This window comes from Alosa alosa, chromosome 3 (genome assembly GCF_017589495.1).
Source record: "Alosa alosa isolate M-15738 ecotype Scorff River chromosome 3, AALO_Geno_1.1, whole genome shotgun sequence".
NCBI lineage: Eukaryota > Metazoa > Chordata > Actinopteri > Clupeiformes > Clupeidae > Alosa > Alosa alosa.
The window spans coordinates 21,487,770-21,559,858 of record NC_063191.1 but is presented as its reverse complement, the minus strand read 5'-3'; the positions used below and the strand labels follow the sequence as shown (position 1 = coordinate 21,559,858).

General features: G+C 44.1%; 1 protein-coding gene across 1 annotated transcript; it reads right to left on the bottom strand.

Annotated features, from left to right (window-relative positions):
• Positions 1 to 14,126: 14,126 nt before the first annotated feature.
• On the bottom strand, positions 14,127 to 68,760 carry slc4a3 (solute carrier family 4 member 3). Its single transcript, XM_048238706.1, is given in 24 exon segments — positions 14,127 to 15,348; positions 15,770 to 15,822; positions 15,825 to 15,942; positions 16,371 to 16,540; positions 16,787 to 17,040; positions 17,409 to 17,575; positions 17,836 to 17,925; positions 18,060 to 18,254; positions 18,407 to 18,601; positions 18,727 to 18,875; positions 18,962 to 19,180; positions 19,829 to 20,051; positions 20,166 to 20,350; positions 20,673 to 20,775; positions 24,794 to 24,974; positions 27,780 to 27,915; positions 28,553 to 28,733; positions 29,505 to 29,650; positions 36,021 to 36,241; positions 37,596 to 37,774; positions 38,292 to 38,542; positions 40,760 to 40,922; positions 60,620 to 60,772; positions 68,641 to 68,760. Coding segments are annotated over 23 exon segments (3,711 nt in total). The 5' UTR covers positions 60,674 to 60,772; positions 68,641 to 68,760; the 3' UTR covers positions 14,127 to 15,270.
• Positions 68,761 to 72,089: the final 3,329 nt, after the last annotated feature.

Sequence of the window (72,089 nt, the reverse complement as noted above, 5' to 3'; positions counted from 1 at the left end):
GTAAAGAGAATCCCTGAAATGCTGCATTCACCAGACACGCCTCCACGAGGTCACTACCTCTGAGTTGGATTGAGGCCCACTCTCACCAGCATGTTCAGAATCAATACTTATCATGGCGAACAGGCACACCATCTGGAACAAGTGTACCTCATATCTAATCAGTCACACTAATCATAGGAGACAGGAAGTGGGGATCTCAGGTGACAGGAAGTGGGGATGAAGGGAAAAGAAGGAGTGAAAGAGAATGAATAAGAGATAGTTTGCCTATTTGGAATCATGTGGTAAAGCCTTCTTAAGATGTTACTATTCTGACTTGTTCACTTGTGATAGTTAAAACCCAACCTCAACGCCTTATTTATCTTACATTATTGAGCAGTTATTAATGATATCTCAGGATGGAGATGAAACCTCTACTCTTGCTGAAGGGGTGGGAACTTTCCTGTTAAGCTCCATAGAAAAAGTTATTTCTATCACTTGGGCAAATATATTTACCATATATTTACCTGTTTGTTGGTTTGGTGTGAATCAACAGAATGTTTAATGCTTTTTCCACTAACTGTTTATTTTTCATATAATGGTGTGGTAGATATAGGCAGCCCCTGTGAGGGTAACTAAATATAATTAATTATGCAAAATGTCAGAATAATTTTTCCTTGCTAGTGTTGAGCTGCATATTCCATAATTAGAGTTCACACTGAAAAGACACCTGTGTGACCCAGGTGTGGACTAAGAGTAAGGTGAGTCTTTTCCTGAGTTTACACACATCCCACGTTTGACCTCTTGGTCTGTGCTGGGGTTTCCTTGCAGCAGTTGCACCATGAGTCCAGAATCCAGCGCTTGGCCTGCGCCGTCGGACTCGCCTATGAGGTAACGTCTGACAGGTCGGTCCCTCTGCACGATTCCTGACCTCGTCCAAACTCTCAGCAGCCCAGAGAATAGCCCAGATTTGCATGCTAATACCTGGTTTGACTGTTGGAGCCTCTCTGGGGCAGAGAATAGGGGAGGCTTTTGTTGTCCTGTAATGGAGATCTACTCCTAGCGGCTAATGCAAAGGAACACATTCGCTCCGAGTATCTTTCTGTGTGCTGGGTGAGAAGCAGTGGCGTGGACCTAGCCCAAGCTAAGACAGGATATGGGTGTCTGCCCTTGCTCGGTGTTCTTTGGTGGTTTTGTTATTGCAAGCCTTCCCTCCATGTCAGTGTAATTCAATTGGATATGACAAGACACAGCGCACACAGGCAGGGTCGGTGACAACTCCGTCTGCTTGGATAAACTCACGTTCTCTGCTGTTAATTTGCGCTCGTGCTACCAGTAGCAGCTTGGAGCATGTTATCAGCTCGCAGAATAACTTCACTGTGCTGAGTTGTTTATTAGCATTCATTAGCATTACTTCTCCAGCCCATTCGTGTTCGGTTCAGTGTGTCACACTGTATTCTGACATTGTTTGAAATAAATGAGGTTGAACAGCATGTGTACTGTATGTGCAAACTCACAGACCTCTAATTGACCCCCCTGAAATACAACCCAGATTGTTTGACGTCACTGAACTGCGGCCACTGTAGTGCCTTTGAACTAGTCTCTGACCCAGAACGACATCCTCCACCATGCCAAAATACACAGTCGCCTTATTGTTACACCGGTATAAATAATTCTGCTGAGTGAGGGGAACTGCCTGGACATCCTCTGGTCAGGGCTCTTTGGAGAGCTCTATCACAGACCATACATTGTTGTCGTGGTTCTGCGGAAGCCCCCGTGGAACTAGCACATCCAGAGGCCCCATGCTTTGTCTGTCACTGCCACCTGGAGGCGTGCGCACAGGAGGCAGGGGCCGCTAGTCTAGCGTCTCTGGTGCGGCCTCTGGATGTGCTGGTTCCACGGGGGCAGGAGATGAGCAGCGCAGCGGCCACTGAAATAAGGTTCCTTTCCAGGGAACCCTGCCCTCTGCGGCACTCATCCTCTCAAACAGTTCTTTGCAGCGATCCTTGAACTTCACATCTGAGAGGAAAAGGCCAAAAACAGTCACAGGTGGAGCAAGTATGCGTATCTGTGTCAGTAACACAATTACTGGAGTACCACTGATGCCCTAAGTTTGATAACCTAATGCAAACAAAGAAAGGAGCTTTCCATGCACTGTGATGTTGGTTAAGGTAAAGTGTTGACAAATAACAGTAACAGTAAGTATCAGTGACAGTAACAGTAAGTATCAAATGCAATGTGTTGTTTTTGAACATGATTATAAATGTGGAATAACATGTGCACCAACCAAATCAGTCTGAATGTGCAGCTCCGGCGTCAGATCTCCTTTTGAGTATTTGCAGATGGTACATCCTCCTTGCCCCTTCCAGCATGCTGTCAAGCAGAGCATCTGCCTGTGTCTGGACTGCTGCCTTAGTTTTCTTGGCATACTGTAGGTCACTTCTCTGGCCTTTCTCTCTCTCGCTGTCTCTCTGAGGCCTCAGGCCTGCCCGTCTCCTTCCCTCAGTAGGGTCAGGAGCGTGAGGAGCTGACAGAAAGCCTCTCTCATCTTTTCCATCCAGAGCTCGGCCGTCTGTCCTCGCCAGGCCACCATCTTGAGCTTGAACGCAGAGGAGAGCATCCTCATGACTCGCCGCGTGTGCTAACCGAGTACAGAGGCATTCATAGCTGGAGAGGGTCGTAGTGTTTTCCCTCATCAGACACAGGTATCTCGGTGGCTCCAGACTAATCTCAGTGAGTTAGCTACCGGTCACGTTTTTACACTCTTCTCTCTATTGTTTGGAGAGTGTCTACTACAGTACATCATTGGTGCTTTCACTGTTTAGGACTAAGCCCTGGGGGTGACAGTGTCCTTGTTAAGTAGACAAGAAGCCTGATCTAGGGCAGGTTCCCACTCCCAGTGTCTGTCTGAGACATGCTTTCTATTTTAGGCGCAAGACACCCTGTTCAAACATCACATTCACTGTCACAAAAGGCTTTAATGTGAATCTAGCCAACCTATATGTTTGTTCTGGAGCTAACAGGATTATGCCTGCATCTCAGTGAGATGGAAATGTTTTCATATAAGTGCTGCTGGAAATTTCTTGAGTCACAAATGGATTATGATTGTATTATGTGTATGTTGCTTAGCGACGCAAGATGGATATGCATTAGCTAAATCACCAAAACATTCAATTTTGCCTTTAAGATGAAAAAAAAGTCTGAATGGTGGTGAAAGGTATTTTCACAAGATTCAGCAGAGTCCATCTTTCAAGTGGTCTTCTAGACAAGGCAAATTAAGCGTAGCACAATATCACAGGATATTTCCACCACTCATTCTTCATTGTAATTGAAGGGAGTAGAAAAAGAGAGCGAAGAAAAAGCCAAGAGAAGAGTTTGGACAAGCTAACACCCAGCACCAAAATTGGATATAGGAGATGAAAGGATTGGCCAATGTTTTCCAGCTCCACTTTAATTGCTGCTCAAATTAAAAAAAGAAACAATAAGGGGCCCCTCTGTTTCGCCCTCCAAGAGCAACATTGAGAGTGGAAGGGGCAGAGACAGGTTGGGTCAGAGACTCTAAGTGTGGAGAAAGACTCGCCTCAGTGGAGTTGACTGCTCCTCAGCATTCCAGACGGCTCTGACAGCGTCCCATTCCATTAATAGCTGGGCTCCATGTCAATCTTCATTTCGTCCAAAAACTGTTCCCAGACTGCTGGAAAGAAATGAGAAGAGAGAGGAGGAGAGCAGAGGGGAGATGAGATAGAGAGATCTTAATTGTGAGGGAAAGGCTGAAAATACTTACTTCAGAAAATGATGAGCACACAAGGCACAACAAACATAGCTCAATCACATCAAACACAAATTGACATATTCTTGAGCATGAAGGTGCACTGGATTTCATTTTAACATGTTGAAGATGTCCTGCAGAATCCTTTAGATTTAATACAAATCTGAATATGTTTTTATGAGTGAAAGAAAAGTAATTCATACCAACAATTCAAAGCACAGCAGAGAATATATGTAGGCCTCACCAAAGGAAGCATAAACATTAGCAATCGCTTAAAGGGTAATAAAACCAAGAGTGACTCGTACATATCACCCTGCTGGCTGACCCCTTCCAGGAGGGAGGCAACTGCTAATATTCAATGTTGCTTTTTATAGACCATAGTTGTTGACACACTGTTGGATAAGCTTCAAGTGTGTGAAAGCAATCTAAAATAATGTTTTTGTAGGCCCCTGGGTCACAGAGGCACTTTAAGTAATCGCAAGGATAAATGCATACAGTGGGAAAAAGTCTTAGCAGTAGTTGGATTACAATAATGTTTGCTCTTTTGTCCCCTGGGTAGAGAGAAAGAACAACAGAGAGGTGATGAAAACTGCATTGTAATTTTTTTGCCAAGTGTACAGCTATGGTTTTGTGTCATGCTGTTGTCTCTGACAGTATTTGGAATGAAGTCAGTCATGAAGATAAGAGGTTTCCAAGCGGCCGTCATCATCTGAGAGGCACGCTAGCGACTGTCAGTCCAGTCCCTCCTGACCGCCTCCTCATCAGCACACAAATACCACACAAATGAGGGTTTGGGCTGGGCCCGAGCGCAGCCTGCGCCATGTTGGCAGCTTTTGGCCCCTTTTTGTGATCTTATCCTCGGAGCTGGGGAGAGAAATTTGAATGCAATGGCTCTATCTCTGCCCTGCAGATGATTTTGCAACAAAGAGAGAGCACGCCGCACGGTGCATTCCAGGCCCGTGGACTTTTCTCCCATCAGGCGCTCCCACACGGCATGCTCTGGCAGGGTGCTCTCCTCCTCGAAGGTCACCCAGAGGTCTATTTTTGGGTCAGATTTATGGAAAACAGTCATGTGTGCAGCACCACATTCATCAGTGTTAGTTGAGCTCCGAAATCACTTCACACTCTTGCCACACTCTGAATGTGTCTTTGGCAGCTGTCGTAATGAGCTTGTGTTGTGGTTGAACTTTTCCGCTCAGACTTTAAGTGAAGCATCCAAAGTCAATTCAGATCTGGGAGATGACTGTGTTGCAATATGTGCTTGTGCATACTTGCTCTGTTGAAAGTGCATATATTTTTTTCAATCTCTCTGTCTCATGCAGTATGTGGTGTATGTGTGTGTGTGTGTGTGTGTGTGTGTGTGTGTGTGTGTGTGTGTGTGTGTGTGTGTGTGTGTGTGTGTGTGTGTGTGTGTGTGTGTGTGTGTATCCAGTAGTGTGGGAGGAAACATGTGTGGGTTACCACCAGCTGTTTGAGTTGATGGATGCAGCAACAGCTTGACAGTTGGTCAGCATGCACTCCTCTGCAAAATTGTCCTTTTTAAAACAGTGAGATATTCTGATCACATACTCAAGGGGCCTGCATGTCCTTGTCGCCCAGGAATTGCCGGAGCCTAGAATCTGGAACACATGCCTGGGAAATGGAGGGAAGGAAGAGAAGTTGCATGGGAAAGGAAGCCCAAATCCAGAGGGCTAGCGCAGTGTGTTGCGTAAGAGCTCTCCCATTCCCATTGATAACACCCCAGAACGCCAGCGGGTTTAACTAAATGTTATGGAAGCCCTGCTCGTCAACAAGTAAAGATTCTGACCAAGGCTACGCCGTTTCTCCACTTCGATGGAGAGATCTTCAAAGTGCCATGCTGATTTAGAGAGACCACAAATGTAAGGTATGTGAGAAACAGTTAGTTGAGAAGTACCATGATATATGCTGTGATATACTGTAATGTACTGATACACTGAAAGCTGATATTGTAGCGTACACATTAGTATTGCAATAAAGCATTGGTATTTTTAAGAGTTGCAGGATAAGATAGTTAGTAGAGAGAAACATTCTGTTGCTGATGTCGTATTCTCACAGTTTGTGGACATGACATGAGTTGTAGTAAGGCCAGTATTTTTAGGAGATTGTGTTATGAAATGAAGATAAGTCATGTAATTCACACATCTTAAATTGTAAGTGAACAGTGCAGAACAGCAGCAATGTGTTCCACATCTGTTTTAATGCGCAGCACTATCCCCAGGGATACATGCATTAACTGGAATCTTGTAAAAGCAGAGGGGAGAAATGTGCTAGAACAGTAACAGTATGTGCTATATGTACAATATGTTTGAGAAAAAAATGGGAATGGTAAGACACAATGTAGTGTCTGACTATTCAAGAATATGTGGCCTCAGCTGCAGTTATCTAATTACTCACATTTATATGAGGCCATGGCCACAGTTCATATTACACTTGTGGAAATTGAAATGTCAGTGTCAAAGAGAATGCTGGGACATCCTGCTTAGAGGCAGCATTGAGCAACCATGACATTAAATACAATGCTGCCCTTTCGGATTTATGTTCCGTAACATATTGAGGACAAATTCAAAACAAGGATCTCATTGGTTGAGGCCTGTGTGTGTGTGTGAGTGTGTGTGTGTGTGTGTGGAATTAACATTTTCCAGTGAGAGCTAATTTTCTAAAGAGGTGATTAATATTTATTTTGTTTCTTTAAAAAGGAATACACTGTATGGATTTACAGGCCAAGATCATTTACAGTTTATTCTCTGCTTGGGTTGAAAAAGACCTTTTTTGCTCTGTAAGCCTCAAGTGTTTGGGCAAATAACTCTGGCCTCACATCTAATGGATTATAATTTATTATTTTGGAAAAGCAGGGAATTGGCATTCAACCTGGGATTGTGTTCCAAACAAATGAAGAAATGCACGCTGCCTTTGAAGACAGCATGCCTTTTAGTTTATTATTCCGAAGTAAGATCATGCTCAAAGTATTCCCCAGATAGCCATTACAACCATCGTAGAGAAAACTTAATGGAGCTGTTCAAGCGATCATAATTTTGAGCCATGCCAATGTTATGCGGAGGAATATGGCCCGGCGTGATTGAATCCCTACAAAGTAAACAAACGGCACCAAATCCACTCTGATGGTTCCAAGGTCTTCGTCCCACATTTAAGTCATGCTGGAACAAAGAGTCCGCAGACAAAGCCAAATGCATATCCTCGGATTGTTTGTGGATGTCAGATCTACTTTCGATCTAACTCACAGAAGCATGTAGACACACACTAAACTGAGGCCTCTCTGAAATGTGGTAACACTAGCTGATGGAGTGCAGTCATAACATTGTCTGGACAGCTTAGAAATCATTTAAACACGCATCTTTATGAGGCTGCATTTTGGCCTCCTCTCGTGCATTTTTTCTTGAGTGACAGATATTCTACGTTCCCGGCTTTGGACAAAGCCTCCGGCCAAATGCAGAGTGCAATCAAGCTGAAACTCTAGACTGCAACTTTGACCCAGCTCATGGTAGTAAAAAATAAATAATTTGTTTTGATTATTATTTATTCTTTTTCCAGAAATCTTCTGGGATGGTGAATTATCTGTCTTCCCTGTCTACACATAGCCTCATCATCTGTTTGGCGATTATTGGTATGTTGTGACACATATTTAAGCGGGGGTTGAGTAATCTTCAGAATAGAAAACATTCTTTTCTAGAAGAGCATGTAATAAACTTACAAGGGAAAGATAAACTTAAAGTTTGAAAGTACTGCGATCACCAAACAACTTGTACTTTTTCTCAAAACATGTACAGGTTTTTTGTTGTGTTTTTTGGAATTTAAGAAATGCTGACAGGAAAGATTTTCATTTGACGTGCATATCTGTTTGGTCATATAGATACAGTATGTACAGCAAACCATGTACAGTAAATCAACATTATGCGATATGTGTACAGGAATCTGTTTGAATTCCCTCATATTCAATGAGAGACCTCAGCTCCTGGCCCCTCTATGGACTAAGATTTTCTCAAAAGCATTTGTTTATAGAGTAAATTAATATTTACAGACATGAAATCACCCACACTCTGTTATTTACAGCTCTATCTAATAGCTGTTTTCTAATACATTTGGGAAGCATTGGCTTCAGTTAAATCTGTTTACTTATTCCAAGACCTTTATCAAAATATATTTTTTTCTTCCTTTTTTCCTCTCAGGGCACATGGAAGCGAAGCATTTGGCTGTGTGTGACACACACAAGTTTCATACATACGTCCATCATTGTATTTCTTACTTCAATAACACCATGGAGGCCAGCGGCTATCAGAATAAATGTCCTTGGCCCACCAAGCGAGGGTAAATGTGCAATGCTTTGCTTATGGGTTATCTCTGGTGTTACTCCTCCCTGTCTGCACCAACATTAATATCAGGGGGTAGCAGACTATGACCTCACTGATGACATCCTCAGGGGTGATGACAGAGGGCAGAGGATAGCCTAAAAATAACGCCACTCTGGCATATTTACGACAACTCATTGAAGATATATGATCTTTAGTCATGGGAAAATCATGGATTTCCGTTCTCTAGGGTGCTTTTTTTTTACCCTCCCACCAACCCCCCCATCCGCCCCCTTGCACGGTACTCTCCAGCTTTAACTGCAGGCTTTAATTACTGAGAACCACACCAAAACACATGACTACTTTGTTTGGACATTGAGCATAAGACATTTGCGTCATATGTTGTTCGAAGCAAAGATGTTAAGATGTTACTGGCGCTACTGGTTCGACTCATTAGACTTAGAAGTGGATGAGTCGATGGCGTTCCCGTTAATTTGCATCATGGCGTGAACAAAGCAGGGTGGTGTCAGTGTGTGTGTGTGTGTGTGTGTGTGTGTGGGGAGGGTGGAAGGCGGGACAGCCTACATGACACACGCTTTTGATGTCTGATCTGGTGTGTGATTGTTGAGTGCATGCCCTTTAATGAGCCCCTGTGATTTCCGGCCCCTTTCCCCTTTCGCCTACCCCTCCACTCCTCCTCCTCCTCCTCCTCCTCAGGGAATACATTGTGCTGATCCGGTGTCTGGAGCGCGTGGCCAACCACACCAGGTGTGTGGAGCCGTCCCTGAGGGATGGCATCTTCGTGCGGCTGCACCAGGCCTACTTCTCGCTGTGTACGCGTCTGCCCCAGGACCCGGCGCTGCCCGTGCTTCTGCTGCTCATCCTGCCCTGCATCGTCACCACGCTGCTGCTGCCCTGCTGCTGCCTGCATATCGCCAACAACCAGTGATGTGCACACACCGCTACACGCCGGAGCCCCAACTAACACACACACACACATATCTACACACACACACACACACACACACATATCTCACACATATACTGTACACACACACACGCACACACATATCTACTCACACACACACAGGCGCACACAAGCGAGCCTGTGTGTGCGTACAAACAGATAGCACTAATTCATATCGGAACTCCCCCTATTACCGTCGGTCCCGTATTTCCACCGTCTTGCGTGTATGTGTCACTTAATATTCATTTCTATACAAACCAAGACGGCGGACTCCTAAAGAAACGCAAGCACCCACACCATAGGTGTATCTAAATAAGCTATGTACCAAAAATGACATTTTACCATGACTCGAAGAGCTGTAAACAGTGTACTGCGTGTACTGCGTGTACACATCCGCTTGGAGCTCCAGTGGAATTTTAATTTCATGACAAGAATTCTCGGTCTAACCGTTAATGTGCCGTTGAAACGGTGTAAATAGGCGACCCATCAGGCCAGCACTATAACTCCGAGCATGGTAAACAAAATCGGATATTTCAGGCAGTAAATGCTCCCGTTAAGAACCAACCCTAACACACCTATGGCTACTGAAAAATGTAAGGTTCATTTAGCAAATGTTATTTTGAAGTGTTAAAAAACATCGTTGTTTTAGAATTTCCGAACAAAAGTGGTGATAATTGGGGGTGTTACGATACAGATGTGAGACAAACACACTGATTGATCATGTCAAAACACTTACACATATTCTTTATGTACCTAAAGAAAAACACTCACACATATTCTTTATGTACCTAAAGAAAAACAACACATCCAGGAAACCCAACACAAAGCTGAACTCATTACAGACACTTTTTTTTTGTTTGAAACACATAATAAATATTTATTTTCAGACAAAAAAATAACAATTTGTTTTACAGTGGTTTGAAAACGTCTTTACAATAATAGCATGTTTATCTGCTATTAGAATATCCACATAACATTAGTATTTCTGGTATTGCTAATGCTAAAGTAATACATTATTTACCATATATTAACTTACAAGAAATGTTTGTCTTTTTTATTTTATTTTTTTCTCACTGACAGACCACACCTCTTAACAGGTTGAGATTAACAAGAATTCTGGTTGTCACTCACATGTTCAACAAGGTGTCAGACAGAAAACCAACACACTGGTATTGCATGTAAAGCATCACTTTTTTCTACATAAAAGATCACCCCTCCTGGAGTGTCTGGAGTTTGTCCTTTGTGGGGAAATGGTGGTCTTTAAGTGCTAGCTCTAGGAGCAGCCTATGCAAGACTTCAATAAATGTGTAAGTTACTAAATAGATAGTAGTTATTCCCTGCTATACATTAACAATCAGAAGTCTAGGCCATCGGAAATACACATAATTTACACTTGTTATAGCCTAGGACAGATTATCAGTTCCCCACACACTACTGTGAGGCTGTGGGGTATCAAGTGGAGTGAATTGCCAGTAAAACAAAAAAGAGGAAAACTAACAAATCTTTGCTTTTTGACAAAGCTGATGGATCTCACAATTCCCTGTGTGTACACTGTAATGATGAATGGTAAGTGGACAATTAATGTATTCTAACTGCTAACATTTTCTCTGATTGTCTATTTCTTACCAAACATATAAAAAATAGAAATATATATCAGACAGAACAGTAGGGAGCACATTCCGTGTCCACAGTACTCAGTGAAATGAGAGGAAACTTGAGGAACGGCAGCTGATCCAGAAAGCAGAACAATAACACATCACTTCGTTTCTTGAGTGGGTGGTCTGTGCTACCAGGGTGGTATCAGCCAACGAAACACAACTCATTCAGACGCTGTGCATGCCAGGTACTTTCACCAGGCCCACTCTTTCCTTTTTTATCTCCTGGTTCCAACGTTTGAAAAAAAAAAGAAGAAAGAAATCACACACACTTAGGAAATGGCAATGCTATACCTTTTATTATCTCAAATAATAGCTCCACTTTTCTCTGGGCTATTTTTCTTTTTATTTCTTGAAAAGGGGAAATATGGGTGTTCGTTTACACCACTGCTCTGCACCACGACCTTGACGTGACTGAAGCAGGTATGACTGTTGCAACTCCGCACACCCTCCAAAACCCAAAGACCCCTTCACCTCCCTGAGGGGCCCGACTCCCTGGGCTATTCCCAATTTCGGGGAAAAGCAACCTGTCTACAGCCATGGCAACCATGACTGCTGCTTAAGATGTGTCAGATGTGATGCCAACAGCTACCATTCTCTCAGAGAGAGCACCTAGACTGATTCAGCCAATTTTTTTCTGTTTACTCTGGAAATTCTGTCGACATTTCGAGACATTTCCTTGTAGTTGATGCATTCACACCTCAGGTTTCACAAGGGTGGTGCTCGCTAATGCCATCTCTCAGCAAACTGCAAAGAGTGCCACAGCCTTGGTGTGAAAGCCCAGGCAAAAAGTGACAAGTCAAGAATAACAATATCTGTATGTCTGCACTATATACATTCACTATGTCACACCTGCTGTGTGCCTAACCACAGTCTCTTTGTTCAAGGGCCAAAAATGCTGGACTGCCTTTTTCTACTCTACAACTCACCAAAACCACTTCCATCATAATAACAGGTGAAGTCACACCTCTTAAAGCGTGAATGGGTGCTTTGTGAAAAGTAATATTGAAACAATAAATAGTATAGATTAAATAATGGTATAAAACAAATAAATAAGTTCCTTAATGTCAAGTCTACAATTCTAAAAGGCGCCGATTTCTCACCATATCCTCCTACCTAGAAGGTTGGTACTATAGATGCCAGGCTATTTCAAACCCCCTTCACATGTATACAAACCACAAGTATAAAAAATCTGCTTGCATTTTGTGTTGCTCCATAGGCAGAGGCTGCTGATTTAGAACGGAAAAACTTGAGGTATTGTCTCTCTCACTCTGTGCATAGTGGCTCATGCAGTGGAGGAAAGTCCCCTGCCAAGCAGGAGAAGTACAATGGCAGTGTTGTGTTAGTAACCTGGGCCGGCACTATAGGGGGGGGGATGCACGCGCTCATGCACACACACACGGGCCCAGCTGTAATCAGGGCCCAGCAATGATATTACATCAGAGGAGGCATGACCTTGGGCAAGCTCTCGGTTTTCTCTGCAGAATAATCCAATCCAGCGCTTTAAGGCAGGGAAAGAGTGGCTTGAGCTATCTAATAGTAATGTAAACTTTGTCTTGCATCTAGTGGATCCAACACATGCCCTGTCCTCATTGGAGCTTTAGCTCCTATCAGTTCTGAGATAATGTTGGTTTTATGGTGTCTTAGCATGAAACAAACATGCACAAAGATATATTGCAGTGTGAAAAATGGAAACGACATAAACAAAACCTGGAAAACACAACAAGGCAGAAAACATCAGGAGAATCCAGTCCGTTGTGTAAAATATAGTCATCTGTAGATTGTGGAGCTAGCAACCCCGTAGAACATCCACTGTTTCATGTTCATCAGACTGAACTGGTCCAAACAGTGCAAGAGAAAAGCAGGCCCAAGTTTTTTCACTCTATTAATGTGGGATGGAAGAGGGGATTAGCATATCTTGCAGCCTAACTGACAGGAGAATTGTGCCGGCCCTGTAATTAACAATGCAATTAATTAATTACATCCTCAATATTGCCATTTCTCAGTGCCTGCAAACCTCTCGAGTTCATCATGTTCCTGTCAGAACGCACAAACCAGATAGCCACTGAGGAAGCTTGCCACACTAGCCTGAGCCGTATCATTTATTTTCTGGTTTGGCAGGCACTCCTAAAATTTGAGCTCATTCAAACATCATCGCAAGCCCATAAATCAACTGGCGTAACAAACTCGCTCTGACCTCCACTATGGCATCAGCGGTACAGTGAACACAATGAGCGGGGATCTTTTTGGCGTCCGAACTGTGCCCCGAACCCCAGTGGAAGAGAGCGCGGTCACACAGCTGGGGGATGCTTTGTGGACTGACTGGCCCGGGACCATACGCAGCACTGCCATACCCTGCTGAGCAGCAAACAAATCCAAACAATGCAAAAGCAGTCATTTTCTAATGTGCTTTACCAAACACCAACAGCCATGTTCCTCCCAAACAAATGTACAGTAACTCACTTCTAGTCCCTTCATGTCTAGTCCCTGTCACCTTGTAAAACAAATACTCATTGCACAAGCTGCCCTGACACTCTTCGCTGGGGGAAGAGGACCAAACAGTAACACTTGGGTGTGTAAAATGCTTTGCAGTAGGTTGGATCGGTCCGTGTGCAACCTGAAAGATCCTCTGTGGGACAAGTCCCAGGTTATGTACACAACCACACAAAACCGACGGCAAACCCATGGACATAAACTATTTACAGTCTAAAGGGCAACTTTCTCTGACTCATGCTGTTAGTTGTCACACCAAGAAAGGGCAGCTTGGTCTGTATCTAGAAAGCAACCCACACTACTGGCACCTACGTGGAGATTTTGGACAGGAAAGCAGCAAGGAGACACAAAATGAAGTCTCTCTATATAATATTTTTGACCACACCACTGTGTGAAAATGACAAAACCACTCGACCCTGTGACATGTACATTTCTCAGGCTCACACCTCGACACCGACTCAATTCTGTCACTGATGGAGAGAGCAAAGACATCTAGACAACACATCTCCAGAGGAGGCTGAGGGAACTGCGAGTTATTAATCAAGAAACTACATTCACATTCTTTGTCACACTCACAGGCCTGGCCACGGCATCGGCGAAGGCCTCATTTTCCAGCAGTGGGGCTCTGCATCCAGAATGCAAGACCATAAATCTTTTGGCTGTGCAGAATCAGGGTCTGGAATATGGTCTGGTCACACAACTCCTTCACTGCAGTTAAAGTTTGACAGATTAGACGGACGCCAAACGTGTACCCTCAGTGACCCCTTTCGGTGATCTGACAGGCCGGGCGCGGTGGAGCCAAGTACGGTGCCAAGGCGAGACAGGCGGAAGAGAGCGGGAGCGATTCAGTGCATCATTCAAAATGAATCGTGAAAATGTCACGGTGACGACTGATTGATGAAGCAAACCAAATTATCCACATAACAGCCCAACCCCCACCAACCTGTATTACTATGGCTTCAAATTATTTTGGCAGGACAGTACTATCAAGTTATTTACTTAAGCATACAAAGTAAAAACAGAAACTCATTCAGGGTATTACATGTAAAGTTAACTCACACCATTAAGACAATGGTGGTGACTTCAAAATCTCATATGGGAATCTAAATGCTGACCGTTTTTTAATAAAGAAAGACACAGTAAAAGCTACCACACACAAGAATGTACGTGTCTAAAAAAACATGCAGTGCATCTGTTTTGGGTGGAGCTGCACTGGAATATAATGGCAGAGGAATTAGTATAAATGCTCTATGGTGAGTAAAAAAGAGAAGCTTAATGTGTCGAGCCTAAGGGAACGACCTCAGTCCAACTGCACAGCACTACTGCATAAAACCCACCATACCGCACTAAGGCATACCGTCACAGGAATTGCACACAGAGACTGGCCTAGTCCTTCCCTTACCAATGGTATTACCATTAAAGTTCAAGTGCTACAGAGACATTCAAACCATATGGCCAGTGCATACAGTACATAAGAAAGCACATACTGGGCTTTAGATTCAACAGACTCAACTGAACACGTAGAAACATGTTCAGTGGGTTTCCAGTTCACTAACTGCCTTACCTATATATGGTCGAACAAAATCAAACAAAGCAAGAGCTGATTGAGAAGCCGAGTATTTTGTTTACGTTGCCATGACGCCAAACTCAACGGCTCCAGACAAATTTAGTCACTGACCAGAGTTAAATGAGAGTCTGTTTGAACTATGGCGTAAGGAGTTTAAGGTGCATGGTCCATATCTAATGCTTCTAAATTGGGAGGCCTCTTCTTTGGACAAAATACATATTTAAAAAACAGTAAAAGAAGTAAAAAGACATAAGCAAAAAGGAACAGTGAAACATGGTACTTCATTTCTTCATCTTCTTTTTTTACATAGACTAATTACAAGCTGTGAAGATTCACACTCAACTTCCCTGTGTGTAGGAGTGTTGCTACAGGCTTTGATGGTAGTCGTCGCATACTTCCATGAGATACACATACCCGAGTCACAACAAGAGTTCTCGTTCGGTGGCTTACTTGGATTAGTCAGTGTTGGTGGTAGAGAGGCTAGCTCACGAGGGCTTGGGCTGTGACTGTGGCTGTGGCTAAACAAGCATGTGAATCTCGTTATACTCATCGCGGCCGTCCTCGTCGAAGTTGGGTGAGTCCTCATCGGCGTCCAACTGCAGAGAGAGAGAGAGAGAGAGAGAGAGAGAGAGAGAGAGAGAGATAAAAAGGGAAGAACGGTGGCTTTTCATTACCCAATCCCGTGCGTGGCTGCGCTTAACAAACATACTCCCCATAATCACATCAGCATGCAGGCCTGACTCAAACTCACACCACCGAACAGCCAAAATTATGTGAGACACACACACACACACACACACACACACATGTACACGCACACACACACACACACAGAGAGAGAGAGAGAGAAAATGAGTGAAAGAGAGAGCGAGAGAGAGGGAGATAAACACGAGAGAGAGGGTGAGGAAGAGAGATGCCAGGACAGCTACTTAGCATGTGTCACACACACCCTCCCTCCCTCCCCCAAAACCCACACCCAGCCACATGAAGCGAGACCGGGGTTCGGGCTCCACCCACCGCCTGGAGCTCAAGGCTCCTCGAGATCTTGCTACGATATGAGGTCATGGCCGCGCGGTCATGATGAGGATGAAGGGGAATGCCAGCGACGCCACCGTGGACTTCACCACCCACAGCAGCACGATGCACAACAGCTGGATGATGGTGAACATGTTCATGCGCCAGGTCTTCACCTGTGGGAGTGCGACAGGACACACGACTCATGTGATCATGGCTAGAATATGGCCTCGGATGGGAGAGACATCAAACACACCCAAAACCTCATGTGCTCAGATGGGTGAACCATCCTTTAGAGCTGAACTGGTGCGCAGACTGCTAAACAAGGTTGACTGTGTGAAAATGTCATGCGTTGGGCACCACCTAGTGGGTACACTTACAAAGTTTCCTCTCTGCTTGGGGCATGTTTGCCACAAGCACAATTATGCTGAAATAATTCATTCATTTTGAAATGAACACACAAGTTAAAAATGAATTGTCATAAATCATGCAACAAGCTTGAGCTGGTTAGCATTTGCTTTACCACAGTATGTGTACAATCATGGCTCAGATTGCAGTGTTTGTTTACACAATCTCATTTGGGAGATCAAATGAGGCCACCTACCTTGGTTACATAAATGTGATCAGGGTGGTGCTTGGCGGGTGTGCACATAAGGGTGATGCGCTCATATAGCTGGATACCAGTCAGAGATGTGACCCCCATGTAGAGGAAGATACCAAACAGCACAGCCAGGGGGATGATCCGCAACAAATCCGACAGCACAATGGACATGCCTGCAACCAGGACGCAGTCAGGGGGTCATCGGAAGTCATGTGATGTTCTGAGAAATGTTTTACTAAACAACTACATTCTTGACTGGTACTATGTCACAAAATGGCCGCCTACCCCACTAGTCAACTCTTCTGGGGGACTCTTTATGTTAGACTTTTGAAAGTTAAACATATAAATTTCACCCTAAATTCATTTTTTATCTAGCTATAATTTTCAAATGTCATAATTTTTGGAAAATGGCCACTTACCCACTAGAATGGACACCAACATCCCTGTCACCCTCTGCTCTTTGACCTCTTGGATCATGGGCTTCTCCCCAGGAGCTGTGGCCTTGCTCATGACGGTCAGGGCGTTGACGTGAGTCACGGAGCGCACAGTGGCTGCGGTGAGCCAGGGCAGGCCAAACAGCGGGCAGATAGCACCCAGGATGACGATGAGCAGCAGGTCCAGGTGGAAGCCAGAGCCCTTCACCAGCCGACGCTCCTTCTTGCTTACGATGAGCCTGGAGGGGCGGGGGCAGAGCAAACAGAGCGACATGGCAGAGAGCAGCAGCATAGCCTTGCAGAACGCGGCAGTGGAGGTGCAGAGCAATGGCCTCCAGCTAAAGGCTGTGTTTGAGATCATGTCTCACACAAGAGCAAACATGCTGTGATGCTACATGGAGCAGAATATGGCCCAAGGTCAGGACCCGACGGAACACATGGAAGGACTGAAAGAAATGTGCTTTATCCTAAACTAAACAAGTGGTAAGCAGTTTTAAAAAAAGACCCTTCGGACCAATCATGCACAAACAGCTACACAGAAATAGAGGCCAGGTTAGCGTGAGAGGCCCCAGCTGGTCAGGAGGGCCTTTTGTGGAGGGCTACTCACGTGGTGATCTGTGTCTCCATGAAGATGAGGATGAAGACGAGCAGGGCTGGCACCACCGACGCACCCATCATCCAGACAGGGAAGGGCTGTTTATCGCCGAAGGGGCTGATAAACCAGCCTCGCTTGTCGGGAGATGTGACCGAGAAACCCGAGGGCACGTTGAGCTTCTGCAAACCGCAAGAACACAAGCACTCACATCCCGGGCCTCCAGGGCTAGCCAACTCGCCAAGCATTCACCACAAACTAATACAAGCTAAAACGAAAAGCTGGGTTCAATTACAGAGTAGTATTTAATAACAGTTCGGGGGGAAAAAGCATTGGAGAGAAAGAGAAGCTCTGTGTGGACTGGCAGCTCAGTTTGATTTAAGAGGAGGTAGGGCACACAGCTGCAAGGGGGGGTGCAGAGGCGATAGGGCTCTGTGTTTACCTGGGTGTAGGTGTCAGGGAGGGAGTAGTCCACGATTACAGAGAAAAGGATCGAAATGGGAATGCCAAAGTCTCCAATGATTCTTCTAGCCTTCAGAATTGAACAGGGATAAAAGTCTTTTAAAAAATATTCTTTAAGAGGCTCTTGAGTGTTTTAGGACATTAAAAAGCTTCTGAATTTATAGACAAAAAAGACATGAAGAAACAGTTCACGCTGCTGTTTACCTTCCCGCCTAGGAACCTGCTGTTCCTGAACTTTCTGAGGAAGAAGGCCACAAAAAAGGTGCCAAACATGAGCACCAGGGAGAGCAGGGCCGTGTTGGGCTGGTTGAGCAGAGGCTCTGGATGCTCCGGGTCAAAGAAAGCCGCATCTGGCAGGCCCGCCGGGTAGCTTTTCATCAGCGGGTGCTCCTGAAACACCTACACATACACCAACCATAGCGCTTAGAACCAGTGAGTGTTACACCAGGTCCATCAACCTTCAACATCATAGCATTATTTACAGTAACGATACAAACATCAAACAACAAACAAGTGCACCCCAGTGCTCCACTGGAGAGCTGAGGCACTACCTTGATGAGTTTGGAGAAGGTTTCGTAGATGAAGATGAGGGAGATGAGGAAGGCGAAGATCTCCTGGGTGAAGGGCGAGATGTAGCGCACCAGGAAGCTCCCCTCGGCTGCCACCATCACCAGCACGATGAAGATGAGCCAGAAGCCGATCCAGACCCGACCGGTCAGGTATTCAAAGCCCTGAGCCTGACAGAACTGGGCGTGTGGAAAAGAGAGAAGGAGAGAAGAATTGCATTGAAAACATTTGGAGGAGGCTCTAGTATTTATCCTATATGAATACAGCATCTCAAAATAATGTAGCAATATTTAATGTTTCATACCTTATAGAAAGCCTCCTCAAAGACTAGCAGAGGTCCAGAGAAACCAATGATGAGCAGTGGCTGACCGGCTAATAGTGAGAATATTATCCCCACAGTTGCCGTGGAGACGATGAGCTCAGACACTCCCATCATGCCCTGTGTTTTCTCCCCTATATGAGTGATAATATAGTTCAGATTGGGTCAGCCATCACAGTTTTATTGACGTGTAGAATCTGTAAAAGACTCTCCCACTCACCCAGTAGACCCCCAAAGGTGATGGTGGGTGACAGTGCAGCAAAGTAGATGAAGATGACTGCAGCCAGGCACTGGGAGTCCAGGGCATCCTTCAGGTCACTTACGTAGTGGGGGTAACGCCGACGGATGTCATGGATCAGGCCTCCGAAGGGGATCCCAGAGCGCTTGAGTGGGTCCACGTCCAGCATGTCCTCTTCCTCCTGCTCATCCGTGCTCATGTCTGAAGACAAAATATGCTTCATGAGTAGTGCACAGTCACTGAGTAGAGTGAATACGCTTGTTTTGTCCTGTTTCCCAATTCAACCTGATGATATTAAGGCTATTAAGGCTTAAGATGTTTAATCAATATGCAACAGTGTAACAAATTGCATTGTTAGAAACAGAAAATATTGTTGACCTGGGAGTGCAATAAATAAAAAAATGTTAACAGCTATCCAATAATAGATAGTACAATTTATCACCCGGAGAGAAGAAATACTCCGATAATAAACTATGCTAATGCCAGTGTGTGGTGTACTGATAGAGAACGATAGCCTGGCTAGCGCCACCACTTCTCAATGAGACGTGGTCTGGGAACCAAACGTTCATTTTCTCGTATTTGAAAAAAATGCCCAGATCCGTTTATTGGGTGCCACGGATGTCTATCAAATGCGTCTGTGCATAGCTCATCATCGTCTTGCTTTCCCCCCTGTTCTGTGATTGGTTCCCTATCTCAGGCGAAAATTTGCTCCATGGTCTCCAGGCTGCCTTAGCAGCGTGAATCAAATCGCGCGCAAGGCAGCATGGGAACACCCAGGCTAAGAGAATGACTAAAAATAACTATAAGAATAGGAGGGAAAGTATTTGAGGTTAAAGAAGTCCTACTCACCCTTAGACTCTTGCTCTGTTCTCGGCGCTGCGTTCATACACTTCTTCTGCTCCCTCTCTTTCCTCTTGCGGAGCATCTGTTTCTGGAAGGAGGCCACGGTCTTCAGGAGGTCTTTGCCCTCCACGTCAGAGGGCGGAATCACAATGCTGCAGTCCAGGAACTCATTGATGCCATTTAACAGGTCCTGACGATCATCGGCAAAGTAGGCTACCTCATGAAAATTCTGGAACATTAAAATAGTATAATTAGGCATGGTAGGGAAACATGAACTTTCAAGTATACCTTATACTTATATAGTGCATGACATTCAGTAATAGTGACTGGAAAGTTCCCTTGCCTTGTCAGACATGAGTGTTGAGAAGGACCGTCCAATTTCATGGTAGTCCATATTGGATTGACTTGGGCCCAGCAGTACAAACAAGAAGCGGACAGGGACTGGCACCTCCAGAACTGACTCCAGGAGAACCGATTCGCTGAGCCGAACGAAAGCCATGGTAGGCTGCTCCAGAAACTCCATGCAGCCTGCACACAGAAGCAGCAATCACCCAGGTGAAGTAAGGATAAAGCTCGCGGGCAGCCAGTCCGAGTGAACGCACTAACAATACTTAATTACATGACTTCCACTTAGAGAGCATTTGGGTTATGGTCAGGCACGCTCCCCAAAATTGACTCCAAAACCACTGTGACTCTCAGCGTTGCGCATTGTTCCCCCTACTATGCGTTCATGGCCGAGTGCTCTGTAAGTCGGACATGCTGGAGCCCCATAAACAACGTTAGATGACAGTCTGAGCCATCAGTCGTGGAGACAGATGTGAGCGGGAGGGGAGAGTGTGAAAGGACTTACCCACGAGGACCACAGTGGCCTCAGCATCTTTGGGAATCTTTGCCATGAGCTTCATGGACCTGGCGGCGGCATGGCTCTCAGCGGGGAGAGGGTGGAGCGATTTCTTTTGATAATAAAAAAGCGAGTGGTCAGGGAAAAAATGTGTGACATTCTGATTTTTGTAACGGCAGTAGCAATGGAAAGCGTTGGCAGGCAATGCATGCAACGGCTCCCTCCTTACAGCAAAGCAAGAAAAGCAGCACATAAGCTGCCTAGACTGGGTGATTCTCACGAAGCTGTGGTTATGTCCAGGTTCTATTTTCCGAAAACAATATTTTATTAATAGTAACTATGATATTTTCTACAAAGACAGTAAAGAATACTATAGGGACAGATGTTTTTTACTATCATTATAACACTACTTCATAGCAATTTAACCAAAAATCACAGTGAATTCTCATTACCAAAATGTGTCCGGATCCATTATTCTATTGTTTGTTTTAATTTCATGAAAAATCCTTTTTACATAAATTGAAGAAGATTATGCAAAGTTGTGTAAAAATGTCTATATTTATGGTTAATATTTATATTTATGATATTTTGCACCACTGCAAAATGGAAAGGTTACATTTATTGTAAAAATATTGTGTCCACAATAAATGTTCCTCATTACCGTAATGCGACTTGCCTGCCTATAAAAAGTACACTGTTCCATTACATTAACAAGCAGACCCAAGATGCATCACTTGGGACAAAAGGTTTAAAATGGAGTCAATTTCAGTTGTTCTCTCTTCTCTCACATCATGATATTTGTGTAAATGTCATAGAATCTTTATTCTGTCACACTGCTGATTATCATTACCGATATGCTGCGATACTCAATGCTTGAAATGATATTTTATGATGATAAAGACAATATAAGACTTTAATATTTTGTAAAGGTTAAGGTTACATAGCTTGCTAGCATTTTGTGTTATTTGCCAACTTAGTCAAGGACATCTCATTACCGTTACTCCAATTTCTCATTACCACGCATTTTAAAGGGTAATAATGGTAATGAGAAGCTGAGTTGCGGTAATGATGCAGTGATGATCTTGATATAAGATGACCTGTTCCCTCTACTAGTCAGGTTCACCTAACATCTAGTGTTCTCTCCACTAACTTGTTTCTCAGCCCGTTGTTAAAAGGCGTTAAAACAGTTGATGTGATACCGCTTTGTGATCCCGCTTTGTCCTCCCCAGATGATCATTTTTTCAAGCGTAGCCTATTTCATGATAAATCTTTTTGACTAACTTTACTGTTTTATCTACGGTTTCGCCCGGTCCCTTGATATAATTTTGCCCTGATTGTCTGGTCTGCTCTGTACTGGCTCTGTGTTATTGACTGTGGATTCTGTCTCATTTTTTGGTGCCAAGTTTACTTGCATGGCATACCACAACACCGGCATTAAGACCAATGATAGTGTTTTAATCCGTTGCTTGTGGGTTTTTTTTTATCTCTTGTCAATCAGTAATGTCATGTTTTCTTTTTATTTCTTTTAACTACCATTGGTTTTCACCATGGCAATGGAGGTAATTATGAGGGCACCATAATGGGTTGTCAAATTGGTTGTTGGAGGTTCAGTAAAAGGTGCAGGATACCTCCCATCTGAGCCTATGTGGGTGACATGACCAATATACCTGTGACCATGTATCCGTTGGTTCCATGTACCCGTAGGCCAAGTTGAATGATAAAATGGATAACAAGGATATAACCTAGCAAATGTACAGGTGTATCTATTAGGAGGGAAACTAGTGCAAGAAAAGTTGTATATTGATGGCGAGGTGATTCCGTCTATTGTGAAAAACATGACGAATTTAGGGAGGTGGTACAATGTTGTTGGGCAGGAGCAGAAAAGAAGAAAAGAGTTTGGTCTTGGTACCAGTTGGAAAGTGTGGGGTACTGTAAGTCTACAGCACAGGAGAAGAGACAGATGGTAACCAGCTTGTTTTGAGAACAAGAGGAGCAAACTAGACGTTCAACAGCAATGCCTCAAGCAAAACAAGTAAAATGGATGAACTGGCATGATGTGGAGAAGAAGATCAACTGAGAGAGCTAGGGCCATGGATGCCACTGCAATTGGAGAGACATATGGGTCAGGGATGTGACTGCTTTGAGACCAGACATGACATTTTTTTTCGGAGAGTAAGCACATTGTCTACTTTATTGCGCTAACTATTCTCTTTTGATGAAAAAAAAGAGCCTTTGAAAGTTAAAGTATGCAGAACTGGTATCAGAGGTAAGGGAAGGTGGCTGACAAGCACACACAGTGAAGATAGGTGTTTGAGGCTTTATAAGTCGACCACAACACTTCTGTTAGATTTTAGTATTCAAATATGGTCACTGAAAGGGACTAAAAAAGGAAGTCAGTGGCCATGACTGAGGCCCTTATAGCAACCTGAATTGACTCTGAGATGTGTTAAATCTGGCTGCTGTGTTTCCAGAGTGGTAGTTGTTGGTGCCCACTCTAGGGCTTGAGGTTTGTCTGGTTATGTTGCTGATTGGATCATAAACAGCCACAGCAATGAACAGGAATGCCCAAAGAATTTGTTGGTATTTGTTGGTAGAGAACCAATCAGGAGTGTGGAGGAGGGTGGATCTGGGAAGCCAGACACCACTGTTGAGCTTTCTGGAGGTGTTATGGGTTCTAATTCAACAAAACACAGACGAAGGAAGGTATCTGCTTGTAAGCCCAGTGAAATGCTCTCGAAAGCTACTCTTTTGGTGATGTTTTTTTACCCACAATGGTTGCTTTGTTGGTGATTTTTTCGATGGTAAAAGTGCTTGGTTGTTGACTGGCCACTCTGGTAAATCCCCTTCCTGTTACACTAGCAATTTAACACCTCTCCTGTGTGTATCTGAAATTAATTTGGTAAAATGAAATCATTCTCATTACCGTAACATAAATTCTCATCCTCCGTAACAGACTTTTCATTACAGTAATGCATAAAAATGCATAGATATTGTAAAGATGTTATTTCTCAGAGACAAACATTTCTTCATTTAGTTATAATATGTTCCTTAACTGTGCCCCACGAGTGGGTTTTGTTCAAAATATATCTATAACAAAGAGATTATTTGAAAAATGTAACTCTACAATACACATTGTATTTCGGTAATGAGAGTTAATTCATTTAAAATGGAAATTAAAAAATATAAAATATAAATTTTGATGTGCAGTACTGTTCATTTAATGTACTTATTTGTGTAAATGAAAAAAAAAAAAAAAAAAAAAAAAAATGTGTTTTCTTACTAATCGTCTCCGTTTGTCATTTACCATATCGGTAATGAGAATTATTCTGGATCTTGCTATCATAACATTGAAATAAAGTTATATTAAATTGTTTTACTATAATACTTTTATCAAAAAATAAAAGTTCACATTCTATTCAGTCACTTAAACTAAAAAATCAATCAAATGAGGTAGATAATATTTTGATGTCAGTTTGACAGGCTTCGTGAGATTCACCCCTCTGATCGCAGGGTTAAGGAGAAATCGCTTCTTCTATGTGCCCTAATGAGGAGACACACCTGCCTCCTATCAGTGGATGTGAATCTACAGTACCAGGTGACAAAGGCACTGAATGGTAAATCACTTTCAATCAATTTAATATGAGCAGATTTTTTTCAATTTTCTTTACCACTTTTATGAGCTGTTCCAAATTTGCCAACATTTTTAGCCATGGGGAACATTAAATGTTTCACAGCTAATGCATCAAGAAGTTTTAACAAGAAGCACCTGTAGACTGACAAAGAGCTCTAATGTAGCACATGTGGGGAGCCCAGGCTTTCTGCGGGCCAAGCACTACCGGCCTACTCTACACACAACCATTTACAGTACCACTCAGCGCATGGCTACAGAGCTCCAGTGCGTGTTAACGCATGAATGCCAGGCACGTAGCACCAAGAGATCCCTCTCATTACGCCAGTCTGGCATAGAAGCATCACCTCCCACTGGTTGAAGGGTATCGATGCCCCTGGTGCCAGAGCAGGTAAGGTCCTGTGCTACGTGCTTGAGCATTCCCCACTGCCAGCGTTAACCCTCTGGAGCTCTGAGCCCCTATGTGACACATAGCATAATGCGCGACAGCCAAGCCACTCACAAATAAGCTAGCAAACACCTCTTTATCGTGGTCTATCGCCTTGCTGCTGCGCCTCCCGGAATGGTCCTCGGGAACCAGGGGCAAGGCAGTGTCCGGCACGTGGTTATGGTTACGGAAGCTCCCCAGGCTGTTGACCGAATGGTTCCGGTGGAAAAGGCCCTCTTTTTCATCGTTTGGGTGGCTGTGGAGGGAGAACACAATTTGAATGTTGTGATTAGATGATAAGATGAATGGACTGCTATCAACTCTGCATCAACTTTCTATCTCTTCAGAACCAACGGCACTAAGCCAGTAATAAAGCATTCTCTCACTCTTTCCAGCACAAGACCAAGATCTGTGTTGATTTAAGCCCTTCGAGGGGGAAAAAAATTCCCCTTGATTATGAATAATAGATATTGAAAAAAGGCAGGTTTCCATCTCTGGTTAAGAGATTTGCAAACCAAAAAGCAAACCATACCTCCCCATATAAACAATGAAACTGCAAACCAAACCACATATCTTGAGTCGTTTCAGGAAAAAAGTGCCAAAGCAATCAATAAAGACATTCTTAAAACGACAAATATAAATATGCGGTCCGATTGCATCAAGAGATATTTGATGGGAGAAAAATAAGTACTCTAAGTAACGGCAGACCTCAGAGACATAACTTAAGAGTGCGAGAGGCCCTGTCTGAGCGGCGCTCAATACATGTTTTTTGCGGAGAGCTCGGTTGAGTCCACCTCCCCACCCCCACCCCCCGCCTCAACCCCCTCGCTCTCTTTCTCGCTCTGGAGCCTGGCTCGGTCCAAGGCGTTAGGGGGACCAGATGGAGCCGAGTGTTCCTACAGGCCGACGCCTCGCACAGACAGTTTCATCACTCCACCGCCCTCCAAGGCAGTGACATCAGCCACGCTCATTAAGACTCCTCGGGCCCCCGTTAGAGCACAGGCCGGCGGTCGCCACCGCAGGTTCAGAAAAGCGTGAGAGAGAAAGAGAGAGAGAGAGCGGAAAAAAGGAGACAAAAAGAGGAGAGAAAAAGGAGAGAAAAAAAACAAAGAGGAAAGGTGTGACACAAAAAAGGAATTGTGCTCACCCAAATTCCAGGAGATATTTTAAAGAGGAATGACTAACTGCCATGCTAAGTTATACTGCACCTTGAAGTATTTCTTTCCACATCATAAATACATATCTTGGAATCGCGGGCTAATTAGACACTTTTTCCCATGGAAAGGCGTTGATGAGATGATGGGAAATGTTGCAAATTTTCAGTTGTCACTGATCGCTTGTGTGTGTACACTACACATTGGATTTGTGTTTCTCTGCATGTGAGGGAGCACATTTGAGTGTATGCGTGTGTATGCGTGTGTATGTGTGTGTGTGTGTGTGTGTGTGTGTGAGAGTGTGTGTGTGTGTGTGTGTGTGTGTGTGTGTGTCTGCGTGTGCACGTGTGATTGCGTGGGACTATTTTATTGCTGGGCAGTGCAGCCCTTTGCAGTGATCCCCTCTAAATGAGCACAGGTGCTGCCATCTGGCCTAGAGTGGGTTGGCGGGCTGAAGACCGCCAAATCGCCCTCGTAAATGAGCCTATGTCTGGGGGGGGGGGGGGGGTTGAGAGGTGGCACTTTGATGCCACCTCCGATTCTGGGAAAGGCTCAAACTTTTATAAACCTATCAGAGATCCTTCAAAAGTTGTTATATGGACTCACTAACAGGCCCACACTCTTTTAAACCTATCAGATATCTTGTAGGGCATTTTTCTTTTTGACTAAACGAAAACAGATCTTGAACCTGTTCTGTTCAGAATTCTTAGAACCTTGGTGCTTTCTAGTGAACCGGCCCGCATTTCCACCAGTTTTGAACGAAGCCAATGATGTGTAGCAGTGTGTTGAATGGAGGAAATAATAGACCTCAAATCAATTAAAAGGCCCATTCAATTCCATCTGTGCTCGCATAACCAATGTCACACACTTCACTGACACCAAGCACCCTAATTCTGATCTATCAGAGGTTTCTAATGCAGAAGAACCAATCTCAGGCAGAAAAGTCAAGATAAGCAGTGACAGTGACACTACCAAAGCACTTACATCAGCCTTAGCAGTTGAGCACCCCATGAGTAAGTCAGTCTCCAACTGCGTAACCGTAATTGATCTATGGCACAATAGCTATTCCAGAGATGTCAAGCCAGAGAACTTTTGATTAACCTCGCACACCAGCTGTATGTTATTAATGGCCTTTATTAATTTCCCAAAGGTGTGCTGTAATCAAAACCAGCATCCCCACATCATCGGCAAACCATGAGAGCATCCCACCGAGCGCAGTGGGGTAGGGCCATGCACTGTTAATGTTGTTAGTGCACTGCACACATACACACACTCTTACATGCACACACACGCACACACACACACACACACACACACACACACACACACACACACACACACAGAGATACCATTTTGATGGCACTGCTGGGTCCAGTGTGGCCACCTTGGCAAAGTGGTCATGGCTGAGCACAAAAACAGAAAGAGAGAAAGAGAGAGAGAGAGAGAGAGAGAGAGAGAGAGAGAGAGAGAGAGAGAGAGAGAGAGAGAGAGAGAGAGACTGTGCAGGGCAGTTCACAAAAGACTTTAGTTCACTTATGTGCAGTGACCAACTAAAGAGGTCAGGTTCCAGCTCTGGAAACAAAAGCTGTACTACCCCCCATACCCCCCCCCCCTCCATATCCCCAAGTCTAGTTGTCAGCTGGACATATTTTTTTAAAGCAGATGGATGAATTCCGACAAAAAATGTGGCCTTTTTGTAAAAAACCGTCTACGGAACAGCTCTTTTCAGAAAGTGTATAAACACTGATCATAACTCTTTTATTTATTTGCAAGCATCGCTGGTTGTGTAATCTCTTTTTCGATCCACCAGGAAGCCATTGACAGCAGCGCTCCTGGCAAACGGCAACCACAGTGCAGCGCTCGATATGGGCCCTGAGTGGGGCTATTGACGGGTGACCCTTTCTGACCTGTGTTTGAGCAGCAAGGCCCGCAGAACGTTGGCCCGGTCTTCAGCCCTTATTTGGTCCGAGATGATCATAGTCTCCACCACCAAGTGGGCAATGCCTGGCAGAGTGGTCTGCTCCAAATCCAACAATATGGCACCTGCAGAAAGAGCCAGAGGGCTTGAGACAAAGAGGCAGCTCTCATGCTGATTACAAATCACTTACATGTACTGTAGCTGATGACAAATCACTTACTTTCAGTGTCTTTGGTACAGCACATTGAATAAATATCACAGTTTACAGTCGCTTAAAAACTACAACAGCAATAAAGCATACCTACTTAATGCCCATGTATGCCATTTATCAAATAATTAAACAGAGAGAGAAGGTATGCAAATACAGTTTGCCAGTAATCATCTTGCTGGCTTGCCAGTTGGCAAGTTTGGGGGAAGCAATACAAGTTTTTATGGAGATAATGTTGTGATACATTTTTTTAAGGTAAATGCACCTTGCATCTGCCAATAGCCCTGAACTTTATAAGCATTATGCTTTGCATTATGCCCATTAGTCTTAGAATCTTCATTAGATCAAAGTCTTTAAGTTTATGTGTTAAGTTAAGTTTACATGTTGGATTTATGTGTTAAGTTAAGTTTACATGTTGGATTCAGAGTCCACCCAACTCAGCATCAACCTGAGTCCCAACCGCCACATTATTGGTGTATTAGGACGCTCAGCGTAAGCCATGTTTGAGGTTTCACCACCCATTTAGCGCTGCAGCTTTGGCTATGGCTCCTCACCGTGAGTGATGGTCCTACGGAGCTCCAGGAGACTGCGGAATGTGAGCGAAGCCACATGGGGCTTGCCCCAGCGGTCAGTCTCCTCCTCTACGTCCTCCTCGAATTTGATCCAGCGTGCCGTCTCCTTCCAGCGCATCTCCTGGTTCTTGTCAGTGATCAGCTCATTAAGCTCCACAAAGACCTGACCCCGAAAACACCCACGCATGCACACACACACACACACACACACACACACACACACACACACACACACACACACACACACACACACACACACACACACACACACACACACACCGACACAGCATGAATTCAGAATAGTGCCTTGTTAAATCCATTTCTATGATGCTTTCACCAACAGCTTTGACAGCCTCTGAAGGCCAATGGTTTTCCAGGATAGAGAGGCCTGGTGAGAGTGTGGCTCGATCCTAAAGGAAGTCGTTAGAGTAATGGCCCACTGCTTAAATATCTAATGCACACACAGGGCAGAATGAGCCCACAGTGTTGATTGATTTAAGAATTAGGGGAAGCTGAGATACTCAAGCCCACACTTCTACATGGAGCTTCCACTGCTCAGTGACTGACAGGGCATTTATTTAAGTAGGCAGTATTTCATATCTCACATTGACTCAAGTGGGATCACTCTACCTCTTGTTCTGTCTTTGAGAGTCTGTGTGTGTGTGTGTGTGGGGGGGGCGGGAGACAGTGTGTGTGCGAAAGTGAGAGAAGGAGGATCAATAAAGACCTGCCAAGAAAGGAAAGATAGCAAACTGAACTGAAATACCTTCAACTGAGCTTCCAGCCCACACCTCTATTAGCACAGCTAATCTCAAATATTGATGTTGGGTTACAGAAATTGAGAATTATTAAGCTCACTTGTAGCCAGGGAAAGACAAATGTCTGTGAGGCCAAGTGTGCATTCATCAGAGCTGGCCAGTCCTTCGTCTCTTACCTCGTGGGTCTTCTTGTCGGCTGCCCTCTTTCTTTTCTTCAGACTGGTAAGAGGAGGCGAGCTGTTGCTTGTCCTGGGAACCAGGCATCTCGAAGACTTCTTTACCAGGTGACGCCTCACCCCGGGATTGTCCTCAAATCGGTGACCTGTGAACGGCACGACAAAGACAAAGAGCATGAGACTTCTGTTGATTGGAAATTTGCACACAATTTCAACTTAGGGCACAAACAATGAAGAGGAATGTCTATGGAACAAAAGAGTGATAAATTACATTGTTTAGAATATCCTCTCCAATTATGTTTCCACATTTGCACTAAACACTAAACAGCGGCTTCTTTAAGTCTGATGATGAGCAATCTTAGGCAAAGCAAAAAGTAATCGACAGAGGGAATTACTTTGGGTGGTTGAGCCCTGAGGCCACTCGTCTCCATTTTCCCCCCTTTTTTTCATCGAAGGAGCCATGATTTAATACTGTATCATTTCAACCCGCAAACCAGGGCTTTTATTGAATTTGGGATAATTGAAGGGGTGTGTTCCTGGGAGCCCCTCTCTCTCTCTCTCTCTCTCTCTCCTCGGCTTCTCCCAGTGCCAAGCTCCAAGGCCTGGGGACTCGAGAGGAGAGGAGAGGCCCTTGCCAGGCAGCCCCGGGCCCCAGCTGGTTCGTGTTGTCACAGTAGTCACAGGACATGGGGTAAACAAAGCGTAGAGAGAGAGGGAAGGGAGGCAAGCAGGGGGTGAAATGTTTGTCCTGTCACTCTCATCTTTCTGACTGCGGGTTTCATGCTAGCCCTCTGCACGGTTCGTCTGCTGCGTTTTACAGCACATGCTCGGCTCGCGGGTTACAGCCTCCCATGGGGCCCTTCTCCTAACTGCATGGAGGAGATGGCTTTTGGCTGTACTCTGGCTGAGCCATTCCATTATGGCAGCGCAACAGCAATCCTGACGAAGGACCGACTGGCAAACATTCAGCTCAGAACGCCGAGCAGATTTGAAAAAAAAAAAATCAGCTCTATAACAGCAAATTAAATTTGCTGAAGTATTGCTTTTTGAACGACTGAGCAATCCCTCATTCTACGGAATTACAGAAGTGGCAACAGCAGGTCACTGATGGAACATGTCCCTCTCCAAGGACAATCACTGTAGGTATGTTGTGTACACAAGTTCAAACATGCTTACATGTTTAAAACAAAACAAAATTGAAGCCTTTCATGTATTTCCTTGTGGCTTGGACATATTTCTCAGGGTGCAGAGCCCTTCAGACTCTAGTTCTCCTCATGAGGAGTTGTGATCTCCCTGAGGAGCCAGAGAGGCTCAAGGGCTGATAAAGAGTGGAGAGTGGGGGATGAGTCTCTTGGGTAATACACTCATTAATATCCAGACACCAACTGGAAAAAAGAGGCAGCTCTAGAACATTTCAAACATGCACACATTCCCAAGCACCAATGGTATTGCAGGAGAGCAAACATTATTTTTTTGCCTGCTGCAGCAAAGCCTTTCAGGCAGGGCCAAAAGCATCCATGTCCTAACCTTCAGAGCCTCTAAAGCTTTCAACGCAATGGCGGTCAGGCTCTGGCTCATCAACACTTGTCAATGATGGCATGTGTTAACGCTTGGCCGGTGCAACAGAGAGGCCCAGGGCCGTGTGCCGGGGCCACAGGATCAATACGGGAGCTGAGCAGAGCAGTGGCATCACCCTGGGCCATGCCACAGAGTAGGGCACAGTGGGTGGGGTGTGCCTTTAATTAGCTTGTGTTACTCTATGAGATCGATGCAGCAACTCGATTCAAAACTCCCACTGATCGATCATCACCATCAGACACATCCATGAAAAGAATGCAGAATGGGCTGCTCGAGCTACCACAATGTCATAATAACAGCATCTAAACGGAAATAGCCATTAGATTCCATTGAGTGATGTGCCACAAAAGCAGACCGCAAATGATGTTTCTGCAGGGCTCTCCAGCGTTGCCTATGGTATTTGCCACCCAAATGTAAATCCTTTCAAGAACAGTACACTCAATCCCACTTTATGTTTTAAATGGTTTGATCATGTTTACTAATATCCATAGTTTATGTACACAAACAACTGATTTAAAAATATGTAAGTGATGTAAAAGAATGTAACTGATAATGTCATATACCTACTTCCTCCTCTGACTTACGAATAGGATCCACTGGGGATCCAAGATGAGTGTGGATTGATTCCAACAAATCATAGTCATCAAAGTCTAAGACAAACTCCTCAAAGTCCTCAAAGCCCTCCACCGAGAAGAGACCGCCATGGTGCCCTTCCTCATGTCCACTCCCCGCGTTGAGTTGGTGGGACGGGGTGGCGCTAGACGAGCCCCTCCGGGCCCTGTGTTCCTTGGCCTCCTTGTCTGTCATCTTTTGGGCCCGTGCGTCCACCCCTCCCCGCTGCAGGTGGGTGCCCTGCTCATCCAGGGTGCGGCTCTCCCGCTCCCAACCGTCTCCGTCCGTGTGGCCTCGGTGTTAGCAGCCCAGCCCAGCCCTCTGGCTTTCCATGCAGAGCTTCTCCACACCTCAGAGCAAATAACCCAAAAAAACAAACAAAAACTGTGGAAAAGAACAGAAGGTTCCCCGGAGAGCTTGACCTCTGCTGATGGACTCTATCCAAGAGGTAGATCAGTGTTGTGAGTTCTAGGAAGTCCACGGAGGAATCCAAAAGCAGCTTCAGCAGAGGACTGCCCCAGAAAGCCCTTTCATTTGTCAATTTAGCTGAATGAAGCCATCAAACTTTCTCAATAAGGCAGTACGGATGACAGCCATTCCAAGAACCGCAATCAACCTGAGGTGAAGGACACAGAAAAATCAGATGCAGTCCAGGGAGGATCGCCAGATGTCCAACAATGCTTTTGGTCCACAGTCAAGGACAGTGAGAGCGAGGGTCTGGTCCTGATGTGAAGTTCCCAACCAGGCACGCAAGGCCCGGTACCGTGTGGCCTGAAGCTCTGCGATCCAGTCAGCCACCAAACTAGGAGACGACGCGGGATCCAGGTGAGAAAACAGTAGGGACACCAGAGTAGCTCAACAGTCGGCGGGGGAACTGCGGATACAGGCACAGGGTTTTTTTTGGCTCTCCACTAACCTATTGGCAGCATAGCATGGTTTCCGTGACGTTGCCAATTGATTCTGTAGCTGTAGCCGGGACTGGTCAGCAACCCTTCCCCCCACCCACCTTCCCCCAGCGCCGGTGGCGCCCTCCTGCTGCTAACCCCCAATCTGCAGCCAGACTAGCGTTGGCGTGCAGCACGCGAGCAACCCGCCGATGAGTCACGCGCTGCAAAATCAACACCCACACCTCCAGTCTTGGTTGAGGAGAGAGCAGGACAGCAGCAGATCCACAAATATGGGCGCTCGCTCGATCTCTTGCTGCACTGCCACACACAGACGACACATCCGCACGCTGACCAGAGATGACGGCAGAGGCCCCGGTTGGGCCTGAGGATCTCTCTGCCACGACACCGGCGCAAACACAGGAAACGAGCGAGAGAGGGAGAGAGAGAGAGAGACGTCGTCTCGGCGTCACACTTAGTCAAAGTGCGTCCAGATGCACAACATGGTGCTTGGCGATAGGCTGCACTGTCTCTAGATCCCACGTCTCCATGGAAACCATGATTGCTACTGGAGCGCTCCCCTCACTCACTCGCCTGGTACCTGCACGGCACCGAGCCTCTTCAGGCCTCGCCGCAGGGAGAGCTGCAGCGCTCGGAAGAGCCACTACACCTCAGGCACAGACATAACAGAGCACCTCCCAAACACCACACAAACAAACACATACTGTACACAAGCACACACATGTGCCATTATGAAAGATGGGGGTTTTAATTCAAAGATATATTAATTGGGCTGAACACTGCAAAAAGGATTTAGCATTGCACAATGGAATGGATTTTTTAATGCTCCCACAATTGGAATCATTTGGAAATTGGCAGATAGATTCTCCTGAAGTAAATCATTGAATTATCATCAGACTTATTTTGTGCATTCATTTGTTATTTACTATGTGTTGATGTTGCAACCCCGATAACAGTGAAACAGATGATGTATCCGGCATCAGTTTCAAATGTGTGGAAGTGTGAGGAGAATGGCGGTCAGCCACACTCCACGCCCACTGATGCATGAGCTGTGGAGCCACTGAGGTGGAAGGTGGGGGGCGGATATGAGCAGCAAACAGCCATCCTGCCATCCCATGGCACCGAAATTCAATCGCTTGTTCCAGAGCAAGGTCCCAGTTTCCGATTCCATCTGGCGTGGCAGTCAATGAGGCCTGCGCTCTGAAAGCAGGAAGGGCCACAAGCGGGGTCGAGCCTGCCATAATCGATCTGAGCTACTGTGTTAATTACAGCCTGAGGCTAGTTCACTGAACTCCCATCCCATCCACTCACCTAAAAGAGTGGAGGGAGAGAAAGAGAGAGAGAGAGAAAGAGAGAGAGTAAGCGGGAGAAAGAGAGAGAGAGAGTGTGTGAGAGGAGGAGAGTGGACCTATGTGCCCCCATTCTCCATTCACAAGCCACTCTAACACACATGTCCTGTGCAGCTGTTCTGATGTTGCACATTCTGATGGTCATGAGGGAGGGAGGCGTCCACGGCTCCCCAACCCTGGAAGTGTGTCAGGGGTGAGACAGCATGCACATGCAGGGGAACTCTCACTCTGACACACCTGGGCTTCAGGCACCATGAATAGGCTGGTTTTATATGATAAGTGAGTAGCAGTGAGTGATGTGCATGGTTGGGTTGAGGAGAGTTAATCCTAATTTATTCCAGCATGTCAGGATATGGTGGGGTAGAGCAGATTACAGGCTGACTGATTAGTGTGCCTGCCAGTGGAGGGCAGCCATGGGTCTAAATCTAAAATGGCTGTTTTACAATCTAAAATCACTTAGCTATTTACTAGTTTTCTGGTTGCAGTGTTTCAGATTGAAACACGTTCTGTGAATTATCTTTGCTTTTAAAACAAGATGTTAATCAATTAAACATCTGCAGTTGTTTTCTTGATAAACAATCCAGATGTAGAAAAGTAGATGACAAGACTAATTTCCCACAGGTAAAACTTGACGTATACATTTCAGGGCGGTGTGTGTGTGTGGGTGTGTGTAGGGTAAAGCAGGGAATGGTTTCCCAGCCCAGCGACACAGCAGGACAGGACCATATGGCTGGCTTATGAAGAGTTGTTTGTAACTGTTCCCATGGCAGACATGCCACCACAAATCTCACAGAGCTCACAACAGCTGGGAGGGCAAGTGGAGGAGCATGGGATCTGACTGGACTCTGACTATACCCCCCCCACCAACCCCAACCCCCTCGCATCAGGCAGAGGGGATGCTGACAAAGGCTTTGCTGCAAAATCTCTGGAAAGAAATCCAGCAGCATGCCCCCAGCACAGGAGAGGAATACGTAGCATTTAACGCATAGCAGTGGTTTATCATGGAGCTTAATCCACATCCCATCTGATGAGCATACATTAAATTTAGCAACCTCTTTAGTCCACCATGACTTTTAAAGCTGGAGGGGTCAGTGATAGGGTCTGCTGATTATAGCCTATCGCTCAGCATTTCATTACTTGCACACAACATTTGAGGTTTGTTTAGCTATGCCCGGGGTCCAAAGGAGACTGTTTTATTACAGGCGATCATGGGAGGAAAATAGCTGAAAGTCCAATTGCCATATAGACACAGGGGCCCTTGGTGACCCCCGACCGCATCTGAGAAATCTCAGGGTTTGTTTACTCGTGTTTAATAAGGCTGGGATGAGTTGAGGGCCCACTGACTGGATGGCCCATGCCAAGGAGATGAGGCTGCAGTTACTATGACCGCCACAACACATACATGGAGGACGTGCCCACAGACCACAAAGCCGTCCTCCCCTTTCTCAAACAAACCAAATGGCTGGCTTCTAAGTTAACAAACAAATAGCCAGGCAAGACCACTGCTGTCCTTGCTTCGCTGCATGGCCTCGTAATGAGGCTTTGACCAACAGGGCCTGACGTTCTTGGGTTCCACCCTTCCTAGAATCGCACAGCTTGACTTTAAAAGTGATCCCCCAGAGACGAGACCCAAACTACTGCAGCCATCCCGCTTCGTCGTCAACAAAAAAATAGAAGTAAAGAGAAAGATTAAGAGTAGATTAAAGATTTAATACTCTTGGCATGCACTACACTAATCCTCACAACCACACGGCTTCCTCAGACCACTATGATGACTCTCTCAGAGCTGCAGTAGCGGGGCAGACTTTAACTGAACTTGAAAACACAGGAACCAGAACTCTGACCACACATTAATACATCCCTCAGAGCTGAACCGGGGACTGGAGTCACTTCTGACTGCATGAAATTCATAACAGACACTGCAATAAAATAAGGAAAGGAGGTGCAAGTCATAAATCCAATCAGCTGACGCAGTGGCAGGAGATGAGAGGAGGTGAAATGGGGGAGGACTTTTATTTTGTGACTGAGAGCTTTTTCCCTTTGACCCTCCTGCCCCCTGCTGGCCTGCTTACTCTTCATGTCGTCCAGGTCGGCGCTGGCCAACATCTGGGCTTCGGCCTCGTCGGTGGGCACCTTCTGGTAGACGGCCGTCTCCATGGCGGTCATGCTGCCGATGCAGATGCGCTCCCGCAGGTCGTAGCTGGTGCGCTGGGCTCCCGGAAGGCGATGCAGGGGCTTCCGCCGGAACCAGCCGCGCGTGCTGACACTGGCCGGCTCCACAGCTGGACTGAACCTGAAGAGACACAGCACAGAGCACAGAGACTTGACTATAGATACAAACAAGTGCATGATACAAAGCATACAGTAACTTTACATGTGATTGACAACTACACATAACAGACTGATTTTTGTTTAGGCACCAAATCTAGGAATCTTACCCAGCTAGACATGCACTGACTGCACATTATTTACAAGTTACGGGTTACCATAAATATCACAATGCAGCCTTTGTAAAAACGTGCGTTGTTTATGTTGAAAGTTGAATGTTTGTGTTTAAAATAAACATCTTCTTTGGGTCTGCACCTGTGTATGAAGAGACAGTATGAAGTTTATTTGTTGTAAAATATAAACAAATTGCTACCACAATTCTTTTGATTTATATGTTTTAGGTCCAAATAAAAACTTACACAATAAAAACAAGATGCAAAATATATACATGAAATTTGGGAGAAAGCAGTCTATTCATCATATCCACAGAGTTATTTTATGGTTATAACTATATTTGCATTACACTGTTATTGACAACAAAAACAAACGCTCCAAAGTAAACCCGCTAGACTAGATTGCACGTTGCAAACAGCAGATGGCGCTGCAACACTGGCATCCCCTCACTTCAGTGCTGCATCAGCAAAACCACATGCCACTTTTACTCGTGCTATTGTACAACAGCACTGCATCCTATTGTCCTAATTTTCTTATGTGGCTCAAAAAATTCTAAATAAATCCACGCTGAATGTGTGGATTAGTGCGTTCAGATATGAAAACAGAAAAGTACCTGAGCATCACTGAGGACTGGAGATCCACAGCTTGCCCTATACATTATGCATGGCCTTACCCAATAATTTATATCCTGATTGCCTTGTGTTTTTATAAGCCAGATGGGTTTCCAGACAGAGCTCACATGTATGCCTCTGGGCAATTACCACAATGAGCATCGTTTATATCCACACAGATCTGCCTGGGCACAAAACACACCGCATCCTCATGTTCTTTCACAAAGTGTTACTTTCAAATATATTGTGTCAGCTGGCTAAACAGCCAATGGTTTTTAAAAAAGAAAACCATAGAAAAAGATGAAATAACTATGATTCATAGGCAAAATTATCTCTTCTTTTCTCTCAAAGCCTATTCTTATCTGTCAAATCAAGAATCACGTTAAGTGAAAATAAGGGATGAAATGCTTCAAGAGGGAGAGGAGAGAGGAAGGGATTACAAGCAGACAGGATTACAAGCAGACTTTGTGCAAATGCTGCACATTTGTCACACCTCTCACCTCACTCAATATCTAAATCCAGCTGGTCAAATACAACAAAATAAACTTATTTTGTTACAGTGTTAAGGAGTGGAGACTAGTGCAGGAGCTCTACCTGCTGGGTGCCTCGTCCTCCTCTTCCTCCTCCTCCTGTCGCTCCTGCATCTCCTCCTGCTCCTCCGAGTCCTCCTTGGCAGGCGTGGATTCCTGGGGGTCCGGGGGACGTTCGCTCTCCATGTGGAAGCTGCTGGAAGGCAGGGGAGCTGCCAGGTCTTCCTCACTGCCCAAACTAAACTGAGAGGACAACACACACCATTACCCTCACGGAACACTTAATTTCCCTCTCATTCTGTCATCCACACAGCAGGCAGCTTTCAAACTTTCACTTTTATTCTTATGAGGTCATGTCTACGCTCTCTCTCTTTGTGTCACTCTATATTGGTGTATCGCTCTGTCTTTCTGGGCAGTTACCTGTTAAACATACACTCAGCAGATTGCTATCTATTCAGGTGTCAGCTCTTTGTTCAGTTTCATCTTGCTGTCAGGGAAAGGTGGCAGTTGTCATTGCCCTGAATTCTCCTTCAAAGCTTTGCTTGAAGTGTCTTAAAATGGGGGTTACGCTTGGATGCTGGGGGTGAAACTACCCATAACACTGTGTACAGACCTGATTCCATCTGTAAACAATGTGATGCAATAATGCTCTCGACAAATATACCAACTAATACAAACAAACAATTATGCAATACAAACAAACTCGAGTTAGAGTAAACCATTGACCAGTGTTTCAAACAGGCATCCCACATGGGCCTACCTGCGGCTGGTCCTCAGGCGCCTCCGTGGGTGTGGCTGCAGGGCCCTGGCCCTCAGCGCCGGACTCGGCCTCCTCCTCGTCCACCTCGTGGATGGTAGGGGTCACCTCGGAAGGGGGCATGGAGGTCTTCTTTTTCTTGCGTTTCTTCTTGCGCCGGCGGTCCATGCTGAGCACCCTCTTGCGGAGGCGCTGGGGTGGGGGGAGGTGGGTGGAGAGCGGGTGGTGGGTGTGGTGGAACATGTGCCGGTGGTCTGGGGGAGTAGAAAGATGGGAGTGAAGCAGAGGGTGAGAACATGGGAGGCTTTGTGAAAAGCATGTCAAGAATTTTTCCTGTTTTCATGCCGAGTTCCGAACTGGCCAATCCTGGGCCTCTGTTAGAGGAAGGCTGCTAAACACTGGGAGAGCGAAGACCAAACAAAGGAGGGACCAAGAGATCATCTTGTGTCTTGGCAGTTACAGACACGCAAAATTGGGCTACTGAGTGAACACATTTGTGAAATACAGCAGCTATTGTGTGCTACATTTCACAAGTTTTAGTTATTGGAAGCACTGGGTTTCTGATAGTGGTACTGTAACATGTAAGCCCAGTGTGTGTGCATGTTTGTGTGTGCGCGCCTGTTCTGTGTCTGTGTGCATGTACGTGTGTGTGTTTGTTTGTGTGCATGTGTGTGCTTGCGTTCGTGCACGTGTAATAATAATTATGATTCTTACAGAAACAATAGGGCTTCACAACTTCAGTGCATGAGGCATACCACATCCTGCACTTCCAGTGCTTGGGCTATTAATTGGAAACTATTTACCTGACACCTTACAAGACTCTTCAGATTAAGCCTGATGATCATCTCATCTCTGAGAAATGGATCACCTTTCAGACAGAACTGCTATACAGTACTGCATTTGATTCCTTTATTCTTTACGGGCCAATGTAGTTGCTTCAACAGCCTGATGACTCAATGACTAATCAACCAAGACTGCAGACTGCACTGTCAACATGGCACCCTCATAGGGCTCTAAAGGCCTAGCACATTTACCAGCCTAAGAAACAGTAGAGAGACATCCTGTCCTAAATGTACTCTGCTTCCACCAGTCAGAACTTTGATGTCAGAAAGTTACTCCTTGGGTTGTCAGTCACATACCTGGAGGCAGGTGTCAGTTGGTTGACAGCAAAACCCCAAAGATCTCCAGATGATGGAACATACAGTAAAGGCCTTACTCTGGGGTATATCTTCAACTGTCTCTCTTTCTGTTTATGCTGAATGGTTACAGTGCATCTGTGATGTCCTCAGAAATTCTCCACTGACAAGAACCTACAGTATACTGAGCTGAGGCAGCCACAGACAGCAGCTGGGAGAAGTGGGCTCTGCCTCTGGAGGTAGTCTGAAGTTGTGTTGAGGCCAAACTCGTAAAAATCAGGGAAAATGACTGGATAAGTGGAATTTCCTCTGTAGAAAATGTTCAGTGTAATGTTCTACAATGATTTACTAATCCTCAACGGATTACTGGTTGAGACTTCACTTTCTATAAAGCCACTGAGAAAACTAACTCACAAATTAAACAAAAAATATATAAGGACAAACTGCACAAGGACTTGTCCACACCTATACAAGAGCTTCAGTTATTAAAAGTGATCAAAACATCAAGATGTAAGTGGAAGCATCCCACCCATTTAGACGTATAAGTGCCCTTGGTTCAAACCCAACCTGTGCTTATTTCCCTATCCAACTCTCAATAGCTCTCTTCCCCTTTTTCACATTTTTCACTTTCCGTTCTCAAAAAAAGAAAAGCCTTTATAAAGTTATACAGTTTATAATGTTTAAAAATTAATCATAACAAGTTGTACATTTTAAGTTCTTCATTATTTATATATAAATACTGAGAGCAGTTATAACTACATCTCACATCTGAATTTAGTGTAATATCTATTGGATATCTTATTGTGTACATAGTGTATGTGGTAAATATGTACACATGCATTATATGTGCCTGTTTATAGATGTTTTATTTTACTAAAGTACTCATCTATCTTCTAACATAATGACAAAAACATTTGTGCGCAAGCAGAGCAGACATGCAAACTTTCCATAAAAGTGCAGCAGACTCAGTTACAAGGACAAGATTTACAATATCTGTGGCGGGCGGCCAGTGGCTTAGCGCAGGGCTCAGAGAGGGTCAGCGGAACAGAGCGGAGCCGTTAAAGTGAGGCTCCGTTCCTTAGAAGCCAGGCCTTGACAAGTGGCTCTCACAGTGACAGGGCCATTAATCTCACCCAGGCAAGTATAAGGGACGAGACGCACTGAGCAGACCCTTAGGAAGGTCCACTCGCCCATGAGTGATAACGCGTACAAAACAAAGATGGCAGCACATTTGCAAGTTTTTGAAAGTCAATATGTGTGTGTGTGTGTGTGTGTGTGTGTGCCTTGTAGTCCTATTCGCACGGCCTGTGGCTGTGACTCCCCAACACCACTTACACTCAAAGTCTTTCTCATTGTAGCTGCGGCCCATTTTCTCTGCGCCATTGGCCGCGGTCTCCAAGATGATGTCCCCAAAGCGCTCCACAGACAGGGCCTTCTCCAATTCTTCAGACTCATCTTCCTCTGCTTCAGTGGGATCCCTCTCCTCTTCAGCCAAAACCTGCAGTCAGAAGTCAGAGCGTTAGCAAGCTAGCTCTGAAAACAACACCTTTCTCTACCTACTGGTAGAAGTGCAAGCTTGATTCTGGAATAATGTAAATCTACCACAGAAAAAAATATTTTCAAAACACAGATGCAGCTGTAAACAAGATTAAATTATGTTTACTCTGTCTTTGCAAACAAGTCTACAGTGTCAACACTATGTTATGTTTGGTGAGCTATGTGAGAGGAGGTGTATAAAATGCCAGCTTCCTCATGGGAAATCTCCCCACTACCTTCTGTTGTTGTCTGTCACTCCACACACATCAGCACCTCCTGCTCTCCCTTGGTGCTGAGGCCTCCCCCGACCCCCAGTCCTCTCACACCTGCGCTCAGGCGAGGACCTCTCCTAACCCTGGGCATCTCCAGGGATCCCTGCCTCACAGGCTGGCGGTGCCTTGGTAACCGTGCGGGCGATCTGACGGGGAACGCCTCTGTACCACAGAGCTCTGGTTTGGAGCTTTGAAGAGGCAGGGGCCTGGTGATTGGGGGAGTAGACAGGGAGCTGGTGGATCAATGAGGGGAAATGTCACTTGCCCAGCTGGAGACAGCAGCCTTGGAGCCACCCTGTCACCCACCCTGCCGATGACACCTATGATAATGGCCGAGCTGGCTCAACACTTCCCACCCCACAACAGACATCATGTTGGTGGTGATGTTGCGGACTGGACCCCAGTGCAGCAGGTTATGGAGCCCAGTCAGCACAATCAGCCCAACAAATGTGGGAGTTCAGATGCGCCGGAGTGCCATTATGGCTCAGGGGGGTGGCATTTAAGTCTTTAAAGATGCCTGATTTCCCATGAGGAAGCTGGCATTTTATACACCTCCTCTCACATAGCTCACATAGTCGTTCAAAAGAGACAAGTCTGAGAAGTCTCTGGACAATTCCTGTTTCACTTCCCACAAAAAGGAGGCTCTTGAGGGAGCAGATTTCGGCGCGGAGTGGAGATCAGCGGCTCTCTTTAAGTGGCGGTGGATAATTAGCCGGCAGCAGATGGGCCAAACATGACCAACCGGGGGAGTGACGGGGGCGCGGCAGGCCCATAATTAATGAAGACAAAGTCCTCTTTGTCAATTGTGTCCCATTGGCTTTGCAGGAATTAATGGGGACAACATTTCATTAAGTGGTGAGCTCTCATGTCCACGTGCTGTCCCTTTCATCTCATCTCTTCATACTGGTGACTTTAATGAGGCCCCTGACCTGTGAAGCCAAATGATAAATGACTGTTTCTGTAATAAACAAGAGATGGATGCCAGCCAAATCAGTGGCATTCACCACGGAGAGAGTGGAAGGGAAAGGGAGCGAGTGGGAGAGCAATAGATAGATGAGGATGCCCGTTTTTTTCCGTAAAGCAATCATACAAGGTCCCTGACGAACAAACAATAACAGTGGAGGAGGAATCACAGTTGCAGGTAAAGGATGACGTGAAGCTGTTATGTGGCTTTAACTGGCTGACAGTATGATCTCATTCTCTCTGCGGAGCGAGAGAAAAAAGGCCACCGCTGCTCTATTTCCTGCTCTCAGGAGAAATGAGTGTATGCAGCTGTAATAGCATCTCTTTCTCTCTCTTGCTCCCCCTTTCTTTCTCTCCTTCTCTTCATGCCATACTCTCTCTCTCTCTCACTCACTCTCACTCACTCACACACACATGTACACACACACACACACACACACACGCGGGCACACGCACGCACACGCACACACACATTTTCGCTTGCATTCTGGCTCTTTTACTTTCAATTGTCTCTCTAAATTATCACTGCACAATTGCAATGGAACAGGGCTCTTTCTTTTCCTCATGCAGCTCTATCGCTTTTATCATTATTGATTGCAGCACGGGCACTAAAACCACACCTCACTGAATGACAAAGAGGCCAAGGGGCCGAACACAGCATTTGTCCAGCTCCTGTTTAAGGCAACACATTGTGCAAATGTTAATAGCCCCCACAAATGTAGCGCAGCTTGCTTCCCCTGTAAAGGTTATGGATTGCATCTCTATTCAGCGCGGTAGCGAGGCAAACAGTGGTGCTGCAAATGGGAAATCAGTGTGTGCCAACAGATGCGTGTTTGCCGGCCTTTCATAAACGCCCTGGGTAAACGGCAGATAGAAGCTGAGGATATCCCAGCTGGGCAAAAAGGAGCTACTAGGCTCACAATCCCACCCACTCACCTACTGCCTCTGAGCTCCGATCTCGTGCACCTGATCCCAGGTCTGTATTTCAGGTGAGAGGCATCCCCGGCGTGCCACACACAGGAGGAGAAAGAGCCGTTTTCAAGCTTTCACTCAATCCAATTCATTCTGCTCTATTCAGGTCGTGCCTCAGAGTGGGCTTAAAACAGGGGCTGCCCGGGGAGCTGAGGATATCCCAGCTGGGCAAAGGAGCTACAGGCTCACAATCCACCACTCACCTACTGCCTCTGAGCTCCACGTCTCGCACCTGATCCCAGGTCTGTATTTCAGGTGAGAGGCATCCCCGGCGTGCCACACACAGGAGGAGAAAGAGCCGTTTTCAAGCTTTCACTCAATCCAATTCATTCTGCTCTATTCAGGTCGTGCCTCAGAGTGGGCGCCAAAACAGGGCTGCGCCGCCAGGGAGGCTGTGCAGTGGCACGAGAGGGGAATCGCTTACAGAGCAGAGGCCACTGGTTCAGGAGCTTACAGAGTAGAGCCCACTGGTTCAGGAGCTTACAGAGCAGAGGCCACTGGTTCAGGGCCTTACAGAGCAGATGCCCCGGGTTCAGGGCCTTACAGAGCAGAGGCCCCTGGTTCAGGGCCTTACAGAGCAGAGGCCACTGGTTCAGGAGCTTTTGATGTGCATGTGCTTCGCTACAACAGGCAGCCACCTGAAGGCTTTGTATCAACACTGAGAATAGGGCAGTCAGTTCCCTTCTCTTCATCACTGGCAAGGATGGGGGTCACGGGTCTCTCCAAAATAAAAGTGTCACTGAAGCCCTGAGCAGTGGGGAGGGGGAGTAGGACGAGGCATGCCCTGCCTGAGCCCTCACTCAGCTAGCACTGATCTCCTGCCACAGGGGGAACCGTGGCTCAGGAGAGTGCGGCAGCGAGCCGGCGGGAGGGGGCAGCCATGTCACAGCAGCTTAGTCAGGTCGAGTGTAGAGCAGTGAGGCAGAGCAGACGCCGGTGCCGTGCGGGCCAGCGGAGACAGACAGTCAGTCATGTTGAGGGCCGAGCAGGCCACTCGCCGGGCCCCGAGCCGCTGATCTGCTCTCGTTAGCCACGGCTGACGCAAGGCCCCAGCTGGTGACCGGCAATAAGGATGACGTTGCCATGCCAACCCCCAGTCCCAGCTGGAGTGGGGGGGTCATGGCTCCACAGCTTGCTGTTTACGTAAAACCTCTGGAATGGAGCATGCAGACCGGAATGACGGGAGGGGAACGGCTGTCCAGAGGCACTAAACTAGATTTGCCATCCAGGGGCAAAAAATCACCAGACTAATACGACAAACACCATGGGAATGGGACTTATCAGAGGGCCAATTAGCGTGATAAGCACCAATTATAATAATAATGCCATTAAACCCTCGAGAGGAGAATGATTCCTTGACCATTTTTTCCCCTCCACTCTCCTATACAGCCCCCTTTCTGCATACTCAGCTGACCCTGCATTGGGAAAATGGAGAGAGGGAGGGAGAGATGGAGAGATGAGATTCAGAGGGAAGGACATTTTCCACAGGGCTCACAGATGACTCATCGTTCCGCTGCAATATTTCATCTCTGTGCCTCTGGTCTGACGGCACACAGTAAAAAGCATAATTAAATACAAATAAGGGATCTGTCCCCCACACTTGGCAAGACAATGGCGCTATGGTAACGGAGGATATGGGAATAGACGGTCGCTGTGCATAGCAGGGAAATTGTAATCTGCTGGTAACCAATGGTAACTCCTGAGCAGGTGCAATATTGAGAATGACTCCAGCTCTCAGAGATTGGAGGCTGAGCATAAAGGCCCTTTTCAAACCAAGAGTGAATTATCTGACAAAATATTGACACAAAATCACGTTGGTAATTAAATACATGTGTTCTTATTAGTCTTTAAACATTGAGGAGAAGGTTGCTGGATAATAAACGGATAAATTAACTATTATAAACACCTTTACTCTCAGTAACAGCTTGACTAGGGTCTAGCTAATGTGTAGATATCTCAATGTGGATTTGTACAATAAAATAAAATAAAAACAAACCCAGATTATTTTTGCTTTCATGCATGACATGCATGCTATATGACACACATACAGTAGCAAGTAGCATTCTATAATATAATATGGATCTTCCACAAACTCAGACTTAATGCTCCTAAAAGAGCCCAAAAGAGGCCTTAGCAAACCATACCTAATGGCCAACAGAAAACCTCAAGAGGTGGTCTGTAAAGATAACGGCAACAAACTCCTGTACTAGCACAGCCATCATAGCCATCCAGCGTCACCCATGGACCACAGAATCAACTGCTGTCTCGAGTTAAAACAGCAAGACTCAAAAGATAAACTTTTAGGAGAAGTAGTGCTTACAATAGTTAAAGAAGCACTATGCAACAATTTTAGCAAAAATGACCTTAATTATGCAGGTTAAGAGTCATTCTGATGGTTCTACAACACTTTCTGGGTCGTTTGGTAGGTGCTTCGTCTCCCCCTATTAGGGGTGGGCGCTGGGCATATCAATCCAAATATCGATAATATCGATACCAACATTGGTATTGGTATCTGATCGATACCAGCGTGATGGGATCGATACTTTAATTTCTGTTCACTTCCAATATCTCTCAATTTGTTCAAAAAGCATTGTTCCTGTTTCACCAAGGGCTAGCCTACAGTCATGCAAACACCATTCCTTTCACATAATTGCATGCCCGCTTTGCAATGTTTTGTTGCTGAAATATTTGTAAATTATTAACAGTGGAAATCATAAAATCATTAGTGCATCGAAATGTATTCAAATTTAGCATATCGATGTTTTATTCACGTCATAAATCATGACACACTGTTCTCCCCTACATACAAGTATATAAACGGCTTTTAGTTACAAATATCAGTATTGGTATCGGTATCGGCAATACTGGCCCTATATTTAATTGGTATCGGATCGAAACCAAATTTTACAGTATCGCACACCACTACCCCCTATCGCTTCTCCGCGAAAAAAAACGAATATGCAACTTTCTGGACCCAGTCCGGGTAAATCCGGATGTGACTCAGCGGAAGTATCCAATCGCGCCTTGAAAATGTAGTCAGATTGTAGTTTCGAAGAAGACTACAAAACGGATGTCAACTTGGCTTTGTTGCTGTTGAAATTGTAAGTAGGCTAGCCTACCCTTGGGTGAACTCCGTCTTTGTAATGTGGTTTGATAGTCTCTTGAACAATGTGTTTGCTCAACCCAGGGGCGGACCTGAGCCACCCCCACACACACACACACCACAACCCTAAAACTAAAATACACTTTTTTCTGTAAAAATGGGACGCCGAGGCATACTCAAATACAACAAATATTTACTGTATTGCCATAGATGACGATCAAAAAACAGTAGTAAAAACCTTTGAAAGTATTACAATTATGAATGGTGTGTGTGTCTGTGTGTGTGAGACAGAGAGAGAGAGAGTGTAGGGGTTTGGGGTCTGTGTGTGTGAATATACTCTACGTATGTATGAGAGTCTGTCTGTGTGGGTAGGTGAGAGAGAGAGTGAAGCTGTGTATGTGTAGAAGAGAGGAACATTTTCTGTTTATTTTTTCTCCATTTTTCATGGTCATGTAATAATGTTCAACCGTGAATCTCCTGGGTGGTTTATCTGCATTTTTGGGGAATTCAAAGTTCTTAATTTGCACAGGGCCTTTTTTTTAACGATTTCAACTCGCTCTGCATCTCTTACGGTGTCTGGCCATAACGCAGGGTCGTCACTGATAAGTGCTAGGTATCGTGTTAGCAGACATCCCAACCTGCCAAAAGTCCTTTCAGGGAGGCATCACGAATCCCTCCCCAAAAAAAAAAGACTTAAATACAGATTAATATGTTCAACTAGATGTACCGCATAGCGGTACAAAATATGACCGCCGCTCAGTCCTGTACATCCGTTCCGCGAAAATAAATCACACTTCAATTTGTCTCCATATTTTACTCCATCCCCCACTCTTGAAACTTTTTGTGTATGCTTGTTTGGCATGCCTGAGTGTGTGTGTCGCGGCTGCACAGAAAGTACCCTACTGGTGCTGAAAAGGTGAATAGATTGTAGAATAGCCAAAGAAGATGTAGAATTGTTATAAAACCTTTAAAATCTCTAAACAATCACAAGTAGGGCAGTTCATCACAGTTCATCCATTGCAACTGGATTGATGAAAGGTCACTTACACCTGTAGGCTACATTGTATTTGGGAAAAGCAAAAGGTATCAGCATAATGTTATTTATTTATTTATTTTTTATGTATTTATAAACAAAAACATCTCTGTCAGTTCCATGCCGTTTTCAACAGCTATCAAAAACAAAGGTCATTTTGGATGGATGGATTTTTTTGTGAATGTTTCTTCTTCTACATAAGATTTTAGTCATCTTTAGTTCATGTAATACTTTATTGTCAATGCACAAATTAAGTAACAGTAGTCTGAAACGTTATTGTTAATGCACAAATTAAGTAACAGTAGCCTAGTCTGAAACGAAATGCTGTTTTACATCTAACCAGTGGTGCAAATAACTGACATGTCCAAATGGGCCTTTATGAAATGCGTCGCTAGACTGTTCATACACATTTTAACGGGCCAAAGTTGAAAAGCTTTTGTCCGTTATTGTTAGTGCAAATATAGGCTGATTCATGTTCCCCCCACATTGTTTAACTGAGGTCCATGGCTAGTCTGGCTTTCATCAGACCAAGCTCAATCTTTTAAGAAATCAAAAAATAAATAGCGGGCAGATCAGGCTGGGTTCACCCAGCCTAGTCCATAGGCACCCGATATTGTTTAATTTTCCGATTGAGATATACACGCTCTGGCTATTCTAAATGCAAAAATGCATCAGGGAGTTATGACAAAACGGTAACTAACAAACTAGATCCTAATAGAAAGTTGGGTAACACTTTATTTTAATGTGTCGCTGTTACAGTGTACCTACCTAATTAGGTACAGTGGTACAACCTGTGTAACAACATGTACTATCAGGTACTATCATTGTACTTGCATTATGTATTTGTGGGTACCTACATATAGTTGTTACACTGTAATACTGAGTGCTTTTACAAAACTTTGCCAATTTGCCTACATTTTCATCAGAGGCAAAGAGCTGACCTGAGACCTGCTGGATGGGGTAAATCTGGTCATGATAGATTTGATATACAAAGCATTCTTAGCTCCAGTCAAGGCCTCATTGTCTTCAGTACATGTAACAGCTGTGCTGCTACAACCTTGTTACTCTTTGATACAGTGGAATAAACCTATTACGTGTACCAGTTAATTACTTACATGTACATATGACATGTATGTTATGTCTTCGATGTCTTGGAACAGGTCTACTAATTCACTACGTAGTACATATATTAACTGTGTTGGTACACACTTATTGCTCTTTGATACAGTGGCATAAACCCATTAAAATGAAGTGTACCAGTTAAGTACTTTACAATTACATATTACATGTATGTTGTGTCATTGGTGTCTTGGAACATGTCTGCCATTACCCTACATACTGTAGTACATGTATCAACTGTGTTGGTACACATTTATTACTCTTTTGATACAGTGGAATAAACCCATTAAAATAAAGTGTACCAGTTAAGTACTTACATCTACATATATACATCCTGTAATTGATGTGTTAAAATGTGTCTGCTGTTACACCACACAGTACATGTGAATTAGTAGACCTGTTCCAAGACAAGACCTGTTCCAGTTTATTCCACTGTATCAAAGAGTAACAAGTTTGTAGCAGCACAGCTGTTACATGTACACTGAAGACAATGAGGCCTTGACTGGAGCTAAGCATGCTTTGTATATCAAATCTATCATGACCCGATTTACCCCATCCAGCAGGTCTCAGGTCAGCTCTTTGCCTCTGATGAAAATTTAGGCAAATTGGCAAAGTTTTGTAAAAGCACTCAGTATTACAATGTAACAACTATATGTAGGTACTCACAAATACATTATGCAAGTACAATGATAGTACCTGATAGTACATGTTGTTACACAGGTTGTACCACTGTACCTAATTAGGTAAGTACACTGTAACAGCGACACATTAAAATAAAGTGTTACCGAAAGTTGTTAGCTTCCCTAAGCTACAGGTAGGATTATAAGGTAGGCCTATTGACAACATAAATTGTCAATAGGCTATGCTGGCGACACAAATAAAAAAATCTCCTTTGAAAACCAATGGCTTACGCCTTTACAGTATCAAGCCGGACTTAAACTGTCATATCGTGGCGAAGAGTTGTAATAACATTCACGCAGCTCCATGAGTCAAGGAAAGCGCGAATGAAGTAGCCACTTCTAAATGGGACCCACTACACAGTAGCTTAAGGTGATTTGCTAAAGCAGCCATAATGAAATGAAGGTGTCATTGTTTGGATACTTCACACACACGCTTTTTTTTTAATTTCACAGACTACAACTACCAAGCTGTAATCAAAGCACATCGATTCCCCTCTCACACCCTGCACGCACTTAAAACAAAATAAACAGGCGCCTCAGTCTCACGATGTATAGGCAAAACTGTATCAGACCGGTGTAACGTTGGTAAATCTTCCATTGCACAGAATGATTTTGTAGCACGTGCAATAAATGACAGTCGAAGATACAAACAGTGCTGCTATACATTTGTTTGGTATAACCGCATTTATAGTTTTCTACAAATGCAATAAATCAAATGCCTCCATCACGCTAACGGTAACATTACCTAGGTCCTTATTGATATTACAAGATTAACGTATTCTGCAGTAAAACCAAGCATGTCCGATAAACATCCTTAGATTTATTTCGCTTCAAGAAGAAATGGGAATTACACTTCATGTGAACATCGCCCTATCCTTATTAGATGTTCGCTGCGGTGTAAATTACAGTCCTTGTATGAAGCGTCCATTGTTTTTCCAACCCACTTTTAACTTCCAACAAAATTACGCCTCACTGCAACGATGCGCCATCTAGTGGACAAACGACTACTTCTCGCCAATACTGAAAATGCAGCCATGATGATGATGATGAATATTTATTTTGGCTTTCTTTTTAATCCTACTGATTTTCATTTTTTACCGGGGCAAATCACAAATGAGTGATTATGAGCCAGGTTGATGTGGGCCCTTGAGACCAACATACCATAAAAAGATTCACAGAGAACTGTGTCTGCCCTACCCTCCTTTCGGGGTCCAGTCCAGCGGGGCTGCAGATGAAAACGAAAAAATGACGGTTCCATGCTATCCATGTGGGGTACATGCTCACCAAGTTTTGTGTACCCGGGTCTTTCAGTGTCCCGAATCCTTGTTGGTGTATCACTAAATGTACACATAAATTATTTTATTGTAAGGCCCCCCATGAACGAAAAGTACACAAAACTTGGCATGCATTCAGAGGGTGTCATAATGATCCTACTCTTTTAATTTCGTGCAGTTTTGACCTTGTCAGCCAGAGATATTGAGATGAAAACACCTCATTTTTTTGCTTTTAATTTTAACTAGGTGGCGCTATACATGAAATAAGTGGTAATGGGATGGGTTGACATGCCCCTTAAGACCAACATACAAAAAAAGGTGGACCTCCTAGGCCCTACGGTTCTCGAGATATTCACAGAAAACTGTCTCCGGCCACCTACAGGCCAGTTGGTGTATAGTAACATAAATTAATTTATTGTGTGGCCCCCCATGAACGGAATTCCACAAAACTTGGCGTGCATACATAGGGTGTCATAATGATCCTACACTTCCAATTTTGTGCAGTTTTGACTATGTTAGGTCACAGATACCTTCAATTACACCACCTCATTTTACTTTTTGTGTTTAACTAGGTGGCGCTATACATGAAATGAGTGGTTATGGAATGGGCTGACATGGCCCCTTGAGATCAACATACAAAAAAAAGGTCCTCCTAAACCCTACGGTTTTCGAGATATTCACAGAAAACTGTGTCTGCCCTACCCTCCTTTCGGGGGGTCCAATTCAGCGGAGGGGCTACAGATCAAAACGAAAAACGATGGTTCCATGCTATCCATGTGGGGTTACATGTCCACCAAGTTTCGTGTACCCCGGTCTTTCAGTGTCCCGGGAATCATTGACGGAAATTTGGGCATGCGAAAAAGAAAAAAAAAAAAAGAAAAAAGAAACTGACTAAACCTATATGACCGCCGCTTCGCTGCGCGGCGGTCATAATAATGTCTAGTCAGTACAACATATAAAGGAAGGCCTATAGATAGAAATTGTGAAAATAAAATATGTAGATAGTTTGGTCTTTTCATGTAGCCTTGGCAACTAGCCATCTAGTAGGCTATAGGCCTGAATAATATGCACATGAATTGACACTTGTTAAACTCACCTCAACATGTTTTTTGCAATCATTTAACCCGCCATGGGCAATGCTAAAGTCACTGTTACAAACAGTGCAGTGTGCAAGACTAGGTTTATTATTATGTTTTACTCTTATGAGACAAGGGTAGCCTACACTTTGAAATGGGTCTTACATTTTCCTTTTTTTGAGGCACTGACTCTGCCATGACGTTCATGTTTCTATACACTGAACTGATTCATTAAGTTCGGGAGAAAAGAGATAAAAGCCCGCCTACACTGAAAACTGATTGGTTGATTTAGCGAAACAGGCCAATAAGGATGCTCTCTGTCTTGGATGCGCTCAGACACACACGCACCACCCTCTCTCTCTCCTGTCGGTAATGCGCTACACTCAGATGCACACGCCGGTCTCGCATGCTTGGCCTCTTGATCGCTCACTCTAGATTCCGGGAGATTTTATCTAATTTGCGGGCGTCAGGGTGCCGCTATCAATATTCGGGAGACTCCCGGTACTTCTGGGAGACTTGGGATGTCTGTGTTAGGGCTACTCACGTTACTGGTTTCTTTTGCACCCAAAGCTTCTGCTACTGAAATGGTGTCCGTAGCAGCACCACCAGCACCAGTGTGGACTTCGGCAGTGACAGTGATCTTGTCCCTCACGACTGTTTCACTTAGATCAACATCATAATCATCATCATCATCAGTAGAAGAATATGTAGTGCAAGTTTGAGTTGCCGGTGGTGGTGCATCGATGGCAATGCTGCTGCAGCTAGCATTAGCTACACCACCCAGCTCAGCAGATGTTGCAGATGTTGTTGCATCACTATCCAAATTACTTTCTTCCGTGGAAGAATTCTTCGACTGGAATAAGTTGGTTAATTTAGGCAATTTCTTTCTAAATTCTTCCTTCTACCTTTTTCTTTTTCTTTTTATCACTTCCACTCTGGAAACTTTACATGGCTGCTGTCAATCGCTCAACTCCACACCTCACCAAGACCTCGTTCAGACTAGCTAGTTGCTGCTACCTCTCCGGAATAAGTCCCGCCTCCAAAATTACGCAGTAATTTTTTTTCACAATGACTGTATTGTGAGGCAGACTTGATGTTTGAATAAAAATGTGTTTTGGTACAGGTTTGAAAATTCATTATCTTTTATAATAGTCTATGTAGGCCTACAACACCCCCAAAAAAAAAAAAAAAACGTCCCGAATTTCGGCCAAACTTATCTGGTCACCCTAGATGTACGCGGGCGGAGGAGGGCGTTAGATCTCGCTCACAACCAGTCACAACCTAACGTGATGGTCATTTTCACGTGTGATTCACGCGTGATTTCAGTGGTCTATAAAAGTAAATCGTTTGCAAGGTTCAGCCTGTTTTCAACACGACTTAACTTTGGTTTGACTGTGCTGAGAGTTTATTGGCTGTTATTAGCCTGGCTAACATCAGACCTCATCTCATTGAGATGGGGTCGGGGAACTAGACATTCATTTTCTCGTATTTGAAACGTGGTTTACGAATGCCCAGAGCTGTTTATTGGGCACTACGAATGTCTATCAAATGCGTCTGTACGTAGCTCATAACGGCTTTGGTGTGTCGTCATCGTATTGCTGCCCTTCCTCCGTTCTGTGATTGGTCCCCTAACTGAGGCGAAAATTTGCTCCATGGAACCCAGGCTGCCTAGCAGCGTGAATTAAATCGTGCGCGTAAGGCAGCATGGGAAAACCCAGGCTAGGCTGTTATTGAGATATTTGAAAAAGAAAGAAATTGCCGACAGACACTAAAGACATGACGAGACGAGATTTTTTTTTTCTTTTCACAAAAAACAGATAATGATAAGCAGACTAGGAATCAGAGGCAGAGTCGTATTGAGTCGATAGCTTTATTTTGCATGATCATGACCTTGATCAGAACAGTAACATTTTCAGAATGTATTAACAACCTATCAAACATGACGATTTCATGCAGGGTTAGTGCCACCTCCGTAGACGGGCTCTGGTGCCACAAACTCCATTTTGGTGAAGACAAACTATGAAACATTGCCGTTGCTATGCAACCTTGACCCGGGGAGTCGCGGTGTCCGAAGCGTGCGTTAGCTTAGTGCTTCTTACTGATAATCAAAAAACGGCACCGACAATCAAAAAATCCAGTGGAAACTAGATGGCAGAAGTGTGTAGGCCAATAGGCCCACCATTTTTTTCTACTTCGCCACCTACAGATGTTTTGACAGGTATGATATTTCGAAACGCCATGTTATTTCCCATAGACATTTGACGCCCGGAAGTTGGGTGGACACGGCTGTTTCGGAGGCGGGACTTATTCCGGAGAGGTCTATGGTGACAGGAAGCGGACCTGCAGTCATTTGATTTTATGATGAGTTTATGAGCAATCATGAGGCAAAAAATTTTTTTTTCAATCTTTATTATGGATTAGAATATATTGTTTGGATGCGGTGATCATTTAAAAAAAAAAATACGATACGGGGATGACGAGGCCCCCTGGTGGCCAAGGCCCCAGGCAATTGCCTGACCATGCCTAATGGCAGGTCCGCCCCTGGCTCGACCGTTTTATTGTGAGCCCTGTATGTGTTTAGCTTGGTTTCTTGATGGCTAGCTCGCTAGCTAGTTGGGGTTTAGCGTAGCAGTCACTTGCTACCGAAGCTACAGGGGGAGCTGTGTAGTGAAAATGCAACAAACAGCGAAGGAATAACCAGACCTGCATAGTGCTTCTTTAATGGCAAAATATCTAGCATAGCATGACAAAATATCATGGTGATATGATAATCTGCTCAATTTCAAGTAAACAAATAAATCTGGAGTAGGTGTAGTAACATACTACTCTCTATCAGGGGATATTTGAATACACCACTCTCAAACACTCATTGCCCAAGTCTGATTGATCTACCCTTAGGAAGAATGGTGCAGTGCATTATGCCTACATATCGCTGTGTTAGCAAGTAAGCAGGAGCAATCCTATGGTATATGGGCTAATGCAATTCATCTGGAATATTCTCCAAATTAACAAAAGGTTAAACCCCTTGAAAGGAAATGTAGTCTAGTTTGTGCCACTGGAATTAAATGCTCAGTCAGCGGGAAATTTATGTCACCCATGATATAAATATGCACACAATATTTTTTTTTGTGTGCTTCTATTGACATTTTGTAGTCTGATTAGACTACAGCAGAAAAATAAACGCTGCACCACACCATTGACTCTTTGACCAAAGATTAGTTTTCGGTTGCAACAGAATGCAGAAAGAGTTGCATTCAGGCTGGTGTTCAAATTCATCAACATAAACATTACTTAAATGGGATTTGTTTTTATAAACAATATAAGTAAAATATAAGAAAATCTAAGTAAAATAGTACACCAAATACACTTTTTGGATATTTGGATATAAACATTACTTATAATAACCTTGCAAACGGATCCCTGCTGCTCGTGTGTTATATGCATCATTATGCTTTCTGCACCCTTTCCCTGTGACTGGGATATCTACAGATACAGTCACCAGTAGCCTTACACTATGCAAAGTACTATATGGACATGTTCCCTCTCTCCCGTTGAACCAATACTAAGCTAAACATTCACTCATCTGTTCAGTTCAGTTGGGGTTCTGGAAGCACTGACTGCACTAAAATGTCTAAAGTTTGTTCCCAGAATACTCCTGAGTAGAAAGCCATGTAAATTAGGGAAATAACCAGTTTTTTCCTCTGAAAACTTTCATTTCTGTTAAAAATAGAGCTGACCTTTCCTGCTCCCACAAGCTGCACAGCAGTGAGTGTCAGAGTGTCTGCTGAAAGGTTGAACACTTTAGCAAAGATGTAAGCTGTACATTTTTACATTTTATGACCTAGCTCATAAGTTACAAATGTGTTCCATTTAGGTTATTACATTTAATATGTATTTGGATATCTACATGTATCTCATGTTATGCAAGTTTGGACATTTACATATAGGCCTAAATAAAGGCTATGCCATCTTCTGCATGGATAACTGTATTCCAATGCAAACTATGTGCTTATCCCAACCAGAAGCCATGGATTAACAGCCAAATTTGCTTGAGGCTGAGAGAACGCACCACATTTAGAGGATCTATACAAAAATATCCAGGTACGACCTACGGAAAGCCATCAAAGCCGATAAGAGATAGCACAGTGACAAACTGAAAACAACTACAGTGGCTGGGACTCGCAGCACATGTGGAGGGTAGGGTTGGATTTTTACAGGGTTGGATATTGTTTGGGTTTTATCCAATTCCAATGCTAAACCGATAAAATAGTAGGCCTACCAGTGCCTGAACTTGAGCCGTTACTTTAAAAAATTAAATTGCCCAAAAAGATAATTGATAATTTTAAATTGTATTTTTTAATGTTAAAGCACAGCCATATTTTTTTTTTCCTATAGGGTTTTCAGAGCATGCTAGAACATCATAAGAGACAAGCCAAGGCATTTTCTATTTTGAAAAAAAACCTTGCTGTGAAACGTGTATGGCATGACTCCTTTAAATTATCAAAACCCATTTTTACAGGCTCAAAATCATATACCCCGATCAAAAATATAACAGTTTGAAAGGATGCGGCATTTTAAATAATCTTTGACAAGCTACAATTATGTAACAGATGTAATTGTTCAGAAGAACAAAAGAAGCACTACAGTTTATTCCTTGTAAAAGCACTTCTGAAGATCTTTATCCAGAACCTATGGCAATACTGGCATCTTCTTACATTGTAATCTCATCTGACACATTCAGTTTAGGGGATTGTCTAGCAATGCTTTTGGTCAACTTGAACCAAACCTTTCACTCATGTGCATGTCTATTCACTTCTCCCTAAAAAGCATCTATGTTTTTGTGCCATAGTACGCCTACACTGCTTTTTTGCCATTGTTTTTTTCCTAAACTATGTTGTACTTGTATGTTGGACATCACGATCCGGCCATTAAAATGGCTTGGAATGGCTCTTAAAAGCAGAAGTTAACCCAGCCAAGGATGTGACTGTCATAGGTTTGGCAAACTGCCCTTCCTTTGTTTCTGAGGGCCAGATGTACTAACGCTTTTGCGCCCACTTCAGGCGTATTTGTTTCGCAACGTGCGTGTAAAATCATTGCGAGGTATGTACAAACAGGCCGCAATGATGTAAAAGCGCAAACTGCCTGTCGCGGGAGCTGAAAATGGCTAATTACGTTATTCGTGTCATGCATATTGATTCATGGGAGGATCCAGGGGAAAGTTAGTTCGGAATGGCACCCAGGCTAGGGGAAAGTGGGAGTTTAGCATAAAAAGATGGGAAGAGAAGCGTAAAGAGCGCCTAATTATGTATCCTGCGGTATGTACAAAGACTGCTCCTGAAAGCGCACGTCTATTCTGTGCCTAAATACTTCCGCCTTGTAAAAGCAGGTGTTAATCCAAATTGCAGTTCAATGCGTCAATAAGAGAATTTCAAAGACAACAGAATCGCTATTTAGAGCACCAGTTTTGTAAGTTAGTACTATCAAAAGCAACCATAACTTTCGTTGGCCTTTCGAATGTCTAATTTCACTTTCACGTCATTCACTTAAACTTTCCTACTTGCTAGATTTGACCAATTTTCCATAGCCTACATGCACAAGTAGTTTGAGTAAAAGTACTGATCTTCATTATCTCCCTGCTTGTTGACATCTTATCATGTACTGTATGGTATTATATCATGATCACTAAACGTTTGATTCTTTTTAATGTTGTCATCAGTTAACTTCATTCAACAGCACTTGTATGTAGGCTCTGCCGTTCAAATGTGAACGTTCGTAAATTGCGTTTATGGGCGGAGAAAGGCAGAGAAAGGCGCAGTTTACACTAGTTTGATAAATACGATGGAAACTTGGGTCTGACAGCGTTCGCAATCTGCGGTTTGTCCATGACGCTGATAATGCTACGTTCGCAAATGTACGTACATCTGGCCCTGAGTGTGATGTGTGATAGCAGATCACAGAACACTTTTATTTTAGTTAAAATTTGTCCCTCTGGCTAATTGCATTACAATTTGTTGAGTCTTAATTGGTCTGACATTGTATAAGTACATTCCTGTGTGTAATCAGCTGTGAAGGAAACAGACAGAGAAGTGTAAATTGGTAATAATCCAATTTTAACTTGGTTTTGAATTTTACTCTCACCAAGCTTAAAAATCAGGCTTTGAAGGAAGTCTTTGAAAGTAGAAATAACTATTTTTCATAAGAAGACATCTGTCTGTGCTTGATCTGCATAATTTGAGAGATTTGAATAATCTCTTTTTCAACAGTATCTATTGTCCTCTGTAATACCCACAGCAAATTAATCACAACACATTTTTATCTTTGGCCTAATCACTTGACCTGTTCCACACAGCAGCCTCCTGAAAAGCCTCCTAAAATAAACCAACATGGGTGACTGACCAGAGCAGACTTCAGACTATAACTCTTCTCACAAATCTAATATTGTCCAAAATGTTTACACAACCTTTAGGAGATCCCCTCACCTCAATAATATGATCTATAGTGAGATAATTAATTCTTTGCCTAAGCCTATAGAGTAAGCCCTACATAGCTACACTCAGAATATGACAGGCCCAGTAGCATCTTTTATGATCAGCATGGAATGAAAGTATGTGTGTAGTGTCTCGACTCCAGCCCCAGCCCAAGAAACAAACAGGCTCGAGGAATTTGTTCCGTTTAAGTTAGTGGCCAGCTCAGGGCCAGGCAGCTTTCTAGACTCTTTATTCCCTCCCATTAATCAGAGACATGGTGATTTGATGGCATACTGATCCTCCATGCACTTCTCACCACTGTAAGAGAGGCAAAACCCCATTCATTTCCCAAGAAAGAGTGACATCAATATGGGGGATGAAGGCAAGTCCCTCATCAGCTGACTCTTTCTGTTGCGCTCAGTGTGGAAAACAGCCTACTTTAGTTGCTTCATTCATCATTAATAAATTCATCACCAGCAACTAGGCCCCAACAAACTACAGAGAGCCTGAAATAAATTCACTATTTTACTTGTGGAGGTATTTAAAAAACAGATGTGCACAATTTAGTATAAAACTACAATCTACGCAACACACACAAACACACACACACACACACACACAAAAACACATTCCTTAGATGAACGTCTTTCACTAATGTTACTAAACTACCTGTGATGTTATCAGAAATGTTTGCCTTTTCTCATTACTAGACCTTGAAAAGCATACTGGGCGTTTCAAACTATATTAGCTATTTGTAATGCTATATTAACTATATTTCCCCCTCAGCTTTGAAAACATATTTAGTAACAGCACTTTTGATGATTTTCCCAAGATATTTTAAACGCATGCAAATGTTGCATTACAGATAAAATATTTTTGATTACAAATCTTAATCATGATTTTGGCTTCTTCAGTTAATTAAGCATAATTGCAGAAATGGCTCAGCTAAGGTTAGCTATACTGGGTGCATTAGCCTATTGGCAAATGTTCAGTCTTGGGTTATGACTGATGCATTAAATCAAAACCTCCTCATCCATATATTCTACCTGTCTAACCAACTGAAATCCTCTTTTTAAACACAAGGAGGAAATATCTTTCATATTTGTCAGAAAATGCTGTCAAGAGATACAATTACGTGTTTCAGCCGAGCTCCAGTTTTTCTTATAAAGGTCAGTCTGAGTGCTTTTAGTGCTTACAAAGATGCCAGAAAGTTCAAAGCACATCAGAAAGCTAAAATAAGGGCTGAAGGCTAGAGGCAAAGGGCAATCACCCATTTTGTGCTGTTCCACAATGTTTCTTTTCATGGCCAGTAGTGTCTTTGGTAGAGAATAAGATCTTCATCTCAGCAAACTAAACCTCACCAAACCTAGTCAGTGCAGAAGGGCCTGGTCTTCTCATGGCTATCTCAGTGCCAGCGTATCTCATAGCCATGGATCAGCAGCTCCATTAAGCCTGGGTCAGGGCCAAGAGCAGAGGGACATGGACATGGTGCCCATGCTGGACATCGCCCAGACCTAACAGGCCAGGACATCTCCCACATTGGACAAACCAAGGCCTTTGTGGTAGTATCATTTACACTCTTACATAAGTTCCTAACTAACACAACCACCAAGAAGCGCACACTCCAGTGAGTAAGAGCCCTCTGCTCTCCGATTTCCCCCAGCCCATTAAAGGACATTCACTTTCTGTCTCGTGCATTGATACACTGGATTGCATTCTTCATTACAATACAGGGGATGGGGACAGGGGATACAGCTGCTCATAACTCAGAATATCAAATATAGTTTAAGATTTCAAGGAAAAGTAATTGCGCGCTACCAGATACTAAATCGGAGCTTAACACTTAAAATCAAATCCTTTATTAAACTGATTTTGCCATATCCATACGCATCTAAAACATGGCACTGACCACAACCACCGTTTGATGAAAATGTGCTTACCTGACACAAAATATGTGGCCAAATCTGGCCAAATCTGTTAAGCCAATAGCATCTTGTTTTCCAACCATTAGACAAACTGATTCATGTTACCCCTGACAGATTCTAATGACATCTGTAAACACATATGTAGTCTGCAGTATTCCCACACACATATGACTGCACCCAGAGAACAGAGCTATGAAGTTACTATGGCAGATGGCACTGTTCTCTGCATGGCTTCCTTCTTCTCTCTCTCACTCACTCTCTTTTTCTCTCTCACATTGTCTTTTCCCCCTCTCTCTATCTCTATTTTCTATTTTTTCTCTATCACTCGCTCTCCTTCTGTGCCTCAGAACATGTGACTCGACCACCTTAGACACTGGTCTCCACTTGGCTGTTGCCCGGGCGACAGCATGGCCATGGTGCCTAATTAAGTATATTTAAGTCATTTTACTTTATCAACATGAACACTGTCACCCTCTGAGTGCACAATCACACGGGCTGCTCCTGAGGATCACTTAGCCCCAATAACAGAGTTCACCTCTTCAAAACAATATGCAGTATGCAGTATGCACTTCCATCCTCTCCCTTCAATAAATCATGACGGGAAATAAACACACACACACATTTTCCCCTTTCTGGCTTCTTAAATGAACAGTGTGATGGTGTGGCAGAAAATGCACTAGCTTATGCCTGAGCTGAAAGTGAGGCTGGGGGAGGGGTTAGGGGTGTTGTGTTGCGTTGTGTTGCGTTGCGTTGCGTTGTTGTGCTGTGTCTTTACCTGATGCAGGTTGATCAACACGTCTGTCTCGGGGGCATGGCCTCCTGTGGCCATGGGGACCGTGAGGGGCGCGGCGGTGGGAGCTCAGGGGTAGGGGGATCAGCCCTTCTCTTTCACTGTTGGACTTCCAGTCAACCTGTGGGGTGGCATAACCTGCAGGAACACACAAACGGAGAGGGCAGATGAACAGGTGAGCACCACGCTACCTAGCCTATTCCTACCCACTCCATATTGCTGACCTCTACTAGAAGCAGACCAGCAAACCGGTGAAGTCTCTTAGTACTAAGCTTTATAAAAGTAAGGTGAGCAGCCGTGCTCATTTGGCTTGCTGTAGTGTAATGCACACTCTTAACTGAGAGCCTTTGCTGAGAGGGAGAATACACTCCTGCTATAGTGGCTCCATGACCCAGATTGAGCAAGATTAACAGTGGTGAATGGAAGGGAGGTCAACCATTTTAAAAAGGCAACAAAACAAACCTCAATCCTGCACTAGACCCATGACCAAGATAAGAAGCCTGGGTTGTTTGGCATTGCAGTTGAAGTACTTGACTCCCAATGCCAAGGCTGCAGTTTTAAACCTTGTGAATGGCCAATGCTCCCTGTATTAAAAGGGCCCCTGAGTGGGGGAAGAAATGAGGACTAACTGAGCAGTTTCTCCCATGCTGAGTCAGCCTGGATTTGCTTAGGACCCATTTTTAGACAGCTACATTCTGGCAGGCACTCTCAATTTTTTATCTCCTGCTCTAAATCCACTGACCTTGAAAGGATTGGGTGGAAGCTTCCCAGATGCAAAAAAAAAAAAGGTTTGCGAAGGAAAAAAAGAGAGTACCCAAAACCCAAAGACCTACTGCCTTGAAACGCTGCTAGTGGATACAGTACAACACAATGGAGCCTCTGTGATGCTGTGAGGCAGATGAGGCCTGTCTCCTGGAGCTGAGCAGCGCTACCTGACCAGGTGTTCACCAGCAGGATCTGATCCGGCACCGGCAGATCACAGAGCACCTGACAAATCTGCAGCTCTAAGCCTCCAGGGAAAGCAAAGGCCACTCTTGCTATCTCTCTCTCTCTCTCTCTCTGATCCAATACAACATGAGGAAGGATTATAACAGGGAGAAGATTAGGCCAGGCGCACAGAAATAAATAATACATAAATAAAAAAACACCTCACAGGATGAGCAAGCACATCTCGGGACAAATCAAGCCAATTTGAACCGCCTCATGAGGAGACATACACACACATGTTACTCATCCACCTCTGGGATCCACCACTCTGCAACTGACTTGCCATCATTAAAAAGAGGACCACAGGACAGAGTAGAGAGCAGCTGTGGCCATAATAGCAGAGGCCAGTCTGCGTGATTCAGGGGTGTGATGGCTGCTTTGCTAGTGACAGTGGGAGCGCTTAGCGCGGCTTCTGCCTCAGCCTCGTCACAAACAGCACTGATCAAGGGCCCGGTGACTCACTCCTCCATCTCAGGCTCGCTGTTAACCGCAGCTCAGGGGGCTGCTGCTGCAAGGAAACCCGCGCCGTGCCAATGCCAGTGCTGGGATGAGCCACGCATCGTGCCATTTTATGAGCCTTTTTCGTCTCAATTTCTGCAGGGGGAGGGACTGATGGGAAAGAGAGACAGAATCACTCTGTTCCATGACTGTTTTTCATTCAGAGTGCAATCAGCATCATACAGGAACAATCCGCCTTTCATTTGTAGCCACGAATAAACCAAACAACCACTGCAGCAGATCGGACATTGGAACTTCCTAAACCTTCCCTCCAACACAGCCACAAACCAAATTGCGGGAAACATTGTATATTACATACTTTTGCAAACAAATGTATTATTTAACAGTGAATGCAATTTAAATTTGCACATAAAAATGGGTAATACACTGACATTGAAGTTTAATTTAGCTTTACATTTCTGGGTACTGGAACTCATTTACATATGAAATAGAATTGTTCAGCCCTTCATGGGAAAAACAGTTCTTTATAGGCATTGTTTGGCGACATTCATGATGTCACTGGATATTGTCTGCCTGTGTGTATTTATAGGCCCGCTATTCTTCAAGATGATTCATTTGGCCTCTGCAATTAGCCCATGTCTGAGTGGAAAACTGCTATTAATGCAGCACTACACACACAAGGCATCCTGGGAACACTTAGTAATCCCAATGTTGCCAAAACAGACTGGGCTGGCTGGCGCTCGCCTGGGAAAGCAACAGGTGCCCCTCATCCATGCACACATGCCAGGCATGGCTGCTCTGCAATTAGGCCCAGGGCAGTGGGAGAGAGGGCAGGCCCAAAACTAATCGCCCCTCCTCCCTAGGACCCACTCCAGGGGCATGAGCCAGAGAGTGGTGGCATCTTGGTTAGCCTCAGTGTGTGGGGCTGGTGGCCTTGAGACAGGACTGTGCCCTTTGAAACAGACTGACAGCAGCAGAGATGACATGAGTAATTGGAAAGAGTAACAGCTGCTTCCTTGGACTGTCGGATATTATCTGCTTCCACCTCCACTCAATAAATCTTCAAAGAACTCAGTTAACTAGAACTCTGCTTCTTGTGAAAAGTAAAAAAAGTCTATAATGACACACAGTGTAGGCTATTGGAAAACAGGAAGTCTTGATGTCGTATTTGATTGTTTTTCCTGCCAAAAATCTATTACATAATCAATAGAAGGGCTTAGTATCATTCTGCCTTAGATTTGCATGTGCTACATAGTCAGCATATTTAGCAGAGTCAGCATCTGCATAGTCCATCATGGCTCATACATACACAAGCTCTCTTTCTCTCTCTCTCTCACACACACACACAGACAGATTTATGTCCTTCAGCAATGAGAGGAGCTCTGGGTAACATTAACTACCAGAATAGTACCAGAGTAGTAATAGTAGTACCAGAGAATACTCACATCACTTCACAATCATAGCACTGAATAAGCACACAGCAGCTGTAGATGCAAGAGTAGGAGTTGTAGAAATGGCCGCTTTGAGTCATGACCTGTCACAGCTGGAGCCACAGATATTCCACAGTAGCCTCGGCACATGAGGGTCACGTCCAAGCTCGCCTTAAATCATCGCCCTGCACCGCACTGCCCTCCACCCCATAGGTCAATCTCTTACCACTAATGGCTCTTTTACACTAGTGGCCAGACACATTAACACAAGGACACGCTCCCATAATGACTTAAAAGAGGGACCGAGGCGGTGAGCAGACAGAGGCTTGCGTGAAATAAAATGCACGTCCATGCTGTAAACACAACACAAATCTCCACCCCGCGAGTGTCCTTGAGGATCCACTCTGACTTAGGCTGCGAGGCTGCCCACTCACACTGAGGACCTCATTACTGCTCTGAATGACAGGGAAGCATTCCGCCTCACACAGCCAAGGCAGAGGAAGACCCAATAATGTAGGCTGCATCAGTGGTGCCACGTACATTCCCCTGCACTGGAATCCCCTGGTCCACCGTTACCCTGATGGCCAGGGCTTCCTGCATGCACTTCCATGGCTACTTACGGCACAAGCCTATCTAGTCTCCAACTCCCTATAGCTTTCAGGAGCTTTTAAGCCATGCAGAGCACTTTAACCCCTTAATGAGCTTGAGACACATACCTTATTGTTTTCCAATAGACAAGAGCTTCCTCCTTGTTATTGACCAGCGGAGAATGTATCTGAGATGTCCACTGTAGCCCCTCCTCCCCTTCAGCAGCTTTGACCCCCCTCCTCCCCACCTCCACCTTAACCAACCACAAACACAAATCAAACGCTCTCCCGCTCCCTATCACAGGCTCAGTGAGGCTTTGAAGCAGTCTTGTGTAGAATGAAGATGGAATGTGTGGTATTTGTGTGTGTGTGTGTGTGTGAAATTGTATGAGATTGATGAAATGTATACATCAGATGAAAACATCCTTTGGCTAACTTATAATATAAGTTAGCCAAAGGATGATAGATGCCAAACAGAAGGCACTATTAAGGTACAATGCCTCTCAAAACAGTGCCTCCCTGTCACAGTTAAGTCTGAGCTGTTGTTTAGTCTAATTTCATATCATACACCGTGAGGGTGTAATGGTTTACTGAGAGAGGAAAGCACATTACTGACATGATTCACATTCCTCCATGGACCACAGTTCTAAATGTGTCACTAGTGTGTGTGCAGCACTTAAGTAATTAAGGGGACAACATGTTGTAAGAGCTAACACACACACTTTACACAGACACTCTCACATAAATACAGACGCAGTCGTAAATGCATATGAGTCTGAACATCATAACATCGTTGCTCCTGTAATCGTACTCCAGCATTGCCTGGCACTTAATTAAGCCCATATCAAACCAAAGTGCACACTCTCCCAGAACAAAAGAGTTCCCGATGCCTGCGGGCATCATGTTTCCTGTCTGCCGGAGTCCCTAAGCGCTCCTGTGTGCTCTCATGACAGGTGTGACAACCACACAGGACCCGGAGACCTGCAGACGGCAGCGTCTCTGCTCCACAAGTCACCTCTGTGGCAGCAGCTCTGTCTGGGTGGGGATGAGTGATGATGGAGGTGTGTGTGTGTGTGTGTTTGTGTGCAGGTGTGTGTGTGTGTATGATAGTACTCCCCTCCCAGGTCACCAAAAATGCTATTAATGAAAAGCAAGCAGTTATCATTTTAATTTAATTCAGCTCTTTACAACAGCCTACATAGGCCTTGGTGTGATATGTCTTAGCTATATTTGCTAGACCTTAACTCTGTCACTATGTCTGCATTCATTGCTGTGTCCCCTGGTGACATCAGGTTATAAAATATTGGGGTTGCAAATATCTAACATGCTGAATGGAAATTGTGGCTTTTGTTTTAATTTGTACATTATTTGTCTATACTTTCTACTTAATGCGGTTAATGAAAATGTAGTGGAGTTAAAACTATACATTTAATTTAAAAAAATGTAGTGAAGTAAAAGTATAAGTAGGAAGAAAATAAAAACAGAAGTAAAGTACAGATACTCCCCATTCATACTTTAGTACTGTACTTAAGTATTTCTAGTTAGTTACTTTACATCTTTGTTCATAACACACAGCATTAATTTCACTCACTATTCATAATCTGGAAATGCTCAGGTATAAGGTAGACTCAGACCTTCGGATGCTGAATGCCAAACCTAACTATCCTAAAAGACATGTAGGTCAGGTGTGAAGTGTATATCATATTAATTGTGGCACACAAGATTGAAATAGTTTGTCCAGAGGGGACAAAATGCATCATACTACTGCAGCAAACAGACACACACAACGCACAAAGTTGAGAGACTTCTCAACTATCCATTTTGCCGATTCAATTGATTAGAGAAGCATGAATTAAATCACTGTGCAGGATGAAATGGTTTAACAAAGTACTTCCACAGTAATCTACAGTTGGATTCAGAAGCTACTCAAAGTAATTCACTAAGAGTATCACAGGGTTCCAAATACAAGGTATAGTGGTTCTAAAATGTCACCAATGAATTAACTAATATGTCTATTTCACTAATAGTACAATTACAAACTTTGGCACAGGCTCATTCAAGTAGAGGCTGCACTCCCACGGGAAGAGTGTGGCGCGGGACTTCTCAAAGTAAATGGTAAAACTAAAACAAGGGGCTACATTAAGATTTTTGAAGGGAAGATATCAGACAGTCTGCCGAGAGAACTGCCCCAATAGGCTCCTTTGGACCATTAAATCACACAATGATCCAAAATATACAGCCAAAAAAGGCAAGAAATGGTTAACAGAGAACAATATCAACATTTTAGAGTGGCCCAGCCAGAGTCCAGTCCTCAATCTGTCAGAAAAGTGAGCACAAGGCCAGAGTGATGGCAAATCATCATTCCTGTCTAAAAACCTGGATTGCTGCTAAAAAGATGCTGTCTAGAATCATTGTGGAGACGTGGAGAGGCTTGGTAGGTATTATAAGAACCATTTTGAGAGCTGTGATGGCAAATGAAGATGTTTCCATTAATTATTTAAAAAGATGAAAAGTATGAATAATTTTGGACACACCATTTTTCATAAAAGAAGTTTTTCTGATTCCATGTTTCTACCACATTGTCTTGAAACCTTTTGGCATGTGGCAGTGTCATTTTCAGTCAGAACAAACATATTGATAAAAATAAAATCAACATTAAATCAATATTTGCCAGGGGTATGAATAATTTTGTTCTTAACTGTATACCTATACCTCGATCTGCTCTGTAGTATGATCTAAAAATGTTTTGTACTGCAACACAGCAGGCCATGTAGAGCTGGAGGCTGCGGCATGCTACACTTCCTGTGCTTGGGAGGAGACATCCGAATTCTCTGTTGTTTTAATATGCTTTTCTGATATCTCTTCTGATTGTATTTGTGGGCAAACATCCGTCTCTGCAGGCCTGATCTGTGTGGAGGGCCTCTGGGTTGTTGTAAGAGGCCATGTGGCTGGGCAACAGAAAGGCACATGCTGCATGACCTGGAATTTGAAGACAAGTGCAAAGGCTGTGCTCTCTTGGATCTTCTAGTGCTCCAGGTTTGGTCTACCACTGCAGGTGGCCCAAGTGGACAAACTGATGTGAAGTTGGTAACAGTTGGTAACATGAAGCATTTATGAACATGCTTCCATAGCCAATGGCATCATAGGCTGAATGGATTAGTGTATAAAGCATGAGCCACAGAGTAAAAATGTGAATGAAAGACCAGCTATGTGGGTCCACTATCATGCTTAGAAAACCTCCCAGTTTAAACCCAAACTACAGTTCCTCACGGTTTAAACCGATACTACAGTTCCTCCCAGTTTAAACCCATACTACAATAACGGACTGGCGGCCAGTCCACATGAAAGATCTGTCTGGGTCATTTTCAACCGAGATAGCCCAGGCATCATAAAGTCCCAGCTGTATGTATGGATCTATATTTAGCCAACGTGTGGGTAGTAGACACAATGTAAGTGGTCATCAGCTGTGGACCTAGACACACTAGACACTTGAGAGAGCATGTCTGGTTGGCACATCAAATAAGATGTCAGCTGTGATTGACAATTGATGCACATTGTCATATCCCTGTGAATGAATGTTGTCAATCTTGAGAAATCATATGATCCACACATTAACACCCTTTCCCTTTCATATGACCTAGTGACTATCAGCATACAGCTTTCTCTGCCATGCTCCATGAAATGACAGTGACAGATATAGACAGTGACTAGTCATTAATACAGATGTTCTGAAAACATAAAACATGGCAAGATACCTAATGTAGCCTACATAATACCCCTCTAGGCTCACCTACGTCGCCAAAATAATTTGCCTTCTGCATGTGTGCAGATGACAGTTGAGTTTGACAAGGCACCGAAAGGAAATTAGCCAGCTGTCAACGCACTATCAAACTCACGCCTGCAAAACTATATGCATTTTATTTGCAGCTATTAATCCGTTTAGGACGGCTCTACAGTCAACCCCCACAGGCATGAAGGCTACAATGTGGTTTTATTCAAAATCGGCAGTCCTTTGTTTCTACCCAACATGAGACAGGCGCACCATGTATCGTTTAGATTTTTTGTCCATCGTTGCTTCCTTAACGATTGTAATTGCATCGTGTTGCAGAATCTAGTAAAGATACTGATACATCATTCATAATGAATAGACAAAAACTCCCCCGCAGCTAAGCATGCTTCACCTGCTTCCGATTTCCTGTAAGCATATTATCCACACATCTCCAGATCTGTGCATTAATGCACGAACCTTACGCGCGGTTCGGGCGTTCTGGTAGGTATCGAAAGTGGACCTTGGCGAGTCTGTAAACCATCCTTACAACAATGCTCATGTTTCTAGTTCCTGCCTTCCACTCTGACACACATTTCCGCTATGAGGGTCTTGAAAGGAGGGAGCGCCTCCTCGCACCAGTATCCATGCTAGGGAACTTGATGGCTGTATCCTTCTGTGCAGTGCCGAGACACGCGTCCATTCCCCATCTTAGTGTGTGCATCTTACATCACGGCTTCCACGCCTCGCTTTCTGATCTCGTGTTAGCTTGCTTACCTGTGCGTTTGGAGTGTTGTTTGAGCAGAATGAGTCGGTGGCGGTGTGGTCAGGCAGAGCTGCAGCCGCAATGATCCATAGTGAAGGCTCTCTCCACCTTCCAGCTGCTTGCTGGCATCTACAAGGATGCTAGCTTCGGCCACGTGATGCTGAGGACCAACCTCCCCGTCCAAGAAGTCCAGCAGAAAATATAAGGATGACTCTCGTCATTTAGTTCAGTGTTGTTAAGGTGTGTGTGTGTGTGTGTGTGTGTGTGTGTGTGTGTGTAAAAATGGATTCTGTCCTTAGATAATATACTGATTTATCAGTCGTTATTTATTGTGACAATATCATTCATTATTTATTATAGTATTTTTGAAGATGACTATTGTTTTTGGACGATGGGTGATTACTAGGCAATAACGCTGCAGTCACACCCTAGGCAATTCTGACAAGTAATCTTCTACACATGTCTAAATATTTATATTTGTTAGTAACAACTTACAGTTGCCCCCCCTCCCCATGATTCTATACTGGAACTCAATCAGAGAAGACTGTCATAGCTTCGTCTTCATGATTCAGAGTCCATGCTACACTCCATGGAGAATGCACCTCTTAGATGTAATAAGAATGATTTATTGATGAGCTGGCTGACAGATGAAGCATTCACTCCAGAGCTTCTCTCCAAAGTAGGACACAGAAAATTGCACTGACCACTAAGTGTCCACCACAGCCTCATTTGTGTTTGTTGCCTGTGTCTTTGCTGTGTTTTATTACCGGCCATGTTAATTTTGTTCATGGCTGAGTTGGCATACAATGTCAGTGGTAGTATATACAAACATTATCTTTTACTGATGGAAAACCTCAGAGCCTCAGTCCAGTAGTGTGCTGTATACAAAACAGTAATTTACCACATATAAACTTGAAGTGTATTATCACTTTTTTTCTATCTTTTTGGGTCTTTTATCATTCTCTCAAAAATTGTGAGCTTTGATCAAATGCATGCTGAATGATGGTTGTGATATGTGAGGCTATTTGCAGTCTGCATGCAGGTGTTGAGCACCTGAACTCTTTACAGCAAGTGGACTTGCCATAAAGCCTGCTAATGGGATCATTCCAGCTCGCCTCCCACCACCTCGACCATAGAGTTAAGCCTTTACTGCCTCTTAGTGGCGATATAGGGCAGGGGTCATCGAGTTTCCCCGAAGCTTTGAATGGCACGAGTATTGTTGACTGAGACAGGTACCCAATGGATGTCATAACCAAACAAAACATTTACTTAAACTAAAATTTAGATTTGATCACCAGAATAAATAATGTATGCTTCAAATCCTACTGGATGATGAAATTATTCAAATAAGTCTGATAAACAGTTTTTGGATGTTGTCAACATTTGACCAGTAAAACAAGCTGACACAGAGTACTAATTTGCATATGATACTTCTATTCATAGAACATTTGGGGGGTATTCCATCAACCTCGCTAAAGGCCAAACCTGGCTTATTTCGATAAGTCTCGCTAATTTTAGTGAGAATTCCATTCCATTAACGAGGTTAACGTGAATCCCAGTTTGGTAACCATGGGAATTTATGCCACAGAACTAACCTGCTCCGTAGCAGGTTAACTTTAAAGCTAAATTAAGCTGTGTTGCAAAAAAAAAAACAATCAGTCGGAAAACGAGTCCAAAAAGATGGTTCCGTCAACCTGTGCCCTCACCTGTAGCCTGCTACAACTTCAAAAATAGAAGTAGCCTAGGCCTATAGAAATGTTTTTTACCGACAGTGCACCAAGCATGGGTTTACACATTCACTAGCTCCAAAGAATGTATGAAGATTATACGATTAAAAATGTTTTAACTTCACATGCGTGTGGTTCTAGGAATCGTGCCACTCTGCGTCATTTACGAACAGTGGTGGTGTAACGTGCAGCGAGACGGCATCTGAAAGGATTTACATTCTTGCGTGTTCTCAGGTTCGCTTCCCATACGAAGTATTAAGGCTACATTGTTTATCACCTTGATGATGGCATTTTTAGTTATAATTTTTGATGAAAGACATATGTCTACTGCTGATAAAGGGTCATGCACATTTGGTAGGCTGTTCAGTGACAGCTTTGCCAGTGGGCTATATTTTATCTGATGCAAGCCAAAGGACAATTAGGCCTATTCTGTAGCCTAGGCAGCTAATAATTAAAACTGCTTCATGTGTCGACGATTGTTCATGAATGTCAAATCAACTATGTGCTACACAGATCAAAAACTAGGCATAAATTGAATTGAAAGCCATTGCATTTCAGATAATTTTATTTCAAACACTTTGGGACTTATGGGAGACAATAGGCTATTATGGCGATACTAATTTATTTTATGACCACCTACACCTTGACAATAATGTGGAGTGAACTCTTTTAATATAAGAACGTAGTCTATAGATAGTTTTGAATATATGGCAAAGTTGTTTTTGAGTTTATAGCCTACTATTTATTCATTCACTCGTTTTGTTCAAGCATAGACTGTAGGCTATAGCTAGTCTATGTGTTCAAGAGTGAAGCCAATCAAACTCGCAATTGATTTCAAACCATTAGCATTGTTGTTTTAAATGTATGCTTTCATTATTCTCCAATTTCTGTAGGCAATCTATTTTTTTCTCTCGATGTTAAATTTGATGACTTTCGATGAAAATCCTGTAGATGGCGCTTGCCTATCGAACAGAAATCATCTAGTATTGTCTTAATTTTACGACATATCGTCTTTTCGTCAATCTGCTGTTTTGGTCTACTTTTCTACCTCGTGCACGAGCAGAGATAAAGCTGAACTAAACCTCGCTTGAATAAACGAGGCCAAGATGCGCTAAACTGAGTTAATGGAACGGCTTCAGCCCCAAGTGAAAGTCTACGCTAGTTCAAGCCAGGCTATTTCTGTTAAGCGCCGCCTTCATTAGCGAGGTTAATGGAATACCCCCTTGCTCTAGTGCCCTAGTGGTTATAATGTGTCAGCAATTATTTATTTACCTAATCACGTATTTGTCCACGACTTTTACTTACAAGCCTTTGAATTGTACTGAGAAATTGCACTAAATTTGCGCGATTCTAGGCTTTGTACATTATGAAGGAGTGTTGGTCAGATAAGTAGGCCTATATTTTGTTCGAAACAACAAAAAACAACACAATTATTAGGCTATTTACAAAATTGACGTCGCTAACTTTCTCCATGGCTCGCTCTATGCAGCGTTTCCGCTTTCTTGTGGTTGTGTGTGTCACGTGATAGATTCTGGGATCCTAATGTGTTCGTATCGGAGTATCAACCATGATTGTCTTATTATACGGCTCTTCACAATGCAAGTAGAATGCTCCATTGACTTGAATGGGATTTCCGAAAGTTCTAGCGGTCATTATTTCTTGGGAAAGGACCTCTGAAAACAAGAATGACCGCTGTCAATGGCAACGGAGTTTGTGCTTGGAACTTCGAAAAT